The sequence below is a fragment of the Glycine max genome, chromosome 19 (genome assembly GCF_000004515.6).
Source record: "Glycine max cultivar Williams 82 chromosome 19, Glycine_max_v4.0, whole genome shotgun sequence".
NCBI lineage: Eukaryota > Viridiplantae > Streptophyta > Magnoliopsida > Fabales > Fabaceae > Glycine > Glycine max.
In genome coordinates, this window is record NC_038255.2 from 30,596,447 (window position 1) to 30,668,535 (window position 72,089).

At 31.3% G+C, this 72,089-nt stretch overlaps 3 protein-coding genes and 1 long non-coding RNA gene across 5 annotated transcripts; 2 read left to right on the plus strand and 2 right to left on the minus strand.

The window, feature by feature from the left end:
* The first annotated feature begins 7,031 nt into the window (after positions 1-7,031).
* Positions 7,032-11,807, plus strand: LOC100775445 (probable carboxylesterase 11). Its single transcript, XM_003553854.5, has 2 exons — positions 7,032-8,319; positions 10,301-11,807. Exons 1-2 carry the CDS (start codon positions 7,502-7,504, stop codon positions 10,836-10,838), a joined length of 1,356 nt encoding a protein of 451 aa, XP_003553902.2. The 5' UTR covers positions 7,032-7,501; the 3' UTR covers positions 10,839-11,807.
* A 9,563-nt stretch (positions 11,808-21,370) lies between these two features.
* LOC100816461 (casparian strip membrane protein 5-like) lies at positions 21,371-24,197 on the minus strand. 2 transcript variants are annotated; one of them, XM_041012799.1, is made up of 3 exons: positions 23,633-24,197; positions 22,628-22,751; positions 21,371-21,754 (listed from the first exon to the last, which is right to left on the minus strand). In XM_041012799.1, exons 1-3 carry the CDS (start codon positions 24,028-24,030, stop codon positions 21,527-21,529), a joined length of 750 nt encoding a protein of 249 aa, XP_040868733.1. In that variant the 5' UTR covers positions 24,031-24,197; the 3' UTR covers positions 21,371-21,526. The 2 variants fall into 2 exon arrangements, with proteins under 2 accessions (XP_040868733.1, XP_003555157.2); XM_003555109.5 differs by having other exon boundaries at positions 21,371-21,742; positions 23,633-24,034.
* Positions 24,198-34,258: 10,061 nt separating this feature from the next.
* On the minus strand, positions 34,259-36,810 carry LOC121174154 (uncharacterized). Its single transcript, XR_005889997.1, has 2 exons — positions 35,161-36,810; positions 34,259-34,994 (listed from the first exon to the last, which is right to left on the minus strand). It is a non-coding gene; the product is annotated as an uncharacterized lncRNA (long non-coding RNA).
* Positions 36,811-55,946: 19,136 nt separating this feature from the next.
* Positions 55,947-59,875, plus strand: LOC100816987 (uncharacterized). The gene is made up of 3 exons (XM_003555110.5): positions 55,947-56,597; positions 56,715-57,614; positions 58,350-59,875. The coding sequence occupies exons 2-3, from the start codon at positions 56,883-56,885 to the stop codon at positions 59,628-59,630; spliced, it is 2,013 nt and encodes a 670-aa protein (XP_003555158.1). The 5' UTR covers positions 55,947-56,597; positions 56,715-56,882; the 3' UTR covers positions 59,631-59,875.
* The last annotated feature ends 12,214 nt before the right edge of the window (positions 59,876-72,089 follow it).

The window sequence follows — 72,089 nt, forward strand, 5'->3', positions numbered from 1 at the left end:
AAAAAGAAATGGCACCCTTTGATAACCAATTTATTTATTCTACAGAATTTTCTTTTCCTATAACTATTAATTTCATCCCCTGTTCATTAAATAATACACTCAAATTTGTACCAAAAAAACAATACACTCAAATAATATTTTCGATCCATAAAAATGATAACGTCATGGATGATGATATATGATAAAAAGAGAATAAAAATATAATAGATCATTGGTAAATCAGCTTGATGATATGATTCTGTTTAAATTTGAAACATTCAATGAATATTCAAACATATTGTTGAAGTGTTAAATTGAATTACTTTAATAGTCGAATTGGTTGTGTAACTTTCAACCTAATCAAGCTCGCCATCACAAAAACTAAATCCACAATTTGTTTTTTTTATTGAACTATTTTAAAAAAAATACATCAACACTTGCACTTTTTTTCATTAGTAATGAGTTTAATTTTCCTTGAATAAAGTCTCAAGTAATTAAGTGATGTGTACGAAGAAAATAGATGTTAAAGACAAGTCTATTATGAATGAGTTCATCTAATTTTACTCAAATTAATTGAAGCCTAAAGAGATTATGAAACTAAGAAAAGGAAAACTATTTAAATGTTAAGCATTAATGTATATATGTTTCTTCAACTCAAATACAAGTTTTTGAATATATTTTAAATTTTTTAAAAGTATACGATACAAATGGAAAAGACCTTTTTGATGCTATTATGAATGAAATAAATAATATTGGACTTGATATTAGATGTTATGATGATGGATCAAATATGAAAGAAAAATATCAAGGTGTGCAAAAAAGAATTTTAGATATTAATCTCGGATCATTTTATACTCCATGTGGTTATCATGGTTAAAATTTGATACTGTGGTATGGTTCATTCTTATCCTAAAACTATAATTTTTTGAGTACTACAACGCATATATACTCTATTTTTTTCTTCAACAAAAAGATGAAACTACATCATATTCCTAACCTAACTCAAACTATTGTCACAAACACAATGAGAAAGTTGTATTGAAAGTATAAAAGCTTTAAGATTTCAAACTCCACAAATAAGAGATGCTTTATTAAAATTAGGTGAAATTAATGATTTTAAAATAAAAAGCAAAGCTGATTGTTTAGCAACTTATGAACTTGACAATTTTTAATTTTTGTTAAGTATGACTATTTTGTATGACATATTATTTGTTGTGAACTCCATTAGTAAAAAGTTACAATCAAAAGATATGGGTATGAATGTTGCTATAGAACAATTGAAAGGTCTTATTTCTTTTTTTTTGAAAAATATAGAGAAGATGGATGTGAAAATGCTATAATTTCTGTCAAAAAAATTGTTATTGAAATATATATAGAACCTAAGTTTCATGAAAAATGTGTTATTCGTAGAAAAAATAATTTGATGAGAACATTGATAATGAAGTTATAAAATCGCTTAAAGAATTATTTAAAATTGATCACTTCTTGTATGAAGAAGATGTTTAAGATATTTTTGTTTTTCTATTTAGCATTAAGAAATTGAAGTCTTTGGATAGTAATAATTTAAAAGAATATTGTCTTAACCTTGAACGTTGATTAAAATATAATAGTCACTCAGATATTGATAGATTAAATTTATTTACAAAACTAAAAATTGTAAGAGAGATTATATGAGTAGAAAATGATACACTAATTGACATAATTATATAAAAGAATTGTTTTTTTTTTCTAAATGTTTTTATTGCTTATAGAATAATATTAACAATTTTGGTAAGTGTTGCTTCAGTGGAAAGAAAATTTTCAAAACAAAAATTAATTAAATCTTATCTAAGATTAACAATGTCTCAAGAAAGATTGAATGAATTAACTTTAATATCGATTGAAAAAGAAATATTAAAGGAAACCGACTATAATAAATTAATAAATAACTTTACATCCTTAAAAGCTTGAAAATAAATTTTTAATAAAAATATCAACTTTTCTTCAAAAGAAATTATTAGACTACAAAATGGTCTCATTTTAAAATTCGTTTTAGGTCTCTAAATACGTTGGATCGGTCCTGCTAACATTTTTTAGAACATACATTTTATTATTGACTAAATTAATTAAAAATTATAAAATTAAGAGAGAAACTCATTAAATAAGAAATGAGACACAAAAATTTTATATTTTTTAATAAATTCTAGTTAACAGGAAAATTGTATACAAAGGTATATATTAAAGAGTATTGTTAATATTTTTCTTTTATTAAGTAATAAGTTAACTTAGAAATTTTTATCTATCAACTTTCCGGTTTTCAGTGAATATGTTTTTTAGTTATATTTGCAAAACATAACCTTAATCAATGGTTGGAATGTGAATCCTCCCTGGTTGTTTAGGCATGTGCATTACCTGGTTCCACGGTGGCTTAGAACTCGATTGCTCAATTGTTGGGTGGTTACTTGCTCCATGCTCTTTACTATTGTCTATTTCTCACATATTCTATGAAGGTAACGAAGGTGCTGATCAACTTGCAAACTTTGGTGTGACATCTCAAGGCTCAACATGGTGGGATACTATTCTAGATTTTGTTAGAGAACCCTTTAGCAGGGATAGAATTGGCCAAATTATAAATTTGGTTTCTTTTTCATGTTTTTTTATTTCAAACCCTTCTATTGTATTGTTTTTATTTCTTAGGTAAAATTATATTTTTGGTCCTTCAGTTTATTTTTAATTTCGGATTTGGTCCCCTAGTAATTTAATTCATAAATTTGGTTTTCCTATTTTGTAAAATCGTGCAATGTTGGTTCCCTAGGTCATAATTGGACGTTGACCGTTAACGTGTCACATTCTTATTAGATGATGACTGTCACATGTCATGTTCTAATTGGTCAATGAAAATAATAATGCATTTTATCCTTTATGGAGTTGATATCCAATCAGAACATGATCCAGTTATTATCCAATAAGAACGTGACACGTGTCAGTCAAGATCACTTGTTAACGGTCAACGTCCAATTGTAACTTTAGGGATCAACATTGCACGATTTTACAAAATAAGAGGATTAGATTCGTGAATTAAATAATACAGGAGATAAATTATGAAACCAAATTTATAATTTTACCTATTTTTTTTTAATAAAATTTGGCTAAATACATCCTGGGTGTACTAACCTTGTTAGCATGTCAAGTGTCTTGATGTAATTAAAAAAATGTTAATAGACTTCATTGTTATACAAATCAAAATTATACGATAAATAACTTGAACGACAACCCATATTGAAAATATTATTAATACTAATATATTATTTAAATGATATGTTTACCTATTAAACCATGTTTATTTTTTCATTAAAATATAATAATCATACTCTTTAATATTTAATTTATTTTAAAATTAAATCATATGTTCACCTGTTAAATAATCTATGTTTGTTCTTCATTATTTGTAAGAGCAGTATTGTATTTTACTTAAACAATAATAAGATAGTGAAATAAAATGAAAAAAAAATATGAACCATGTTGCTTGGCTTTCCGCTGTCTGTTCCGGTGCGCTAATAATCACCCTATTGAATTATCTTATATAAAAAATAAAATGATGCTATAAATACAAAAAAAATGATTCTAACAAATATGTTTATTGTTCGCATTTATTATTATTTTTAAAGATGAAGAGAATGACTACAATTAATTTACAATGCAATCTTATTTCAAAAAAGAAAGTTGAAATTAGAAAATGTGTAATTACAATGCATAAATAAGGGTTAAATTATTCACATTGTTTCTTCTTTTTATTTAATTTTCAATTTGATCATTTATTTTTAAAAGTTACAAAATGATCCCTATTTATCAAAAGTTTTAAAGTAGTTCCTTAAATTTTTCTATAACATGTTTATCCTAAAATAAACTGGAAAAATACATTATTTAAGGGGTAAGCATGTAATAAAAAATTACTTAAGTGGTGATTTTATAATTTTCAATAAATAAGACATCATTTTATAACTTTAAAAAAATAAAAAATCAAATTACAACCTAAAATAAAGATAAGAGACCAACACAACAATTTATTCTATAAATAAGCCAAAAATATATACTAAAAATTGGTATTGATTTTACTTATTTTTATAGATTTTATAAATTTATTCTTAAATTCATTTTTATAGATTTTTTTTATCATCATAATATTATTTATAGGATTTCCTAACACATGCTTATTTATTTTGTAGAAAGAATATATTTGTAAATTAAATTTGCAATTATCTTAAAATATATGTAATCTAAATTGTTAACATACTTTTCTATGAAAAAAAAAAAGAGAAAGTATGTTAACAAATATTTGTAGCATTTATTGACATACGCTTACTTAATTTATAGGAAAAGTTTGTTAGTGAATAATAATTATGATTTTTTAAAATATACTAACTTGTTAACACACTTTTTTTAATATGTCATTGGTTTGAGGTATCTATTGGTTGTGTCGATGACTAATTTTCATTGGGGGACTTGGCAAATCACTTTTAGTGGAATTTTATCCTACCAACCACGCTTTGTCTTCTATAAGACTTGAACATGAGACCTTACTTAAGGGGACTAAGTTCAATACTATTCGAATCAATGACTTGTTGGTTAACACACTTTTATTGAATAAGTAGATGTATATTAAATAATTTTATTATCTATCTTAGTGGGGATTTTTTTGTCACCAATATATTGATACAATATCCATTATTTTTGTTGATAATTCATAATTCATTTATGTCAAAGAATATGATTGACTATTATTTTTATTCACTAGGCTCGAATTCAAGACTTGGTTAAAAGGGTCGAATCAAGATTTCACTTAAACTAATAACTTGTTGGTATCAATTATGAGTAAATATCCAATTTCATCCCTAAAAATATAATATGTTGACATATGGCTCCTTGAAATTCTATAGAAAAAGAAAAAGTATGTTCACAAATATTTATAGCATTTACTAACATATGCTTACTTAATTTATAGGAAAAGTAAGTTAGTGAATCATAATTATGATTTTTTTGAATATACTTAAATGTAACTTGTTAACACACTTTTATTAAATAAGTAGAAGTATAATAACAAATTTCATTATTTATCTTGGTGGTTTTTTTGTCACCATTATATTGATATAAAGTATCCATTATCTTTAATGATAATTCATAATTTAACTATGTTGAAGAATGTGGTTGACTATTCTTTTTATTCATTAGTCAAGGTTCCACTCAAACTAACAAAGTTGTTGGTATCAAATATGAGTAAATATCCAATTTCGTCTTTGAAAGTGTAATTCGCTTACATACAAGTTCTTAAAAGATGAACAAATAAATTTTGTCATCGAATGTGTAAAAATGACAACATAATGTCTTTGCTGATGTGATAAGTAATGATTCAAATATCATGAGAAAAGATTATTTATTGGATAAGTAATTAGATTGATACTCTCAAATCTTACACGAATACCCCTTACAAGAAGAATGAATGTAATGGTTAAAAAAGTAAGAAATATTTGTATAATTACACAAAATCTCATAAAATATTACTATAATTTACTTTTAATTTTTTTTATCCAATATAACCTTTAATCAATATATATGTTATAGGCTTCTTTGTTATACAAATGAAAATTATATCATTAATAACTTAAAAAAATTCCAAATATTATTAATACTAATAATATTATTTAAATCTCTTAAAAAAATAATATTATCTAAATCATATGTTTACCTATTAAATAATCTGTGTTTGTTCATTAAAGTAAAATCATCATACTCTTTAATATTTAATTTATTTTTAAATTAAATCATATGTTCACCTATTAAATAATATATGTTTGTTGTTCATTATTAGTAAGATCAGTATTGAATTATACAAATAATAATAGGATAGTGAAATAAAATGAAAAAAATATATAAACCCCGTAGCTTAGCTGTTCGCTGTTTGTTCTTGTGTGCTACTAATCACTCTATTGAATTATCGTATATAAAAGAATAAAATGATGGGATAAAATATATTTTTAAAAGAATTAATGGGAAGAAAGGAATCGTCTGTTGGCATTTATTATTATTTTTTAAAAGATGAAGAGAATGACTACAATTAATTTATAATGTAGTCTTATTTCAAAAAGAAGGTTGATATTAGAGAGTGTGTAACTGCTATGCATAAATAAGTATTGAAAGGTAAAATCATTCAAGAAAGTACCACTATTTCAGAGAAAACTAAAATAGGCCAAAAAATATAAATTAAAAATTGATATTGCCTTCAATTAGTTTTCACTATTTCAGAGAAAACTAAAATAGGCCAAAAAATATAAATTAAAAATTGATATTGCCTTCAATTAGCTTTATAGATTTTATAGAGCTGTTTTTATAGATTTTATAGAGCTGTTTTTATAGATCTTTTATCATCATGTTATTTGTTTACTTTTTTTTTACCAAATCATCATCATATTATTTATAGGATTAATTAACATATACCTATTTTTACGTAGAAAGAATATATTAGTAAATTATATCTTAAAATACATGTAAGATATAATTGTTAATTTATCTTTTCTAAAAATAAAATAAAATAGAAAGTGTATGTTAATAAATTTTGGTGGTATTTACTGATATACACCTACTTAATTTATAGAAAAACTACATTAATAAATTATAACAATGATTTTTTAACATATTTAAAATGTAACATTCTTAAAGAATGAGTGGATGTATATTACTGTATAACGAATTTCATTATTTATCTTGATATATTTTTTATTATAATATTGATATGAAATATTTATTAATTTTATTAATGGTTAATCTTTAGTAAAAATTAATTAATTATCTTTAATAAAATTTCTTTTTGTAATATTTTTTCCCATCTAACTCAACATTGAATCGTTTGATTCGGATCAACAACTATCTGTCTGTATAGAATGGATGTAAATAATGGAGTAGTTTTTTGATGTATAATTCGAAATATATATTTAATCCATTTGAAAAACTACTAGAAACACAATACTTAATGATAATAATGAATAAACTTCAAAGTTGAAAGTCTACAACTGGTCAATAAAAATACAAAAAAGAGAAAAAGTCCAATAAATCCCAAACCAATAAAGAAAGATCACAAAAACATTTGGAGAAAACGCCAAACCAGCCACCAGCATCCAGCGCAAAGCTGCATGTATCTATTCATCATCCCCATCCACGCGCCAAGGGACATCGATTTCAATTCAACCACCGTCACAAATTCACCATTTTTCCTTCCCCTTAAACCCTAATCGATCCCAATCTCAATCAAATTATTCACCTTGATTCCATCCCAGAAAAAAAGACACAAAGAAACAGATTAAGATTAAGGTGAATTACAACTTGTTTCTTATAAATAGAAACGGAATAGGAACGGAGGAGGTAGTATTTGTTTCAGATTCATTCCCGTTTCCAGAAAAAGAAAATAAAACATAATTTTGAGAGATAGAAAGAAATAAATTAAGAAAGGAAGAGAGTGTTGTGTTACTGTGGAGTGAGAGGAGAGAGAGAAATGCCAAGTGTGGCTGTGAAGCTCTACAGCGTGTTCTTCAAGTTCCTCTTGAAGCACCGTCTGCACAACCGAATCCAAACCACTTCCGAACCCTCCGACCCGTTCGGCGTCACGACCCGACCCGAAGAATCCGTCGCTCCAGCGAACCCTTCCTTCTCCGACGGCGTCGCCACTAAAGACATCCACATCGACCCCTTAACCTCTCTCTCCATCCGAATCTTCCTTCCCGAATCCGCCCTCACCCCTCCCGAGCCTCACTCCAACCCTAGGTCCGATCCCCTGCCTCGATCCGCGCGTGCCGACCCCGTTTCGCGGCGGAGTAGCTACGGGCCGCCGCTCCGGGAGGAGCACCGGAGCAGCAGCTTTGGAGGGAGCTCCGGCGTGGAGGGGTTGAACCTGATGTCGGATGGGGTGTACCGGGGGTACGCGCCGGGGAAGCGGGGGGAGCGGCGGAGGCTGCCGGTGATGCTGCAGTTCCACGGTGGCGGGTGGGTGAGCGGCGGGAGCGATTCGGTGGCGAACGACGCGTTCTGCCGGCGGATCGCGAAGGTGTGCGACGTGGTGGTGGTGGCGGTGGGGTACCGGCTGGCGCCGGAGAACCGGTACCCGGCGGCGTTCGAGGACGGCGTGAAGGTGCTGAATTGGCTGGCGAAGCAGGCGAATTTGGCGGAGTGTAGCAAGTCGATGGTGGGTGGGAAGAGTGGAGGGCATAATGTTGGTGGGGAGTTTAAGAAATCGGATTCGCATAAGCATATTGTTGATTCATTTGGGGCTTCTATGGTTGAGCCTTGGTTGGCTGCTCATGCTGATCCTTCAAGGTTGTTACTATTTTCTGATGATTGTGTTTTATTAATGTGTTGGTTATTTTGATTCTGTCTGATTGAGGATTTCAGAATTTAGGTTGAAGTTTGATCTTTTACGAACTTGTGCTTGACTTGTCATTGAACTGCATTTTGTTGTTGTTTTCTGTATGTGTGTGTATGTGGATACAGTTATATGCATTGGCTCTTTTATATATAGTTAGTGGTTCACTAGAGAGTGTGGAGTAAGGTAGGTCCAAGGTTTTGAATTGCTGTTATAGTTTCGCCATGATCCTTGATATTGTGGGAAGTTGGGGAGTTTTACGTTATATGGCTGATGTGGCTGCAATTGCCGTTGCAGAAAACCCAAAAACATTGATGTTGTGGTTGCAGTTATGGTTGTGGACTGTTTATAAAACCTTTGGTATGTCAAGGGATGCTTGAGTTGGGATTTGGGAAGGGAGAGTTTACAAATGAAAGTAGGTAGGGACTAGTGAGTAACTGAGTATCAATCGGCTTATGGTTTTGATTGATGCAAGTCTAAGCTGAAATCCAAATTGTGTATTGATTACTTGGTCGCATTGGATTTGAATTAATATATGGTCCGGTAAACAACTAGCACTCCACATGAGAGTTAGCTTGAGACATTGTTTGATAAGGTCACGCTTCATAGATTTGGGGAAAAGAATTGTTACTTGTTTTGTGTTTTTGTGGATTTACTAATTTCAATCTCGAGTGCGGTCTATGTCTGACTTGTGCTAAAATCACATTTTGGTACATTTTCTGGTTTCAACATATGGATCTGGTTCATATTTGAGGTTGGGATTCTAAGTTGTCATCAGTCAGACTAGAGAGAATGGATTTCTCTAATATTGTTTATATTAGCATTATCTAAATGTGATTTTGCTGAATGATACTGTTTTCTTTCCCCCTTTGGAATTTGTACTTAGATCAGTGATAACTTATTCAACAAAATATACATATTATGAAAAGTACAAACGTATTGCAAGAGAGGCAATAAAGTGATGACTGATGATGGCATGCAAGATATTTGTCTAGTGGAGAGATTACTTGTTGGCTGGCAAAAATCATTCTGCACTACTGTTTAGGGAATCAGAAGCTTTTGTGTATAAAAGAAGTGGACTAGTGGACCTGTAGTGCCTAAGCAACATTTTGTGAATGTTTTTCTTCTAGGATTTCTTTCATTCTTTCTTTCTATCTGATGGTTTGTTTACTATATTTGTTATTGTCGATATCGAATTTCAGTTTTCCCACAATGTTGGGGGGAGTCTTGTGCACTAGGGCACCCTTCTATTCTAATCTTTCAGTTGTCTGCCACCCTATCTCAACTATCTTTTCCATACTAAATGGATTTTTTGTATGTTTTCCTTTAACAAAATTCTATATTTGATCCATGAAGCTTGGTTAGGGAATCTTTAACAACATTTATAGTTTTATACACAAATACCATAATTTTTTTCTTCACAATAATTCTTTTCAGACAATAAAGCACTCTTTATCTGAAGGCATATTCGGCTATTGTTAAAAGTAATAGGGTGAATTGAGAAAATGATTGTTTGACAAAATATGTAGCTATTATCTCCTCTGGGCATGGTGGGAACATACTGGGATACAATGCCTTTCCAAAAGGAAAAATCCTAGTACACTCTCAAAAATAATCTTGTAGGTAGTTTTATGACTTTTCAGATACAGTTTGATAATATTTTATTTTTGACCTGATGGCATGTATGCTTTATGGCTCCATGTATTACATTCATAGTGGAGTGTTGTAATCCTCTTAGGGTACACCTAAAAATCTCTCCTCTTACAGGACCCTGGTAAGTGTGCATTAAAAATTAACAGTTTTTTTAGTACGCTTTTGTATTGTGATCTCATTAACTTCTTCCTTTCATGCTTCCTTTGATTCCAGTTGTAAGATAGTCCTCATGGACTTTCTTGTTCAGTGCTTAACCATTTTATTTCTTTAATATTGAAACAGATGTGTTCTTCTTGGAGCGAGTTGTGGTGCCAATATTGCAGACTACGTGGCACGAAAAGCTGTGGAAGGAGGCAAACTTCTGGACCCTGTCAAGGTGGTAGCACAGGTCCTGATGTATCCATTTTTCATTGGAAGTGTTCCCACACGTTCTGAAATAAAATTGGCAAATTCTTACTTTTATGACAAGGCCATGTGTACGCTTGCCTGGAAACTTTTCCTACCTGAGGAGGAATTTAGTTTGGACCATCCAGCTGCTAATCCCCTTGTCCCAGGCCGGGGTCCTCCTTTAAAGTTGATGCCTCCAACATTGACAGTTGTGGCCGAACATGACTGGATGAGGGATCGTGCCATTGCTTACTCAGAGGAGCTCCGGAAGGTGAATGTTGATGCACCTGTTCTTGAGTATAAGGATGCAGTACATGAATTTGCTACCCTGGACGTCCTTCTGAAAAGCCCTCAGGCCCAGGTTTGTGCTGAGGACATTGCCATATGGGCGAAGAAATATATCTCACTTCGAGGTCATGAATTCTCATATTGAGTAGGATATAGCAGATGATGGTTGACAGGAAGATATTTACCCACCCCAACTACAAAATTAGCTTCAGATCACTCTTTTGCTGCTATTGCATGGGACATGTGATATATTATTTGATTGGTTTTGATTCTTGATAAGGTTTTGGATGTTGACCGGTTCCATGTGCATACCCCCTGCCAGTTTATTATTTTTTGTTTGTAAGATAGTTGTCTGAGAGAGTAGGATTAGTTGAGCCAGTGAGATGCATTCACCTGCACTTGACCATTCTTGTGCCATTTTTTCCTGTGTATTATGGTGTCCTATTTTTCATGAAAAGAATATAAAATTTAATGAACCATTCTCTTAGCGTGAGTATGTGGTATGCAATTCATTACCCAACATTATGGCCCCCTCCGAAAGGTGTGAGGGAGTGTTCAACAGACCATGCTGACCCTCAGAACCCTTTGTGTTATACTTTTTCATTGATTTTTATTAGCTATGTGGGTTCTATGACTTCTTTCAAGGTACTAATATGCAAAGCAGAACTCTGTCCATTGAGAGCTGGTCTCCATTTTGCCGGGATCTTCATTATCACAAATTCTGTGGAGTCAAACTCTTGGCTAGTTTGGTTTCCCATCTGATTGGGGGAGAATGTGGATAAGAGATGTGAAACTCAGAAGCTATCCATTTAAGCTTGTGCTGTGAATGTGGAAAAGACACAAGTCTGAAACCGTGTTGGCCTCAATATTGGAAGCACTTTGAGGGTAGGGGTAGCCAGACTTTGGTGTATGCTCAGATTGATCATTGTTGGATTTTCTGGGCATATGCTATTGGCCTAAGATAGCTCCTCTGTCGACTGTTCTGCAAACTTAAGTTCGAGGACTTACACGAATATTTGGTTGTGGAAAGTCGTTTTGTTAACTTTAGAGCAGTATTGAAAAACAATCTGAACAAAATTATGTGATATGATAACAAAAAGGTATATTTGGAGCACTTTTCTTGTCAGTGCTGTGATTTCTTAGCTGTACACTGCCTTTACTACGTAAAGGGAAAACACCTAGAAACATTACTATTCATTAAGTGCGTCGAATCATTTCGTTACTTTCAATGCATTACGCATTTGAGAGCGTTTGAGGGGAACAGAAGTGATTATTTTCAAATTAAGTTATAAAACATGCACTAAGTTAAGCAGAGAAGTTGTTTGGACGTCAAATTTATACTGCTTTTTTTTTTTTTTTATAACACTTCAATTTTATATAACATTTTTGCAAATATTGATTGTGATGTAGCTTATTACTCACACATATTTGTGACTACACGATTGAAATAAATAAATAAATAAAAAGGCTGAAAATTGGCAATGATAACTAGCTCCCATTGTTATGAGCACTATTGGTTAGCCACTTTCTTAGGTAAACGCGTGATTTCTGACTGAAGAGGAAGGTGAGACCTCTCAATCCCGTTTTATTGGAGATAGTTTCGTCTCAGCAACTGCAGTAGTAACTACCAGGTGGAGAACATGTTCACTCGTGGAATTTTATTTTATTTTTCCTACTTGTGAGTTAAATAAAAAGTAATTCAGTTTTTTTTTTCCTTTTTGATGCATAATCATTCTTGAGATGTGTTTAGATAATTAATGTGAAAATACCATTGTTTTGGGTTAATGAATGTTGAAACATTAAAACATATACGTTGAAAAGAATGAATTTTGGGTTTGAGCTTAGTTTATCTAAATGTAAAAGTTAGTAAGAGCCTATTCTGGTTTTAAACTGTCAATTAAAATTATTAGAAAGAGTAGAATAGTATTTAAAAAATATTAAAAAAATTAAATATGTTCACTTTTAGTAAAAATTGTCTCTTTTTAGTCTTTCATCTATAAAAAATATGTTGCATGATTTTCATTTGGTTAAAATATCCTTTTAGTACTTTGTTTTTGGTAATTTTAGTTTTAGTCTTTTATGTTTTAAAATTCATGTTTTTGTTCCTTTAAATTTGCATCCTTACCTAAAATGGTCATTTCATCAATTTTTCACAAATACTGTTGGTCTTTTTTTATTTTAAAATAATTAATTTTAATGTAATAGTGATTATTAATTATCACCATGCTTAAATTAGTTATTTATTATTATACGTAACTAAAATAATTAGTTTAAACATAAAACTAACCACATTCTTTTTATTAAATTGTTCGAAATTTTATGATCAAGCTTCATCTCTTCCAAAAAATATAAGAATTTGTCACAAATAAACAAAATCACAATCTCAGACTTTTTTCACCTAAATAATACAAAAAAATAAAATAATTATCCAAATAATATAACTCAAAAAATATTTACACATAATACAAATTATTGTGCACGATGAGAAATTGGTCTCCAAACCGATTTTTCACCTTCGTTTTATTATTATTTTTTTCTTCAAAATTTGCCTTACTAAATTGGTTTTTGGCGAAGCATATCGTTTTGTAAAACTGTTTTTTTTGTTTTAATTTTTTAGTTTACTAATTTATATATATTAATTTATAAAAAATATAATTTATCTAGAATAAAATTTAAGAAAAATCCATATATTTAAATACTCAATATAAATATAATTTAGTTAAATATATGTGAAAAATGCATATATTTAAGTGATCCAATTATTTTACCTAAACAAATTAAATAAATAAAATATGTTCAATATTTAAGTGGTTTTTTTGTTATTTCCTTTTTAATTTTATTTTGTTTTTTTAAATCCCTATTTATTTTTTCCTTTTTAATTATCTATATTTATGTTTAAATTGTTTAAACTAAAAATAATTTGTAGTTTGAGAAAACTTTGTATTTTTTTATTTCTTTTAATTTTATTTGTAGTTTAAAATGAAATAAAGTGACTTAAGAGAAAGTGTTGTTAAAAAGTAATTTTAAGATGATATTTCTACTATATTTTAAGATTAGTCTATTATCCAATATAAAGAAAAATTAGACTTATCTAAAAACTTTAAAATAAAATAAATCTTTAAATAGATTAATAGACCAAATTAAAATTTTAAATAGATTAAATCAAAGTTAAAAATAAAATCTATAATAGATAATAGACCAAACTTAATCTATAAAAGTTATTTTTTAAATTAGAAAAATATTTAAGTTAATGATAAAATATATTTTATTTTATTTTCAAATTTTAATTAAATAAAAACATTTAGCTTATTAAAAATAAGTGGAGAAAATAGGAATGATAATAAAAAGAAAAAAAGAATGTAGCAAACAAGCAAAAGAAGATAAAAAATATAGCAACAAGTTGAATTGAACTAAAATATTTAAATTTGAAACAATACAACAAAATTTTAAAAATACAAAGAATATGACATAAATTCAACATTGTTGGCTTGAGCCTACATGGTGAGAATAATTTTTCTTTGAATGACCTGGGATGTGACACACGGAACATTGCTTTGGTTGACTTGATTCTCGAATATCCATTTCGGTGTGGATACGAGAGGAGACAGAATAACCCTTAATACTTTTTTTTTCTTGTCTAGGTCAGGGCAGATCATTGGCTCATGCCATGATGGCCAATACGCTTCGTTGCAAAATTCTCTGTATACGTTGGAAACACTTTCCAACGTATACAAAAGATGTATGTAATTCATGTACTCATGATGAGCATGCTTACAAGCAATAACAACATGAGAACAAGACATGTACAAATTCTAGAATTTTCCATAGTCACACTATCTTTCATCCAACTTGATTGTGAAATCTCCAACGAACCGAACCTCTCTCGAGTTTATTGTCTCTTGGACCAAGAACCATGTGTCGCGATATTTTGTTTAGCAATTGCGTATAAACTTGGCCAGATGCAAGCATTATTGCGGCTTCTCTCCCTCTTTTGCTGAACAACGCATTACACCTTAGATATGTTGATTTTACTAGTGCACCTATTGGCAGATTTCTTGATTTATCGAGTACCGAATTCATCAACTCAGCAAGATTGGTGGTCATGTGCCTCCATCGTCGGCCACCATCCAATGCAAGAGTTCATTTTTCTCGCAAAATATCGCTAAGCCAATTAATTGCTTGGTCAACATCTAGTTCCTCCCTCGGAATGTTGTAGTAGTGATTGAACATAGATTTTGTCCTTGCATATGTTAAGTAATTATAAACATACAATTTCAATATTGTGAATAATACAAAATAAAGTGATATTTAATATGAAGAGAAAGAAGTTTGGCGCTCACCCATATTGATAATTAGTTTTTTGATGGCATTGTTCTTGTACTCCTCATGTAATTTTGTGCAATGTGTCAAATGCAGAACACATGCATAGAATTTTGTCGTCCATCCATTATCACGTCTTGAGTAGATACTTTTTATTGACTCGAGCTTGTCTGAAATCAAACACAAACCATGTTGTGGGTGACATGCCATTTTAAATTTTGGAGGAAGAAAAGCCATGTTCCCATTGATTCACTCCTGGCAACAGCAAAGACTATTGGATGGATTTTATTGTTGCCATCTCGTGCAACTGCCACAAGGAAGATCCCCTTGTACTTACAGTACAACCATTTTCCATCGACCTGAACCACAGTCTTGCAATATTGGAACCCATCGATACATGGTCTGAAGCTCCAAAAAATATGATGGAACATGAATAAACCCTTTAGTGCTTGACCTTGATGTGGTGGCATTGGGCGTGTTTCCTTCTCCACGATCATACCAGGAAGAAATTGTTACATAGCTTAAAAAAATCTCAGTAAATCATGGTACGATATTTCCTAGTTGTCGTAGATGTTTTCAATAACCTTTTGCTTTACCAACCATGCTTTTCGATACATGATGGTGTATCCTTCAGTGCTTTTGATGTGTGCTATCAAGGCTGGTACTGAAGTCAATGGATTGTTTTCAATCAAGTTATGGATGCTTTTACTGATGAGAAAATACGAAAACTTTGCATGATCTTGTGAGATTGACGAATTTGAGCATGTATGGAATTCACAGAGCTTTCTTATTTCCCACTGCTTACTTGCAAGGATGTATGATGCCTTGCACCTCCAAGCACAACTATCTTCATCATAAATGATAATTAGTTTTGTTAGGTTCGATAGTTGTGTCTTATAGTCAGCTCCTTTGTTCATATTATACTACTGCAAAACATGTTGTACTTCTTGTTTTGTCACAAATCACATTCCTTCAAAGAGAGTCTCCATCGGATGTTGGACTTCTTCATTATTCAAGCAATGACCATATTCAAAATATTGAGAATTGGATTCTTTAAAATTTTGCATGTGTGGTGGTATGTAGTATGGTGGTACGGTTGTGATCGGTGAAACAAGCTCATATTCTTCCTCATCATCTTCCTCCTGGGGTTGATTGTGTAGAACTTCATCTTCATCCTCACTAAAGAGACAAAGTTCTTTGTTAGGTAAGCCAAGCTTTGTTGTAAACTCAGGCTCGATTGGTAGGCTTGATGAGGTAGGCTCTACTACAGGGATACTCAGGTATGGGTGGGGTTGATCCTAAGTAGTATAAAATGCTTGCGAGTCTAAAAAATTGGTGAAAATGGTGCAAAAAGAAGTTGGGTAAAAGAAGATGTGTTTGGTTCAAATAAATTTTATTGTGGTTGGATTAAAGCAAAAGTGTCTTGGGTTGCATCAGATGTGTGTGAATAGTGGGACTGAGGATAATATTGTGATTGATGAGGTATTGGTTCAGGGTTTAGGGTGGAAAGTGTATTCCGCTCGATGTTTTCATACAATTCAAAGCATTGAAGAATCTCACTTTGGCGAATAACAAAAAACATACCTTTCACGTTTTTGTCGTCAACAAGTTGGACTACTGTAAATTTCAGCATTATGCGCCCCACTACTTGTGGGTATCAGAATGAAATATCGCATACTTGGTCTAATGGTTGAAGACAGAGCCTTTTGTGGATTTTTCTTTTCAAGGCTTCAAATAAGAGTCCTTGCTTTGTTTGAAAGAACAACGGGTGGGAGCTTTGAAACGTATCCCCTTTATCTGTTTTGATTATTTGACCATTGTAGTGCACTAACCATTTGACATATGAGGAAGACATGTGTAATAGAGAATGAACAAAGAAAGAAATGTGATAGAGGGTTTGTGTTTGCAAAGTTGGAAGAAAGTAATAAAGTAAGGAAGTGTTGTGCGGATGTGGTAAACATAGGTGGATATGAGTTCTATATATAGGGGTCCAGATTAAGGGTTTATGTCCTAGGGTTAGGGTTCGAGTTAGGGTTTGAAGCATTGGATTCCCTGATGTGAATAAATGAGGGTTTGAAGCATTGGATTCCCTGACATGAATCAATGAGGATCTGAAGCATTGTATTCCCTGATGTGAATAAATGAGGATCTAAAGCATTGGACCTGTGAGTGAGACAAAAAGAAGAAATGAAGTAAGATCAAAGAAAATAAGTTATGTCTCCTCTTAATTTTATGGTTCGGGGCAAGGGTTAAGGGTTTACGAGCTGGGGTTAGGGTTTGAAGCATTGGATTTCCTTACATGAATAAATGAGGATCTGAAATAAATTGGATTTGCTAACGTGAATAAATGAGGATCTAAATAATTTGGATCCCCTAACATGAATAAATAAGGATTTGAAATAAATTAATTGGACTTGTGAGTGAGAGAAAAAGAAGGAAAAAAAAGTAAGATAAGAGAAACCAAGTTCTGTTTCCTTTTAAGTGGATGGTTTGGGGTCAGGCTTAAGGGTTTATGACCTAGGGTTAGGGTTTGTAGCATTGGATTTTTTTGACATGAATAAATGAGGATTTGAAGCATTGGATTGCCTAACGTGAATAAATGAGGATGAAGTTGTGAACCCGTGAGTGAGAGAAAAAAGAAGAAAAATAAGAGAAAAGAATTTTGTCTCCTCTTAAGTGTAGGGTTCGAGCTAGGGTTAGGGTGACTTTTAGTGGCCATGGACAAGTTAATATACTAGGATTAGGGTTTGTGTGGCCGACATATGGACTGAGGTTGAGAATTAGGGAAAAAATAAGAAAAAATTACTAAGACAACTTTCGAGTCAACTTTTGACACTTAGAATCTTATTTGTATCAACTGTTTTGGTTAAAATAATGTTTTATTCCCATAGTTTTCATGTCAATAAAGCCATTAAGATAAATTTTTGGTTTTGATTTGACCCTCTAATGCATTCAAGAATTAGGGAAAAAACAATAAAAAAATACTAACACTTGAAGATTTCAATCAATACTTCAAATTTTGGGCATTAAAACACACATGACGACAACTCAGAAATACAACAATGAAAAACACACATGACGATTACAAATAATTAAATAATAAAATAACAATCAAATAATTTTTTTTTTGGGGGGGGGGGGGGGGGGCTCTTCAAAACTTGATTCAAGGTTCATTGCTTCATCAAAGTATTCATCCAAACTCTCCAGATTTAAAGAGCTGATAAAAATTGGTGGTGGATGTGAACATGTTTGTGTGGGTGTGTCTATGGTGGTAATATATAACTTCAGGCATATGGGCTTGGAGATGTTTGCGAACATGGAAAACATAGTCATTACGTCCTCATTATCTTGCAACATGCATGCCCTCTACTGGCCATAATCACTAACAAATGATACAGGTAATCAAAAATGTATATCCTTGACCACTTTACCATTTGGTAGACTATTCTTGTTTCCAATAGCTTTCTTTAAGGCATAAAATGAAATTATGTTGTCAAGTTGAACGATCTTTGGTGAACTGCTTACAAATGTTGAACCATGTTTAGTTGTTATGATGACCCCATCATAATACACAATCGCATTGATAGATGATGAAGTCTTGGTTTAGGGTTTAGGGTTGCAGAAAGGTTTTTGATAGAGGTGATGGATCAGACTCAGTGTAGACCGTATTTATATTGTTCAATAGCTTGTCAAAAACACTTCAAAATCAATAGCCAAAATCTCACTAGCAAAATAAATGGCCTAGATATCAATGATTGGAGCAACGCATGTTGAATGGCCAAGATTCCATCGACAAAATGAATGACCTACATATCACTGATTGGAGCAACACATGTTGAACGACTAAGGTCCCACTAACAAAATGAACGACCTAGGTATCACCGATTGGAACAACACATGTTCAACAACCAAGATCCCATCAACAAAATCAACAGTCAAGATCCCACTGAATGAATTGTTTTAATGTTAATTTTTTCTATAAATACAATGCATGTATTATCATTATATACACTAACTCACAGGCTCACTTTCTCTTGTTCTCATATATCCCTCTTTAACCGTGAAAGGTAAGTTTCTTAGTTTTGTTGTTAATTTCTTACTTTCTGTGTTGTATAGAGTTTATTTTTTATTGAATTGAATGGTATACTCTACAAGCGGTACTCTACAAGCGGTTGTGTTTTGTCCCCCCTTCCAAATGTTATTTGAATATTACACTGCACAATGTTGTTAAAGTAATGATTTTGCATTTCAGGTTACCACTAATTTTGGTATTCACAAATTTGCATTGTGTGCCCATATGTTGTTAATATTTGACACAAGTGTTTTTGAAGGAGAATTGACCTCTTGTCAAGAAGTATGTATTTTGTACATGCAACATGTCATGAAGTATGTTTCAGCAATGACTTTATCGTTTATTTTTGTTTTTTATGGTATTGATTATATATGTTTTATGAATTTTAAGTGTAGTCTTCTTTTTATGTATAATCTTGTTTTATTGTATGGATAATCATTTAAGTTCAATCGCAATGTCTTTTTAATAATAGTAGTAATTCCAGTTTACATTAAGTTTTACTATTTAATATGATATATTAACTAATAACTAGCTAATTATATTATAAAAGAAGATTACTAAGGATTTGGGAAAATAAATATTGAGAGGGATGACACATCAATAAAATTGTCTGGTTTCATTTAAGGATTAATTATCTTTTTAAAAATACTATTGTAGATTAATTCATATTTAAGTACTCATAGTTTTACATCAATCGTCAATGCTAACTATTAAAATTGAACATGTTTTATTTATTTAATTTGTTTAGGTAAAATAATTAGATCACTTAAATATATGCATTTTTCATAAATATTTAACTAAATTATATTTCTAGTAAGTATTTAAATATATGTATTTTTCTTAAATGCTATTCTAGATAAATTATATTTTTTTATAAATTAATATATATAAATTAGTAAACTAAAAAAATTAAAACAAAAAATAGTTTTTAAAAACCTATAACAAAAAAAAAATAAAAAACAAAAAAAGATTCCCTTACATAATCGATTCCTAGTTCCTAGGGAATAAATTTCATAACATTATTGAAAAAATAAAGGTGAGAAACCGATTTTTTTGGGGGAGGGGGGGGGGGGATTGATTTCTCACCATACACAATGATTTGTATCATTTATGTAAATAGTTTTTGGGTTGTATTATTTGGGTAAATTTTTTAATTTTTTGTATTATTGGGGTGAAAAATTCCACAATCTCATATATAAATTAAGCCCCCAAATTACTATTTCAAATTCAACCAAATTGCAATCTCAAATTCAAATCAAAACCCCAATCATAATTTTATATCCATTAAAATCCCTTAATCACTACCCTAGATCCAAAATCATAATCAAATCCCCATGCACAAAATTGAGGTTTGACTATTCCATGAAGACATTCACAATCACTTATCTTCAAACTCATTCACACACAAAATGCAAGCACCATACAAACTCAATCAAAATGTATACAACTGACATTTAGAATCAAATAAATGACCAAGCCACCACAACCTATAACATCCCTAACACTAATAGTGACGAGGGCGGAGAGTGATTGCTAGTGCAAAAGAGAAAAGGCACAAACAAGAATCGACTCCTGACAGACTTTCAATGGAAGGGGTACATGAATGGATCAAATACACACCCGAATGAGAGAGATCCAAATGTTATACATATATGGTATTATACCGTTAAGAATTAAGTATATTCAAATATAATTGATTTTAAGCATATGCATGTATTCAATTCTATTTAACTTAATAAGAAAGATATTAGTTATTACTATTATCCTAAATCCTAACCATGAAATCATGTCATCAATAAAAAAGAGTGATGGATGTGCAAACTACCGGTTTTCATTGTTATGTCCCACATGTGCAGGAGAGGATGCAAACATTAAATTTTGTGCAAGTTGGTTGAACCACAGGTTAAACTAGTGAATTAACACCAATTTTTATCTGTTTATAATATAAATTATTTTTAAATTGAAATGAATAGACAATTAAAAATGTAAAATATGTAGATAAACATAAAAAAGTAATTTGACATAATTGAAAGAAATGTTTTTTTTAGCTAATTACAAGAATATTAGTATGCCAAATGTACATCTAATTAATAAGAGAACATAGAGTGTTGGAAGTATATAAGTGAGGGAGTGATCAAAATATAAGTGATAAAAGACTAACATTCTAATAAGGGTTAAGGGTTGAAGAGAGGATGAGAAAGAAATTGTAGGTGCTATTAATATTTTAATAAAAATTAACGATTAACATTGATTAATAAAAATATATATATAAAAGAAGGAAACGATGAAAATAAGAACCTCCATATATATTCCAATTTACAATATTAAGAGTAGATTTTACACATGAAAATCTCTCACTTTAATTGTACAGAAGTAGACAAACAAGCAATAACATTGACACCCAAATAAGCACCATCATGGTTCGGAAACGAAACACCTAGTCAATTGCTTTTGAGAGCCAAAGCGGAGAGGGGGACCAAACACAAGAAGAAAGCAGCTGCAACAAATGAAAGGACCACAGCCTCACTAGCAGCTTGACAAAAGTTGGTGAATCCCTGGCAAAAAGCCATCCAATTCGCGTCTTGACTCCCATTATGACCTACGTACACAATCGCAGCTGCACCTGCCGCCGCAACACTGATTAGCCCCATCATCACCTGAGTCCCCAACTTCAATTATCAATTTCACAAATTTTTTTAATTAATAATATTAGGTTAAAACTTAAATACAACTCTTTGTTTGATTAAAATATAATTTTCTGTATGTGTTCATAAAATTGAATTGAAATATGTTATTTTTTTAAGATAAATCTAAATTTATGATAATATTTTTTTACATTAATTATACATATAAATGATGTAACAAAAATAAAACACATAAATTTAAATATTTGAATCTTACTCCCCACCTAAAACTGATACATTTTAATTTCACAAAGATAAAAAATATATTAAAAATTTTGTAAGAATAAATTTTTGAATATTTTCATACTTACGAGAATAAAAAATATTTATATTTTACTTTAAGTGTTTTTTTTTATCATTTTTCTATTAAAACGAGAATTTTATCTCAGCAATTTATGTGGATCTTTAATACAAATATTTATTACGTGAATTTATGAATTGAACTGAAACTTTAATTGATTAAAAATAATAATGAAAATACTTAAAAAAATGCATCTAAGCAAGGTCTTGTCCTCTCTCCCTCAACATCCTTTGTGTATATATGAAGAAAAATATAAAATTAAAATTAAAAAAATTAATTTTTTAGTTGATATTTATTTAATTTTTTTTTATTAATAGGTCATATTTATCATTTTATACATAAAATTCATAATAAATATTTTTTAAATTTATTATATATTAAACATTAAATATTTAAATAATTATGTAAAAAAAAAAAATCAATCCCCTTTAATATACTCATTTGTCTGCATCTAAGTTTTATCCTTAATATATTAATATACAACGTATAAATCGAAAGATACTCCGAAGAGAATTAATGATATCTTTTTTCTCTACTCGTTTTAGATGGGAGCTTACTGTGTCGAAGGTCATAAGAAGAAGCCTTGGCCTTACTGCATGTGGTTGAACAATGCACACATATGAAAAGGGAAGGCTAAGGATAGCATATCCACTGATTACTCCGTTTGCAAACACGAAAAACCTGATTATGATTGCAGGAAAAAAAGTGAATCAACTAGAGCTAATACAACTTCCTCAAATGTTTTTAATGAACACATTTATGTGTCAGATAAACAATTTAATTATTCAATAAAAACGTATCACATAAGTTTATTTTAATAAATTTTACAATAAAACTTAGTAAAATAAATTAAAATAGAATAAATAATCTACACATGCATTACAATGTAAAAAAAATATAATGGCATTTGGTCATAAATTATTATATATTATAAATTTATTAATTTTTACATTAATTATATTAAAAATAATATATACCATCATTTCTAATTAGGTGAAAAAATTTATACTCAAAACATAAAATTTAAAATCATTAATTAACTTATAAAATAGTCATAAATTATTTGCAAAATAACAAGCAGAGGAACTTATATTTAGCTCGCCACAAGGAGACAATTAACTAGAAACAATTAATCGATGACATCTTAGATGAGAAGTTTTGTGTTGCTCCAATCAATCAAACACTTGAAATTCAAGGCTATTAGGTATGGCTAAACACTAAATTTTCATGTAGCAAACGAGACCAAAAAAATTATCATTAGTATAAAATATTTATTAGTTTTATTAATAATTAATTTTAACTAAAGAATATGATCACTTTAATGAAATCTTTCTTTTTCATCATATTTTTTTTTCTATTTATAGGATTCAAATTCAAATCTTATTTATATTATTCAAGTTTAATTACACTTATATCAACGTAATCTTGGGGTAATAAATGAGGGGAAATCATTGACATGGATTTTATATATCTCGTTTCTTATTACTTAAATGTGTGTGTGTATATATATATATATATATATATATATATATATATATATATATATATATATGCATACGTACTGGAACACGGGAAAATCACTCCACTGAGCATGGAACTGGAGGAACTGCGTGAAGAATGGTAGTTGTTCTTCGTTGGTTCCCATGGTAACAGCGCTACCCATAGCTGCACCGATGGCACCAAGTCGTAGGACGAAATCTGTTACCGCAATTCCCTTCTTCCATCTTGAAAAAGGTGCAGCCTTTGTGGAAGAAAATGAATCTTTTTCAGAAACAGAAACAGCCCAGGTAACACCTTTCCCTTTGTCAATGCCCTTATTTTTATCCACCACCCTTGTAACTGCACTAACCTCTGATTTCATCTTGTGATGTATTTGTCTAAACTTCCAAGTATTGGAAAACAATAATTTGAACTTTGAAGGATCGAAGCATGTATATATATAGTATACAAAAGCTAGCATGAAGAAAATTTTTTTTTTTTTGTTGAATATGGTATAGATATGAAGTATTCACAGTTAAAAGAATTGATTAATCTTTATCAATAATTATGAAGGTAGATGAATATTTTCCTTCCAATAATGTAATATTGTATTGTGTCATTCATGAGGAAAAATGAAATATAATTAAAAGGTATCGTGTCATTCCATGAATATGGGTTAGTTATTTGTGTGAGTGCTCTAGGTAGTGGGAAATCGTGGCAGTGTTTGTATATCAGTTTGTGTAAAGAGAAATGCTACTTCTTCAATGTTTTACGTACACGGGAAAAATAAAGAAAAGAGCATGAACTGTGTGATAGCATTAGATGAGGATTATATGTTATTTATAAGATTTTATTGTTCTTATTAAAGTGATTTTATAAAAATAAATTTATTAGATATATAACATCTCATTTGGTGTGATTGATTATATATAATATGCAGATATCATAAGTTTTATTTCTGTTATTATGATGGACGAAATAAAAAAAACATTTAATAGTTACAACTAATGAGTATAAGAATAAAAAAATAATTTTTCATGAAAGGATACTTAATTATTAAATAAAGAATTATGATTTTTAAATTATATATATCAATTTTTTTTCTAACATTTCATCACTAACGAAGATAAAAAAATATTATGTAAAAATTTGTAAGATCATTGAATCCAATTATTTCTTCCTCTTATCATCATTAATGGATACCAATAAGCTTTTATGATAATATTTTATATATATATATATATATATATATATATATATATATATATATATATATATATATATATATAATCTTGATGATTTAACATAAAAATTCATGTATAATATTTATCTTAATTCAATTTATCTTCTCTCAATTTCTAACAATAACATAATGTAAAAGATAGAAATGGAAGAAAGAAAAATTGTGTACAAAATTTATTGTACAAATTGTGCTACTGAACATGAATACTATATATTACACTCTTGTGAAAAATAGTAGTTGGAAACGACCTACTCCACCTCGCCAAAAAGACATTGTTGTTTTATCTTCATTTCCATTTTCCACTATGCTTGTACTAATTTCAAGGGTTACCAACTAAACTATGGTGTGGTGATCGTGTTTATTTTTCTGACGGAAGAATAATTTTTATTCATTTGTTTATATTTAACGTGTAAGGAGAAGCATAAACAAGGTGTCATCCTATTCAATGATTGTATCTCAGTTGATAACATAGATTGAGTTTATAAGAAAAGACTTAAATTGGATTTTCACAAAATATATCTTTTTAAAGAAATAATAAGTTTTGAGTGTGATCATATTTTAGATCAAAGATTAATTTGATAGTTAATCTAAAAGATCAAAATTTGTGATATACATGGATCCCACAAAAAATTAAAAGCCCCCAAATTACAATTGTTACAAAATGAGGTGTGATGCTAAAATGGGGATCCACTTATACGTAAAATATATGATTTTTAAAATAATTAAATGAAAAATTATACGTTCGGCAAAGTACCATTTTTTTATTCAACAAAATTAAGAAGAAAAGATATTTAACACAAAATTTTGCAGTCCAATTTGACGAGATAATAATGCTAGAAATTAGTATTCTTTGATTGTTTCTTCACGAATGATCATGCTGTAATTTCTTTTAATGAGTTTCACATTTGTCCAAATTCATATCAAACTAATTAATCTTTTTTTACAGCATCAAACTAATTAAACTTATTTACTAAAAAAAATGCGTCAAATACTACACACGATCGAATGATCACTTTATTTCTCGGAAACTCATGCGGACCACATGCATATAGATTGAATAGACACCGAGTGTTTTGACATGTCATCTCAAAGGCTTCTAAAGGAGTAGTTCACTTGCTTCACCTCCCACGTACGAAAGAACTTAGAAATATCTCAATAACGAGAGCAAAATGTTCATTCATAATCCATAATCCATAATATAATAAAAACTGGGTAATCTCATTAACAGTGTTCCCGCCCAGTTTTTCTTCTTTTATTTTTTCTTTCTTTGTCTTTTTTCTGAAAACTTTTATGTTCTTCAACATGCTACTTAACCGAAAACCTTAGATAGAAAAAAAAACACCGTTTTTCCAGGCTCCAGCTATGAAAGATAACTTTCTATATCAATTTAATTTGCATGGGCGATAAATAAATGTCAATAACGGTCATTTAAATATGTTAAAATTTATCTTTCTCACAGATTTTTTTTATGACTAATTGTATGTTGCAATTTTAATTTTGATTTCGCATCAAAGTTTGAAAATTCTCATATGTCAAAGTTAAAGAAATTCTTTTACAGCTCGAAATGTCGTTTATTAAGAAATTTGTACAATTTAATCTACGTTGCTAATCATTTTTTTTTATTTAATGTTGTTTATAATTATATAAATATCATGTTTTGCCTATGCTTTCTTAGCATCTTTTCGAAGTGATTGCAAGTTTTTGGTTTGCAAATATAATTTTTAAAATAAAAAATAGAACTAAAATGATTTTTAACTCATTTTTTAAATCAAGAAAACAAGCTTTTGAATTTACTTTTTAGTTTTAAAAAAAACACACCCGTTATATTTGATGATGACTATTTTCGCAACTTTCACCATCAATGTGATTGTTACTGCTGTCAATGTCACTGCCAACGCTAATACTACCATTATCTTTTTTATAAATTTAATTATACTAAAAATTCCCTCAATTTTTTTTTGTGACAACATCTTTCTCGTGCTTCGTACGAGTATCCTTTCTTCTATATAATAGTTAGTCAATAACATTCAACATTATAAGATTTTTAATACAACCAATAACAATAACATTCAACATGTAATTCAAATACATGAATGTCCTACCAAGTCAAATCCTTATGAGATGCAGGAACTTCTTTCTTGTTAACAAATGTAACGTCCATCTTGTCTTGAGCGACGATTCCTAAATGCGTCCTTAATTTCTTTTTGTGGGGACCATCAGTTTTCCCAAAGGTAGGATTCATATGAACCACTGGTATCTCCATCCCGATGAGTCAGGTAGCCAATTATTTGAGTTGTGTTGCTTTTCTAGTCTTCTTCAGCGAAGACAACGAAGGTGTTGACTGAAGAGGAGGAGGGAAGCTTGGTGGTATAGTCATGTGCCTGTTAACAACAACATCAATTAAACTCAACTCAAAAGTATAGTAAATATAAAAATGATTACATTATATGTTGTTAATTAATTCTCCTTCATCATGATCATTACGATTTGCATGGATTTCATCGACTTCTTCTTCTCCGTTGATGTTAGGCATTTGTGTGGAGAAAGGAGTGAAACAAGTATCAAGGGTTGAATCATCACCTTCAAGATTAATACCAATGGTTTTTCCGTGTAGAACCACTAACCACCTTTGATCACAAGGATATTGAACGCAAAACACTTGTTTAGCTTATTCTGCTATGATGAAATTAAAGGTTCATTTTGATAAGCTAGCTTCTTCAGATCTACCAAAGTAAATTTGAAATCATTGGTTCGCACACCCATATTGCTATCAACCCACTTACACTTGAAAACACACACAATGAATTTAACATAATTCAGGTTTCAGATTTCTTCAATGACTCCAAAGTAAGACATGGACGTCAGACAGGGATTGTCATCATGTACAATAACAAAATGATGGGATTCAACCCTAAGACTAACCCCATTGTTTTGCATTGTACTATAGTCGTCTTGTGATTTGGTGTAGAACGAATACTTGTTGATATCGTATCATTACCAACTTCTAACATTTCTTTTAGGCCCATCTACTAACTTTCTTAATGTTTCAGAAACATTATTGTTACCAAAGAGTGTATCTTTAAACAAATTTAGGAAAGTCTTGTTATGCTTTTTCAACACCCTATTCTTGTTCATTTTTGGGTTACTTTCCCTGACTAAGGTTTCGTGACAAACTATGTATGACAAAACTTTAGTATTGTTATTCAGTATATACAAATGAGCTTGTTGCAATTTCTCTAGACCCGAAGTTATAACATGCAACCCTCATGAACCCTTACCTCTCACTTTCTCGTCATGCCGAGACTTGGAAAGCCCAACTAGTTTCTCCTTTTCAATGTACTTTGAACAAAATTCAATAACTTCTTCTGCAATGTACCTTTCAACAATGGATGCTTCAGGATAGTGTAGATTCTTTGTATACCTTTTTAAGATCTTCATATATCACTCAACCGGGTACATCCACTATAAATAAACAGGATCACACAATTTAATTTCCCTCACCATATGAACAATTAAGTCAATCATGATGTTGAAAAATAAAGGAGAAAAACACATGTCCAACTGACACAAGATAATAGCAACCTCATTTTCCAAGTCATCTAACTTTGCAAGGTCAATGACTTTGCTACAAATGGCATTGAAGAAAAAGCAAAGGCAAGTTATGCATGCCTCACTTTGTAGAATCGCCAAGGCTAACAGTTATTGCATTAAGACGTGGCAATCATGAGACTTTAAGCAAACTAATTTCAGATCTTTCAACTACACAAGGCTCTTAATATTTGGAGTATCCCTATGACACTTTAACACGCGCAGACACTGACAAAAACTTGTCTTCTACTTTCTTGACAAAGTATGACATGTTGGAGGTAAATATATTTTCTTACCATTAGACCTTGGATGTAACTGGTCACGTATACCCATCTCAGTTAGATCTTGACGAGTATTCAAACCATCCTTTGTCTTTCCTTGAATGTTAAGAAGTGTGTCGATGATACCATCACACATTTTTCTCCACATGCATAACATCGATACAATGTCTAACATTTATATCGAACCAGTTTGGAAGATTAAACAATATTGACCTTTTCTTCCATAGGCAAGTTTTACTTGTTAGCTTCTTTTGGGTCTTTCCAAATATAGTATTGATGTCCCTAACCCGCTCAAGAACCTGCTGACGAGCTAATGGTATCACACACTTTCATGCTCTTGGCTTCCATTAAAAGCTTTTTTCAATCGCCGGTAAAGGTGATAAGGTGGCGATGCCAAGTGTATATTGTTTTTTTCCCTGTTTCAGTTGTACATAGCTTATGTTTTTTTCACAGATAGGACATGCACGATGGCCCTTAACATTATATCAACTCAAATTCCCATATGCTGGAAAGTCATTAATGGTACAAAATAGCATTGCATGCAACTTAATGTCTCATTTCGGTACCCATCAAACACAAAAACCCCCTTGTCCCACAACTTTGTCAAGTCTTCAATTAAGGGACTGAGATAAACATCGATGTCATTTCATGATTGTCTTGTGCCTAATATCATCATAGACAACATCATATATTTTCACTTCATGCACAACCAAGGAGGCAAGTTCTAAATTACTAGCAAAACAGGCCACAAACTGTGTTGAGTGCTTAAACTGCCATAGGGATTCATTCAATCAGTGGAAAGTCCAAGCCTAAAATTTCTTGCCTCTTTGCCAAAATCCTGATACAAATGATTAGTCATCTTCAACTAGGAGGAATCAACCAGATGGCGAAGCATTCCATCGCAGTTTCTCCCATCTGCATGTCATGTAAGGTCTTTTGCGTCATCTCCATTAGCAAACAAATGCTTAAACCTTAGAATGATTGGAAGATACCACAACGTCTTCATTGGGGGGCCTTTCTTTGTGCTTTCGTCACTGCTACACTAGTCATCATCCTTCACTTTGTACCGTGATGCCCAATACCTAGGGCATTTCTTCATTTCTTTAAACTCATGTTTGTATAATATGGAATCATTAGGGCATGCATGAATTTTCTGATACTCCATACGCATCAGACACAATATCTTCTTCGCTTGATAGTAACTTTTTGGCAACGTATTTTCCTTTGGAAGCATATCTCGTACTATCTGAAGCAGTGAAGTGAAGTTTTTGTCACTCCACCCATATCTAGCCTTGATATTAACCAGACTTAACATGATTGACAACAGCGTCAAAGACTTCTTGCACCCCAGATACAATTCTTCAAATCACTTTTCAATGTATCATACACAGGGGCATGCGCTTGTTGAAAAGACTATTGTCCAAGATCATAAATCATATCCTCTAATCGATCTCCCATTTCTACATCAACCGATTCAGTTTGAGATCCCCTTTGCATGTTTGTTAATTCACCATGCCATATCCATGTCGTATAGTTCTTTTTAATCCTGTCACATAGAAGATGTTCTCGTATGTTGTCTCGTACTTGTCGTCTCTCATTCAAACAATTTATAGAAAGACATAAATATTTTTCATCCTCATCTACTCGATTTCTTTTAGAGGTTAATTGCAAGAACTGTTCAATGCCTTCCTCATACGCAAGGCTCATGCGACTTGCATTCATCCAACATCGATCCATCTAATTAATAACTCTGTGATACTCACAAAATTATTCCATGCATGAAAATCTCACTTTTTTCAATAAAGGTGTGACCCTATTCCATTCAGGAAGACATTTTTTCACAAAGTTATTTGTTACAAATGTTTTTATAACTTGTATTATGTGATTAATGACTATTGTTTTATATACAAGTTATGTTCATTATGAATGAAACTTAGTTTCTCGTTTGAGTTTCAATACAATGATTCTTTCAAAAATTTTGGATGAATCATTGTATTGAATCTTGAATTTTCTAATTGGACAGTTTGGAAAGAGTCATTTTTTATAGTAGATTCAAACGCATAGGTTAAGTCTTTTTTTTTTAAATTTGACGAAATTTCGACAGCATTTCACATTGATCTCCAAGTACACGACATGAAAGCGGTGACATTAATTCCACCACAATCAAGTATGGTCTCGGAGAACAAAGTGAAATGCATTGTACTGAAATTTCATCAAATTTAAGAAAAGAGACTTAACCTATATGCATGAATTTACTATAAAAAAAATGACTTCCCAAATTGTCCAATCAGACAATTCAAGACTCAATACAATGATTAATCCATACTTTCTGAAAGAATCATTGTATTGAATTTCAAACGAGAAATTAAGGTTCACTCATAATGAACATAACTTGAATATATATCAATAGTCATTAATCACATAATACAAGTTATAAAAACATTCGTAACAAATAAAAGTCTGAAAAGAGTATGAAAGACAATTGTACTTGTGATGATAGTCACTAAAAATCTCCAACAATGAATGTTGTGATCACGATGCAAACAACAAAAGGAAAAGTGCCTAGAAATTACATTGAACATTCAACACGTTATATTCAAACCTTCAAGAAACTCATCAGGAATCACACAAATAACTTTTTCATGAATGAAATAAGAACACAACAAGTATTAGAATACAAGGAAAAATTAAAAAAAAAAAAGAGTCACACAAACAATGGAGAAAACAAATAAAAATGGGATATTTGTTGATGTGTCTCAAAATTTAAGTTGTCAATTTCATATATATCATTTATAAGTTTATTCCATTAACAAATATTCATAAATAACATTTAATTCTCAAATCAATATAAAAATGCTAATCAAATCATTTAATCATAAGTACATTTAATCAAAAGTACAATATTTATATATAAATTTTAAAATAATAATATTAGGCTATAAAGGAAAAGTTATTAGAAAGGAAAATAAAAAATATTAAAATATACTAATATTTTGTTTGGTAGTGAAGAATTAATTAATAAATAAAATAGTGGAAATGAGAATCAAAAGCTAGCTAGTATTCACTAGCTTTTCTAGTCTTTGGAAAATAAGAAAATAAAAAAATAAAAAAAGTCATGCGACATTAATTTATAACAATATAAAAAACTGCATTGAATTGATATATAAAAAACTGGCCTATTTTTTATTTATGAAAACTGAATTGAACTAAAAATGATGTATTAAGAGGTTTAACAAACTTCTACACCTATGAATACTCTGTCCCAACTCCAAGTTATCAACTACTGAATGTTTGATTTTTTATTTCATTGTTTTTATATCGTTATTTAACCTATATCATTAGTTAAAGAAAATAGTTAAAGATACGAATGAAACACAAGTATTTAAACCAACACTTTTTTTATATCATTATTTAAACCAACACTGTTTTTATTTGTTCATATGTTTCAACCACGGCCTTTTATTTATTTAGTGTGAAGGATCAAAATGTAATCTTGTAGTTTTTCATAACTAGCTACAAATAAAGAACCACGCTCTAAACTTCAGATTTTGAAAGCTCTAGTCTAGCTAACAAGTCTAATTCAGCCAACATTCCATCAAAAAATTAAATAATAAGAAAGAGTTTATATTAATTGCATAAACCAATGTAACTCCAAATGACCGCCATTGTGCTTCATCCATGAACCCAAGGCTTAGCTTCTAAAACTAAATGGAAAAAAAGGAAGAACAATTAAATATATTCTATCTGTAAAGTATGAAAACCTACTCAATCATCTTGTAAGTTGATTTAAAACTAGTTCGAGTACAAGATTTCCACATAAGTAACACGATGCACTAATCGCGCCCCGTACACACAAACACTGTGAATTCACAATTCAAAACATAAATCAAAACCAATACAGAAAAACAATAAGCTAATTCGATTCCATTTTTCTTACCACTTCCAAAATCCATGTAACTCACAAACAATAAAAAAATAACAAAAAAAAATAATCTCTAAATCTATTTCTCTGTCAAACTTTTTTTTCCTCGAACCTCAAGGGAATTTTTTTTAAAAAAAAAGGTAAGAGAAAGACAGAAAGACAGTGTTGCCAAAATCCAAAATCCAATATAACTAGCCAAAATCAAATAAGACAGAGTTATTGAACATGGAAGAAAGGGAGTCCTAACATAGCATTGAAATCAAAGTTGTCAAAGTTAAGAGAAAAACATACCTCGTCCCCGGGATCGACAACTTTCATTTCGCCGCCACGCAGAGTGGCCACCGGTAGCGAGAGCACGACTGTGCACCGTGAGTGGGAGAGAGAGTACGAGTTGCAGCGCCGCAAAAGTGATCAGATCAGGGTGAGAATGAGGAGACTGAGAATGGGTGCAAGAAAATGGCTAAATTCAATTTTATATATATATATGAAAAAAAAGCGTCGACTTTTATGAAAACCATTGTTAACATCAGTTTTTAAAAAAACTAATATTAACGAAATCATTTTATTTACAATTATGTCACCGTCCTTTTGTTAACATCGATTTTATCCAAAATCGATGTTAAAGTGATGATGTTAAAAACCTTTTCTCTAGTAGCGTGTTCTTTTGATGTATTCCCAAATTGTTCCTTGGCAGGAAACACAATGAAAATGTGTTTTCGTTGTCCAAATGGGGGTGTACAAAAATTAACAATGAAAACACGGTTCCGTTATACAAGTTACACCCTTATTTGAGCAACGAAAACACATTTTCGTTGTACATTTTCATACTTATACAATGGAAACGTGTTTCTATTATGCTATTTTTTGTCCACTCCCATTACACAATGGAAAAACAATTATGTTGTTGAGCTACATAATTATGCAACAAAGTCATGTTTCCGTTGTTATGTTTTCTCTAATTCATTTACAAAATGGAAACATGCTTCCATTGTACACTTTCACAATAGTTGTACACTTGCACAATGGAAACATATTTTTATTTTGTAAAATGTTTGGGGGGAAAAATCAACAACAGAAATACATTTTCATTGTTGTTTTTGTTTATCAGCCATAATATTTAAATGATTAAGAACCTCGACCTGACTTGCAACACAATATGCATGGCTTACAACAATTAACAAACTTTATATTCCACATTAAATGAATAAAAACATTAGTTAGAGTTTTACTAGGTGTCAAATGAATACACATAACAATACTTAATACAAATGAGTTAACCAAAACAACTAAGGGGAGGAGTTAACTAAAACAAGTAATCCTCAATGATGTCTAGTACATATTGAGATCCTATAGTTGAATAAAACATCAATGAGTTGAATTGTTATATGCATTGCAAGTATGGTCTCTGCCACGAACGGGTTTCATGTGTGCAATATGTACTCCATTGTGGGACAATTATCCTTCAAATACAGTTGTATTATCCAAAAAAAAAAGGTATAGGTGAGTTAGTGAACACATCAATTAATGGTTACAATCTTAAAAAGTCTCTTAAGTAGATGTTGTATACCTACACAAAGTAATTTTTGTTAACAAATCCAATTGCAATAAGGCTTTGTTGTGCCATGGATGGTGCTGAACTCTTGAGCGGAGAGAAAGTTCAACTTTGGAGCATAGATAAGAAAACTAAGACAATATTATACTGGCTAGCAATGACATAACTCATGTCAGGAATGATCATCAACTTGTCAACAAATGTTGTAGGGTCAGGCTAGACATACAAAGAGTATAATAATTTAACCAATCTATCTTATGTGCCAAACAACTCAAAATATTGAGAATTCCATGTTTGAAGTTCCCGAATCAAGTCTTGTTGAACTAGAGTCAATGATTTCTCACCCTAACCTAATAAAGTTGAAATTGTCCTATAACAACAATTTCCCGAATCAAGTCTTGTTTGAACCAATATACATATTGATTGTGTTCTATCAACTTCATTAGATAATCTACCTCCACTCTTGGACCCCTTTGTTTGCGTCGATGCCTTTGTGGTTCATTGTATACGATCTTGATGGTGGCAACATTTTTCTGATTTTGATCTTTGATTGTAAACAAATTTGACTAGACTTCACCATGTTTTTGGTCATTTGACTAAGCAAAGTTTTTCTTCACTACTTAAATGAATAGCATACACATGTCCCAACAATGTTTCACTGACTTTGTGGTTATAAACACCACAAAATAACGAAAAGTTTCCAACCTACCTCTTTGACAAACTTCTCCTTTAATTTAAACAGACACCCACATTTTCTGGTTCCAGTGCTCTTGTGGACTAACTTTTTTTTTTGTATTACTTGTACTTTCCTCCATTTTCACAACCCAGTACACCATAGATTTTCCTCTCATTTTTTGACCTATGAATGACAAGAACAAATTTAAGATTGTTTCCCAAATCTCAACCCAACATAACAAATTATCTCAATTTGCAAAAACCTAAAAGTAAAATATTTTTGTTCACTTACGCAACATACCCATACAAAAAGACACAAATATAAAGTCATTGTCAACTAATCAATATACCTCATCAATCGTGAAATGATTGGAAAAATCAGGGTAATTAGATTGGGGAGGGGGTCAATGCCCAACCCATTGAAAGGATCTTCATTATGATTTCCTAAACCATTATGATCTGCGCTCATTTCATCCGTGTGATTAGGATGGTAAAAATCATTTTGGCTATCATCAATCATGTTTCCAAAACCATGTGACACTGTAACTTCATCAGAAATAAATGTATTCCAACCCATGAGTTCTCTACAAAGAACCATTTAGGAAAATTAAAAAATATGACAAAAAAAATTCCAGTAGAAAAAAAAAACTTGATGGAATCATGATTCTGTTGTTGTCTGGATTTTGACACACAACAAAATTATGATTTTGTTATTGTTATTGTCTCAAATTTTACACACAACGAAATCATGATTATGTTGTGTGATGAAACCAGACAATAATGAAATTATAATTCTGTTGTGTAAACGAAAAATAAAAACATGAACCTACTCATGGATGGGTCTAACAAAAGAGAAGAAAAGAGGAGAAGAGGAATTGGGAAAGGGGAAGGGTTGGGGGTGTCATGAAAGAGGAAGGGAGAAGTGATGGAGAAGTAAGAAAGGAAGGATAAAGGGTTGGGGGTGTAGGAAAATAGCAGAATGGTAAAACAGACAATTTGCTATGGCTGGTAGTTCCAGTAGAAAATCTGGTAGTGGCAATAGCAATGCCCTGTAATCCTCATAATCTAATGTTTCATATGCTTTTCAAAGTGTTTTATCGGTCCAACCCAAGTCTTCTTTTTGTCAACAAGCTATCTTTAGCAAACAAACAAAGCAAAGGCAGTTGCTATGTTCACTTTTCCACTTTGCTTATCCACTCCCCTTTTCAATTTGTTTTCCAAAAATGTCCTCTATAGAAAAAATACACTCCCCTATTAAGCGCTACACTCTGCATGACCTAAGCACAAAAAACACCACTCGAGAAAAAACTCAAGGAAGGACAATGAATTTTATAAATAAAAATGTTCATGTTCATGTAAACTGAATTAATATTTGAAAATGGATGAGAAGCAAGGAAATGGACAAAAGCTTTGAGGTTCCAAGTGTATGTAATGGACCCACCACGTAACAAAATATGGACCAAGATGGCAACCAAAACCATGTTTGTTACTGCCATGGAGCTTGGTTTGTGGTTAAATTGAATCTTCAAGCTATAGTTCACTTTTTTCTTGCTTTCCTTTCAAATGTCGAGAACCCCTCCCACACTGTCGTGCAGAAGCTTGAAGGCACAGTCCTCAACATGGTCATCTTCATTGTCCTCATTGCGCTCATCACCTTTCTCCTCCACTCCACGTGTGCTTCTCCGCCTTTCTCTTCCTCTTCAACTTTGTCATCATTGGCGTCCTTAGCCGCAATAAGGAGTTGCCGACATTGGTTTATGACGTACGTCCAACGGTGAATAACATGTTAAACCACGCCACAGTGACAGGGGAGTGTATTTTTTCTAAAGAAGACATATTTTGAAGACAAATTGAAAAAAGGAGTGGATAAGGAAAAAGAAGTAGATGCTAGGTGCCAAAGCAAACCACCTGCTTTTATATGAAAATAAATAGTTATGAAAGCTAACATGGGCTGCAAATTACCTTAAAGCCCAAACTTGAACTCCTTTCACCTAAACTAAATAACAACTATAACACCAAAACCAAAAAAAGTGTAACAACAATAAAAATAAAATAAAATAAATTAAAATTATGATTCATCTGCTTGATAAACAAGGGCAAGGAAACGAACAAAGGATTATCTCTTTATATAGCACAGTCGAATTGTTAAAGCCAATGAATATTCATATGTTCAACAATGTTTTATTATATTTAATTATTGATACACTTATTTTAACGCTACAATTAAAATTATAAAAAAAACCTAACTAGACGCGTTAATAATAAAAATTCATTTAGGAAAAGTGTATTTTTATATTAATTTTTTATCTACAGTGTATTTTTCTCATTAAAATTTGGAATTTGATTTTTTCAATTTTATTTTATTTTATTACTTTTCAATTATTTTATATATTTTTTACAAAAAAAAATGATCCAATTAATTTTTAATATATAAAATTTTCCATGAGGAATTCTTAAAATAAAAAGGAAAATTATTTGTCAAAATTGAAAGTAGAAATACCCAAAGTGTGTTGAATCAGCCCACGTGTTGAATAGAACATTACATGAATGATCATTCTTTAGTGATCCCTCTTTGTTATATTTCGAGTCAAATAATTTACCTACAACATCTAAATATTCTAGTTGGTGCTGCTCTCAAGTTTATATATGGCCACTCACATCTAAATGTTACACTTGGTGAGTTGATGGACCTTTAATTTTGCTCATTCCCACTCTGAATTATCATTTGCCATTATATATGTGATGTGCTTTAATTTCCAGCCTTTTTTTTCTCGTGTATGTTATGCATTGTCACATTAGCTAACTCCATTTAATATTAGACAGAACAAGTGTTAGTAAGTCTTATTTTGAGTTAATATTGTGTAACATTTGATAAATAATTAAATCTTTAATTTTTAGATATATTATTAAGGATTTGATCTCAAAATTTATGTATATGGAAGAACTTATGTTAAGAGTAATTAATATTTTAAATAAATCTCATTACTTTGAATAATTAGTTTTTTTACTTTTAATTAAAGTAAGAGTTTGTTTCACAACACATTTAAGATGCTTATTAGTTAAAAAAATTATTTGATTTTCTGATAAACGATTTTTTTTAATAATTTTTAACATTTTTTTAGATGTTATATGAAATAACATTCTTTAAAATATTAGCTTTTAATTTTTTATATTTATTTTATTTTTTCATGAACATTTATTAGATTTTATTTTTAATATTTTTTATTTAAGGTAAAATTTTATTATTTTTATACTTTTTATATATGATAGGGTTTTCTCATTTTTATATTTTTATTATATATGATATTGATAGTGATATATAATAAGTTTATGATTTTTCTGGATATTTTATAAAAAAAATTACAGGTGTTTAAAATTAATTTAATACTAAAATTATAAATACTATAAATTATATTTTTATATAAAAAATTAAATTAAAATTTGTATAAAAATATTGCATAGATATGTCCATTAATTTATGTAATTTTATATTTTTCATCTATTTTTAATAGATAACTTACTATACACTTATGATTCAATAACATAGTTTTTTAATTTTTAGTTAGTTTTGTTAGCTTCCACTACTTGAAAAGCTAATTAGAAGCTAAAAAACTATTTGAAAGCTAAAAAACTATATGAAAACTAAAATCTTAACGGGTAATTGAAAGCTAAAAGCTAAAAGGTTAGCTTATTAGATTGTAAGTGTTTCATAAAATTAGTTGTTAAAGTAACTAAAAAATATAAATGACGAAAAATAATAAAATCATTATTTATTTAAAAATGGTAATTTGAAAATTGGATAAATATATTAAGACGAAAATGAAAAAAATATAAAAATTAAAAGCTAAAAGTTAACTTTTAAAAAACATTACTTCAATTAATATTTCAAGCAATATTATAAATTATTTGATTTTTTTTATCAAATAATTAAATAAATTTTTTAGCTGATAAAAAAAATTAAAAACTAGTTGAAATGTGTTGTGGAACATAATTAATAACCTAAGTTTCACTCTTGATAGACTTAATTGTAAACCAAAGAAAATTAAGAGATAAGATCCTATTAATGTAATTAAAATCGAACAATTACATCACATACACACATATTTATTCAATATGAAAAATATTAATGCATTTGATCACTTATCTCATGATGTCCAAAGACCATGCTTCCCTTGTATTACCTATTCCACATATACCTGTTGATAATATATGTAAACCATTATGGTTCTGTGATGAATTAGATATTGAGGCCGGGACGGTTTGACACAAATGATGGAGGTCGTTATCCTTATGTCCATGAAAAGCCAGAAGAGGAGAACAGCATTGGGTCAAAATTGATCGCCAAGAAAAATTATGGTGTGGTGGGAGGGACATCACATGCATCATTGTCATTAAAAGCAGACAACCTAGCTAGCCTGCACTACATGCAGCTTTTCAATGCAGTCAGTACCTTGAAAATTATGATGGCTAAAGCTGCCTCTCACATGTGTCACGGTTGCTTTCCAAGAGCTGTGATTCCAAATCCCAAGACAAGAGACCAATCAGTGGTTGTTGTTGGTGCTCATTTTTAATTAAGCACCTAACCAATGCCCCTCACCAAAATCTTTAGATGTACACTTGCCAGCATTGATTATGAACTAAGCAATGTGAAGAACTTCTCTTTCAACTACGTAATGCTTTACTGGTAGGAAACCCACGTGAGTCCGGGTGATGGTGAAGTGGATAAGCCACTAAGTCCCATCGGAGAGATTTGGGAAAGAAAAATGATTATATGCTTGAATATGCATGCATGCCCAACGATGATCACACTATATCTTTCGGATATAATTGGTTCTAATACAAGTATTTCACTAGCTATTAAGCTCGGAGTATTGCAACTCTCCAAAGTTCAAAATTTATGGACACTATTGTACCAAAAAAAAAAGTTAATTTAATTATAAGAATAGATAATGTAAATAATGGTTAGGATAGACATGATGAAATATTAAATATATACATTTTTCAGTAAAGGAATTCAAATTTTAATTATGAGAAATTAATTTCTTTAGTTAGACTCAACCTCTCTTATTATTCATTATCCCACCATTTTAAGCCTATTAAGGTCCACTTTTTAAGTGACATTTGATTTGATTCTATTTAGACATTTTATTTTTAAAGGAGTTAGTTCAATGTAAATTAAGAGCATCTCCAACTAAGTTCTTCACCATAGTTTTTCTTTTACTTTTTTAATAATATTTTACACTTTCTTATAATATTACATCACATTTCTTATTCTAAACAATCCAATCAAATTTTTCTTCAAATCAAGAAATTTACTAAAATTTCTCAAATAGACGCCGGAATGTGCACCGAAATTCGTTTTTATTTAAGATATACAATAAAACAAATATTATAATGTTACTTTTGTGCTATAAGCCCCATGAAAACTGAAGAGCAACGGGTGCTCTGCGCACTAACCCAAACCAAGATGTGGGTCCCATACAGTTTCTTTATAACGATCTCATTGTCTTTATTGTGTTATTTTTTGTGTGCACATCTGAAGAGTAATTCGCCATTCGAGTTGCTCTAAGAGCTATTCTTATCTAACTAAGTCATGTGGCTTCTCTTGTATTAAATATTTATTTTTATTATACTATATTTAATTGAAGATATTTTCAAGATAAATTGAATTTTAAGATTATCACCATCTTAATCAATTCTAATTTGAATTTAATTTTAAATTTAGATTTTGACTCACCATATCAATAAAATTACATTCCTTAAATTTTAATATTCTTTTATAACTTTCTCCTTACATTTACTTAGTACTCTTTAATATAATATAGGAAAAAAATTTCTTACAAATCATATTTAATTTTATCCTAAACCTTAAATTCTAAACATCATGCATATTTTTAAAACATATAAAGATAAAATTTATTTAATCATATTCTTATCATCATTTATTTTTTTGGAAAATTTGATGTATATAATTAATAAATGAACAGTTATAACTTAATAGTTAATTTGACAAAAAAAATGCTGATAAAGTATTATACCTAAAGTTATTGATGTAATAAGAGTATTGAAGCTTTATTTAAGTTGATTCCTCCATAAAATTATTAATGTGTGTGTGCGAATTTATCCCAAAATGGTAAATTTTATTGGACCACTGGCTAAGATGAAATCGAGACGGCAGCAGGAAAAAGTAGGGAAAATCTATAAGGATAGGAGGTTAGATTTAGAGTAACTCTAAGATAGTGACGGGTGGGTGATGGTAAGGACTAAGGAGGGAACCCCACACTTTTAGCTCTGTCTATAGAATTATTGTTTGTTGGTCAAATCTGGATAAGAATTAAGATATTACGCAAGCTAGATTCGAAACTCAACATTGGATATTCTGGATTGGGAGCCATATCGGGTGGTTGCTTTTTTCCTATTTACACTTCCTTAACAAGTTGATAGATGTTTAACACGATAACAAAGTAAAAATTACCTCATTTTTACACAAAGTAGTTCCTATTTGACCTACTAGCATGTAATTCTTTTTTGGGTTAATTAAGGTGTGTTTGATTTGTATTTTTATTTTCTGTTTTTATTTTCTAATTTTTTTTTTTATTTTCAAAAGATTAGAATTCTCAAAACATGTTTAGTTTGACTTTTTATTTTTTGTTTTCAAGAAATAAAAACACTGAAAATGTGTTTTCAAAAGAAAATTTATTTTTAGATTTACTTAAAATTACATTCCTTGTCACCGCGTTTTTATTTTATCCAAAGAGATTTTTGGTTTCAACTGAAAACACTGAAAATGAGATTTTATTGTTTCTAGTTTTTGGTTCGTTTGAGAAAATATTTTCACTGAAAATGTTTTTAAAAATCCAACCAAACGCATTTTCATCACCATTTTTTATTTCCAGTAAAAATGAAAACAGAAAACAGTTAAACTAAACACCTCCTTAAATTTTTAGTCTTCAAATTATGGGGTTTTGAATTTTTAATATCTAAATTATTATTTTAGAATATTTGGTCCTTAAATAATTTTTCGTTACTATAAATAGTTGATACCGTTAATAATCTCTATTAAGTATTGAGCTGTCTATTTAAGTGGTCACGGATATCACCATAGATTGTAAATGAGGAGGATGAATTGTTGTTCCATGTCGCAGATCTTGTGACACCCTCTACCCCACACATATATGTACTAATAATAAAAGAAATAATTAAAAAAATTAAACTTAATTCAAGTTTTTAAAACATATTTAAATACAAGCCTTTCAAGAGGGTAGCAGGCTCACATTCACCTTTCTAACATCATCATAAAACTTTTCTAAATAAATAATAAATTCACTTCAGCTCAAACAAGGCCGTCTATAAAACCCTATACCCCAATGCCACATCCTATCAGAGCGTTGTGTCCCGACGTCCTTCAGCACATGGTTCCTTAAAGCAATTCACCTAGTCATCTGCTCCTCCGAACACAAAGTTCAAGATCATCACAGGATCCAAACACAAACAACACACGGGGAGTGAGTTATCACATTCCTAACTAATAGAGAAATAAGACAACTAGATATACATATCATGTAAACCAAATAAAACTTAGTTTCACGTAATTCCACCACTTTGTCATCCAAAGTTCACTTTTTAATCATCAATCACATTACACAAGAATCACACGCTCTGATCAAGACATAATAACACATCAATTTTATAATAAACAATTAGCAAGCGCATGAAACAGTTATGCTAAGACTCAAGCCTATATGCAATGTGGTACCATGTCAATGAAAAACCATCCTGGGGCGCTTAGGAGTACATAACAAGACACACCAAACAATGAGTTTGTCAGGTCACTCTCACTAAGTAAGATCATAGGGAGACCAGTCAGGGTCACGATATTTTGTGAGAATGCTCCAACCATATGGGATCAGCATAGGCTTAAAGGAGCACTCAAACCCGGTGACCCCCAAGGCCTACACTCCGAAGAGTCCGTCAGGGCCTCTCCCTCCTAATTCAAGTCCAACCCCTAAAATCATTTTAGCACATAGACATTGCTCATGAATTATACAATATATTGCGCTACAATTTAACACTGATTTCTAAATAAGAAACCTACACTTTCTCTTTAACACTGCGCATTTACACTTTTCTCAAGATAACACTGGTTGGGTTATTGTACAATTTACAGCTTACAACACAAATAATGTCACATCAAGAGTTAATCACACACTTATTCACAACCAAAACTCATTCACAATTTCACATCTCATAATGTCACAATCCACCATCACATGTTTTCACGTATCTCACAATTCAACACATGTTCTACTTTACACTTTTACTCAATCTCAATAACAATATTATAATCTCAAGGCAACTTATTATTCCATAATTCATCACATATTTCATTTATAAACACTGCTCATGAATTATACAATACCACGACCTCACACTCATGTTTCAAACATGTTTAACACAATTGTGCTACAATTTAACATTGGTTCCTAACTAGGAACCTACACTTTCTCTTTAACACTGCGCATAAACAAATTTTCTCAATATCAACACTGGTCGGGTTATTGTATAATTCACAGCTCATAACTCAATACACACATCTCAATACACATGTATCTCAAATCTAAACATAGTATTCTCAAACTCCAACACTTGAATAATTTTTGGAATCACACAATAACAACACTACAACATTATTTACATAAAATATTAATATAAATAAATATATATAACTAAATCTATATATATAAATCCAGCAACGTATATCATATTTGATCATGAATTTTAAGAAAGTTTTCAATGTACCAATTCTAAATAATTATATAAACACTTTCTCATATATATAAGTATACATGAATTCATATATATATTATCTAAGAATACAACACATAGTCTATTAGAATTCTTTTCTCAATTTCAAATATAATATCAATTTTAAACTATAAAAAAACTAAAAAGCATGAAAAGGGGAAAAATACAAACTCAATATCTCCTTACTTAATTTCATCAACTACGGTTCACACTCAACACAAGAACACATTAATTTCACAAAAATTTCTCATTGGGACATCAAATGATTCATCAAACATATATAATTTATATATAACTCATAGTTATAATTATAAGGATAAAGTAAAAATTGTAGAAACACCCCAAAACTCATTCCAATTGATACTCTAAGGATCTCTGCATATGTTCTCACTAATCCCCAATCGTGAATAACTCATCCCTTACCTCTGAGCGGACTCATGTGTCTTCAGCCAGCGATAGCAGCATCTCTAGTGGTTCCCTGAGATTCCTTCAGTTATTCTTCCGACTGCTTTGTTAGAATTCCCAAACGTCAGAGAGACGGAGAAGAGATTGAAATCTCCACTTGTACTGTCTTCATGAGATTCCTTTTTCTCCCTCCAAGAATATTATCTCGCAAATCCCAACGGTGAAAGTGTGTGCAATTGAATTTCTAACAACATATCCAAATTTTATGAAAATCCAACGGTTAACGAAACCAGGATCATAATTTTACCGAGACAGCTTTAGGTTTCTGCGGGAAATTAAAAGGCTACAATGCGAAGGGTTTTCCCTTAAGCTCAGACATGATTTTGAATTTCCCAACGGTGAGAATTCTCGAAATTGGGTTGTGAACCTGGTGTTTAAATTTCATGACGATCCAACGGTGAAGGAGTCCGAGATTATCGTTTTTCTGAGACAGGTTTAGTGAGTTACGGGAAAAAGAAAGAGTTTTGAGAGAAGGGGAAAAACGAAGATGAGAGACAGAGGAGGCTGAGGAGTCAATCTGAAAAACCTAGCATGTTGCTATTTATAGCTAGGGGTATTTACGACCTATTATTTACTCTATTTATTTATTTTTATTATTTTTACTAAAAAACTTTTTAAATTTATTTATGAAAGAAATGGGATGTTAAAGATCTTCTCATGGGTGATTGTTGTGCAGGTGCTTGGAGCCTTAGAGTTCAATAATGACTCTTCTTTTTCCCTTTCGCATTTTAATAATATAATATTCTAATCATTTGCCTAAATATAATAAAACTTATGTGACATGTATGTGACATACACCTGACATTTAATCTGTCTTGTTTCATGACACTTCGTCACTTAACAAAAAACATTAATGGCATAGACTATTTTTAATAACAACAAATTCTTTAAAGATAATTTTTTTTAAGAAAATAGTTTAGGGACCAAAAATTCAAAATCCCAAAGTTTGAGGACTAAAAACTTAATTAACCATTTTTTTATATAACTATTAACACTTGAATTTGAATCTAATTTAACTTATGAATCTAACTTTTAAGATGAGGTTTGTCTCTATTTATATAATATATTTTGTTCATATCAATGTGACATCTCTATGACATACCTCTCATGTGGAGGACCGGATATATCAAACATAAAATTTATAGAATTGAACATTTATAGGTGATAACTGCCCGATAGTATGTATGCACTAGACCCAAAAAAATTACTAAAATAAATTCTAATATTATGTTATAATTTAAGTTTGAGTCTAATTTAATCCTATAACATTGTTATACAGGAGTTATTTCACTTTTATATTTTATTTTGGTTGGATGTAATGTGAGATTTCTAACAATAATAATACCCAGAATTATTATGTATCAAAACACATGTTAATTTGATAATCAAACACCCAAGAAGTGACATTATATCTCTGTGTCTCTCATCTTCTTTTACATTGTAATATCATTGATGATATTATATTTCTCTTATTATTATTATTTTTTGTCTCTCTTCTCTTTAACGGTGTTTATGCTTGTTAAGGGGTGGTTTGGTTGTGGTTAAATTGAGAGGGAAAGGATGGAAGAGCAAAGAAATGAGTGGATGCTGGGATGTGTGCGTGGTTTGGTTGTACCTAAATGGAAAGAAGTGCAGAGAAATACTTACACTGTTCATTTCATCTCCAAAATGAGCAGATTTGGGTGTATTGCTTTTGGTTGCTACTTTCTAGTTGATGCAAACAGATGATTTTTATTTTTGAATGTTTTATGTATATTTTTTTTATAATAATAATATTAATAAAAAAAAACATATGCAATGAAAGTAATAATTTATCTTTATTTAATATCAATTTTTTTTTACTTTTCTTATCTACTAAGTACTGATTAATTTTAATTCAAAAATTTCTTAACTATTTCACTTCAATCAAATTTCTTCTTTTTCTATCTTATTTCTGACCCATTTTTCTTCATTTTTCTTTTCTTTATTCTTTTTCATTCTTTTTTTTTTCTTTCATGACAACCAAACCAAGCCTAAGTGATATTTGACTTACTTAGTAAGTCTCAGGGCCGTGTACAAATATTTTTGGGTCTAAGGCGAAAATGTTAAAAGGATATTTTTTTATAAGAATTTTAAAGAAACTTAGTATATTATATAAAATATCAATTTTTATATTAATCTTCTAGTTTTTTTAGCTGCAAAATCAGTATTATCTATAGGTGGTTGTTCTATAATATTTTCCTCGTTGTCAGTATGATCTATCAGTGATTGTTCTATCACATTTTTACTTATTGAACTTGTTTCTGCATCATTTTTATGAATAATAACAAATTTATCAAGGGCACCACGTTGAGATTCAATTAGCTTTTCAACTTTTCATTTTTTCTTCAATTTTTCATAACCAGATTCATACTTTCTATTTGACATTTTCTTTTGTAAATAATCAAAATAAAAAAATTAACTAAATATTAAAGAAATCTAAATAAACTAAGCTCTAAAATAAACTCTAAAATAAATATAAAAAATGATGATCGATGAACAGAACGATAGAACCTGGAATTGGAAACAGACAGAGATTTTGTTGTTTAGATGTTGTGTCAGGCGCAAGGGTGCTACATGATACGTGTTGTATTGCTGCGTACCTAGAGTCATGCCCGTGAAATGAATCATTCCACCAATTCACCGGGTATTAATAGAGATTTACTTTTTTTGGATAAATAAAATACTTTAAATGACATTAATTGTGATATTGATTAATTTTTAAAGAGATGATATGGATTGACTAATTTTTAGGGAAGAGAGAGATTCTAAATTATTTTATTTTGATCAGTTAAAATTTGTTAATAGTTAGTAATAAAAAATTTTAGGGGCCTAAAAAATATTTTTTTTTGGGCCTTAGGCTGATGCCTAATTTGTCTACTAATTTGCACGACCCTGGTAAGTCCGTGTGGGATTTTTGCTGTAAAATAATAATTAAAACGTTTCTAAAAAAAAAATAGCTTTCGGCTAAATATCTCAACGTACATAACCCAATGTTTTGCTGGTTGAGTGTTTCAATCATTTGTGGATGGATATATTGTGGCTTTTTTTACCAAATAGGGGTAAAATTTTGCCCAATTTTCTAATTAGGGGTATATTTTAAAAAATTAATCAAAAGGGGATAAGTCGTATCACTTGTTACTTAGAAGTTGTAACAGTTGTTACGACTTTTTATTTTATTTTATTTTACTGAAATCGTAAAATTATTTACTACTTTAGTTCAAAACTTTGTTTTACGACTTTAAAGTCATAATTTTCTATTTATTTTGTTGAACTGAAGTCTAGTTAAAAACTTTTTTTGACGATATTTTTTTTTTTGGTTTTACAACTTTAAAGTCGTAAAACTTTTTTTTTAATTTTTTTAAGGTTTACGACTTCAAAGTCGTAAATCTGTTTTTTTAGTTTTTTTAAATTTACAATTGTTTACGGTTTTATTTTTATTTTAAAAAAATATTTAAATATATAATAAATAATATTAAGTTGACTTATTTATTAGTATTTTTTATGATTTTATTTGATATGTTATTAATTTATTTTAATGTTTTATTATTTAAAACATGTTATATATATTTTTAATATAGTTTTATTTAAGTGTTTTTTTTATTTAAAGTTTAAATAATCTATTAATAAAAATACATAAAAAAATTAAAATGAGATATTAAAAATTTGAAAGATTTAATTTAAAAATTGATTATATTTAAATAAAAATTACATATTTGTTATACTAATAATGAGACGATGTCCCATAATGAGTTTTTCTAGACATGTGTCTCAGTCTTTCATCTTGTTGTACCTGAATTTGTCTGTGTTTGTTGTCCTCTTGGTCTATGATCTCTACCTCTTCTTGTTCTAGGATGCTCACGTATAATTGTGTGTTGTTGTTGAGGAACATGATCACCACCACCGTTGTTATCATCATCATCGTTGTTATTGTTGTTATCATCCTCCTCCTCCTCATCTTCATGACCCATGTCACGCATTTGAGTAGATAATGATGGACGATAACAAGAACTCGGTAGTGCTAGATTATATGCAGATGGTGGAGTGTTGGAAGTGGTGACAAACATTTGTGAGAGGCCATAAAAAACATTTGAGGTAGAAGAGACTTGAAATGAACATTGAGGTATATATGATGAGAATTGATGTGAACCTGAGTAGGAGCGGATCGTTTGATACAGGCTACGAAGGTTTGGATGACGCCACTTCCGGTGAAGGAAGATAAGTCAGGGTAGACGCCACTTCCGATGAAGGAAGATAAGTCAGGATAGACGCCACTTCCAGTGAAGGAAGATAAGTCAGGATAGACGCCAAATGCAGGCTAAAGGCCCAAGTGGAGAAGGACGAAGGCCCAAGTGGAGAAGGACAAAGCCCCCGAGTGGAGAAGGATGAAGGCCCAAGTGGAGAAGGATGAAGGCCCAGAGGCAGAGACACTATCAAGACTATTAATTGTTGCTGAAGGCCCAAACTAATTTGAAGGCCCAAGTTAAATAAGTTTTTAGTTATAATTTATTTTTATTGTAATTTTGGCCCAAACTGTTTAAAAGGCCCATGTCTATTTTTATCTTTTTGTTCAGCTACACTATAAGTATGGGTTTTTGTTTTGAATAAAAAGACTTTTGGGGCATTTGATAAAATTGGGTGAGAGTTTCTCTCTGGGTTCCTTGTTGAACCAATTATCAGACTTATCAAGGTAATCCTTGTGGCATCTACCCTGACTTATCTTCCTTCACCGGAAGTGGCATCTACCCTGACTTATCTTCCTTCACCGGAAGTGGCATCTACCTAGACTTATCTTCCTTCACGGGAAGTGGCGTTTACCCTGACTTATCTTCCTTCACCGGAAGTGGCGTCTACCCTGACTTATCTTCCTTCACCGGAAGTGGCGTCATCCAAACCTTCGTAGCCTGTATCAAACGATCCGCTCCTACTCAGGTTCACATCATCTGGTATCAGAGCTTCGGCTCTTGATACAGGTTCTATCTTATCCTATTATTTTTCTTTGTAATTTGTCCAGGTTCGTGTTTTGTCCTTGTTCTGTTATTTGTTTTCTTGTTTGCGTCTTGTTGCGTTCTTGTTTGTGTCTTTGTTTCGTTCTTGTTCTTGTCACGTTTGTGTTCTTGTTGTTGTTCTTGTTTCTAGTGTCTTTCAGACTTTGTGTCATAAAAAAAAAATTGTTTGGGTTCTATTTCAAGTAAAAAAAAAAAGTTGCAGAAATTTTGAAAAAAAAAAGAGAAGAAAAGAAGAAAGAGAAAAAAGAGAAAGTGGGTGTTTGATCTTTGAACACGAAATTGAGGCAGTTAGAGGCTTTTTTTTGGCAGAAAATCGTGTACCAAATCCCCTTATCTAGATTCTCCTCTGAATTCTGAGCATTTTGATATATAGTGGGCCTCAAACGGACAACCGTAGCAAAAATTATGAGCATTTGAAGTTTACTTGTCATATCTGTTATCTTATCTGTTATCCTATCTGTTATCTTATTTGTTATAATATCTGTTATCCAAATTAAATCTAATTTGTTATCCAAATCTGATCTATTATCCAAATCAAATCAAATCAAATTTTTTATCCAAATCAAATTTGTTATCCAAATCTAATCTGTTATCCAAATCAAATCCAATCTGCTATCCAAATCAAGTCCAAGTTGTTATCCCAAATCAAATTTGTTACTCTGATAATTATATTGTCTTTCCTTTTATTTTATATTACCTTGTGTGTCTAATTCGATCCATCCAGGAACTTAAGAGGGAGTGAGTGGTAAAAGGCAAGAGTGAAAACATCACACAAAAGTCTATATTGAGAGCATCAAACACGAGTGAACTACCATTAAAGAGAGAAACACGTGAGTAGAGTGTGGTGAGGTCCTGAATTTTTTTAATTTACTGCAAAATTCTTTGTTCCTTAATCATGGCAAGAGCTGGTGACAATGGTGGTGTATATCATCAACTGGACGAATCTCAATGCTTATTTCTGGACGCGTGGACTACACAAATGCAACGTTTGTTGAACCGTAACAAAGAAAAGCCTTACAGACGAATAGCCAAATCTTCCTCATTTACTCTTAAACCTCTATCCCCTAGAGAAGTGTGTGATGACCAAATCAGAATGGGAGAAAAGAGAGAACAAGAGAAAGAAAATAGTGAGGCAGCATAAAGGAATATGAAAAAGAAGAGTGATACACCCGAGGAAAAGAGTGATACACATGAGAGAAAATTTAATTATTTTGCAGAGGCGAGTGAAGTGAGGAAAGTGTTACCTGCTCATGAACCACTCAATCTACAGTATTGCAAAGATAGTAAAATTTCTACTGATAATTCTAATGAGTTTACTATTTCTATTTCTCCTAGTGTTCAACCATTATTGCAGGAATTTAAAAATGTCTTTCCTAAGGAGATTCCTCATGGACTACCACCTTCAAGAGGCATAGAATATCAAGTTGATCTCCTCCCCGGAGCTTCATTGCCTAACAGGCCAACTTACAAAAGCAATCCCCAAGAGACTCAACGTAAGGATGCACATGCCAAAGTTGAGTATGTGAAAAGATTGTATGACCAAGTGAAGGTGCAAATTGCAAAGAAGAATGAAAGCTATGTCAAGCAAGCCCACAAGAAAAGGAAGGAAGTGGTACTTGAACCCGGTGATGATCCTAAACATTTGAGGACAAATGTTTTCCAAGAAGGAGGGAATGATGAGAATCATGAAACTGGCCAAATACAAGCTAAAGGCCCAAGTGGAGAAGGACGAAGGCCCAAGTGGAGAAGGACAAAGCCCCCGAGTGGAGAAGGATGAAGGCCCAAGTGGAGAAGGATGAAGGCCCAGAGGCAGAGACACTATCAAGACTATTAATTGTTGCTGAAGGTCCAAACTAATTTGAAGGCCCAAGTTAAATAAGTTTTTAGTTATAATTTATTTTTATTGTAATTTTGGCCCAAACTGTTTAAAAGGCCCATGTCTATTTTTATCTTTTTGTTCAGCTACACTATAAGTATGGGTTTTTGTTTTGAATAAAAGGACTTTTGGGGCATTTGATAAAATTGGGTGAGAGTTTCTCTCTGGGTTCCTTGTTGAACCAATTATCAGACTTATCAAGGTAATCCTTGTGGCGTCTACCCTGACTTATCTTCCTTCACCGGAAGTGGCGTCTACCCTGACTTATCTTCCTTCACCGGAAGTGGCGTCATCCAAAACCTCCGTAGCCTGTATCAAACGATCCGCTCCTACTCAGGTTCACATCAAGAATCCTAGTGGTTGAAAACTTTGTTGACATTGTGCTTGTGACGGATGATGTTGGGACATAAATCCAGGAATATGCATTTGAGGTACATTGGGTTCTGCATATGATTGATGTTGGTGATGACCAGGATAATACTATGATTCAAATTTACAAAGTTAGAAATAACAATGAATAATAATATCAAGAATGATTAAAATTGTAAAGTAAATTTACAACCTCAGTAGATACTGCTCCTTCACGCGATATATATCATCTAATTCGATGTATATACCATTGCAGGTATTCTGAATTTTTATGTAAAAGACCTTGGTCCATTTCACCATGAACAATATAATCATTCCAATGATTCCATTTGACAATCCAGTGACGATGATGGTGAGGCCAAAAAATATCTATTCTCCCTCTCATATCTATGTCGTGGAGTTAATCTAGGTTTGATGGGTCATCTGGAATAATTTGTCACAGTCCAAATTGTCTCATGATCTTGTCTATTGGATGTCATTCCACAATTGCAAAACATATGAGAGGGACTTTTGCCCGAACAATCATTGATACCTCTACATCATTAATTAATGACCTTATTTCTGGGGTGTCATAAGGAGTCCACAAGAACTGCAACACATACATTATTATTGTAACATATTTATAATCAAATAGGAAACCGGAAAAAATAGTTAATTCATGAAAATTAAAAAATGAACCTCATTAATATGTAGTCTATCAAATATGATGCGTATCAATCTCACTGAATTGGTGGGAATATTTGTTTCGATCCTTGAACGAGACCACCTTCGTGCAAGAGGAAATCTGAGTCCTTCTTGTACTTCTTCCATGGATAGGTGATCTATCTTTAGGGTAATACATTTAATGCGGTCCCACTTAGATTCTTTTATAATTGCCCATAATATTGTTCGTTTAGTGAAAACAAATTCGGGTATCGAAATCAAAACCTTGATTGCAAACATCCATCAACGGTTTGGTTACACTGTTTCATACAAAAAAGCATGGACAACTAAATAAAAAGTCCTTGAAATGGCATTTGAAAGTTGGGAACAATCATACAGTTACCTGCCTGTATGGTTGACAACTGCTCAACACTTTGTACCAGGTACCATAGTAAAATACAAAACTTCATCTTCAATGAAGGAAGGTGACGATGACCCTTCTAGGATGATTCTTAATCGTGTATTTTGGGCGTTTAATCCATGCATTGAAGGCTTCAAATATTGCAAGCCACTTGTGCAAGTAAATGGGACATTTTTAACTGACAAATATCATGGTACTTTGTTGACTGCCATCGGACAAGATGGTAGAAGGAACAATTTTCCACTTGCTTTTGCAATTGTTGAGAGCGAGACTAAAGAAGCTTGGATGTGGTTCTTGCATTATATGTTACATCGCAACCAAATTTGTGTATTATATCAGACAGGGGAACCGGTTTGCTAGCAGCTTTACAATCCAAATGTGTTGGCTAGAATGGACTAGATGTTTCATCCGTGTATTGCATTTGTCACATTGCATCAAATTTCAACAAACAGTTTTAAAATGTTGACTTAAAAAAACAAGTCATCAATATGGGTATGTTTCTTCCTATTTCATGCATATTCTTGCTTTATTACATGTTCACTAAATTTATTACTCCTTGTTTTATCTTTTGGCATAGGGTATAAGATGAGGAAACTACGATTTGAGGCTAGGTTGCTTGTTATGTGAGCAGAGTTTCTACAAGTAGTAGATTGGTTGGATCAAATTCCTAAGAGTAAATGATTTCAAGCCTACGATTAAGGAAAATGGTATGGCCATATGACTACCAACCTTGCCGAATGTATGAATTCTATTTTGAAAGGAGTCTGAGCATTACCTATTAGTGCCTTAGTCAATGAAACATTTAATAAAATAAATGATTCATTTGTTACTAACGACATCAAAATCATGAATATGATAAAGGCAGGACATAGGTACTTCGAAGACGTATGTATCATGATGTAAGAAAAATCAACACATTGCTACCTCGCATTACGTTCGCATGTATGTTCGAGAAACAAGGGAGTTTGAGGTTCAAGAAATTTCAAATACGCGACTTGGTCGACGAGCAATGGCATGCACTGTCAAATTGAATGAATGGTCATGTGATTGTAGACAATTTCAAGCACTTTGACTACCTTGCTCGCTTGCAATTGCAACATGTGCTTTTTGCAATTTAAATTATGATGACTTTGTTGACCCTGTATACAAGTTGGAAAACATTTTCAAAGTTTATCAGCATAATTTTCTTTCCCTTGGAAGTGAAGACACATGGCTTCAATATTTAGATCCACATTTTATGTCTGATCCTTCAAAATGACAACATACATCAGGCAGGCTGGCCACTACTCGAATAATTAATGAGATGGACGAACCAATTCCAAATAGGCCTAAGAAATGCTCATTATGTAGAAGTGAAGGACATAATCGTACTAATTGTCTATACAAATAAGTACATGACTAAAATAACTTGTACTTTTTATGTTTTTCTTTCATTTGTATTGTGCGTTTTATATTAATGTATTAATTTTGTTGTTTTTAATTTTTATTAATAGATTATTTAAACTTTAAATAAAAAACATTTAAATTAAACTATATTAAAAATATATATAACATATTTAAAATAATAAAACATTAAAATAAATTAATAGCATATTAAATAAAATCATAAAAATATATATTAATAAATAAGTAAACTTAATATTATTTATTATATATTTAAATATTTTTTTAATTTTTTTGAAAATAAAAATAAAACCATAAAGAATTGTAAATTTTAAAAAAAGCAGGTTTACGACTTAAAAAAATTAAAAAAAAAGTTTTATAACTTTAAAGTCGTAAAACAAAAAAAATTAAAAAATTACGACTTTAAAATTGTAAAAATAAAGTTTTGAACTAAAGTCGTAAATAGTTTGACGACTTCAGTTAAAAAAATTATAAAAAATCATAACAACCACTCAGAAGTCGTAACACCTATTTTGAAAAGAACCAAAATAAATGTGATAAAATCTAACAAAAAAAATTGAATTTATGTTTTGGTTTATATTATTAGTTCTAAAAATTTCTGATTGGCGAGCTACGGCAATTGCACCTATCAAAGCAACTAAAAGGATTATTGAAATTAGTTCAAATGGAAGTAAAAACTCTATTGATAAATGAATTCCAATTTGTTGACCAGTACTTATCAAATCTTGCTCTATAATCTGATTGGGTCTTGTAGTCCAAATAATCCCGTGCCATGATGTATCTAGAATAGTAGTTATTAGTGAAACAAAGATACTTGTACAAACCATCAAAGTAATTCCATCCCCAATAGTCCAAAGACGAAAATCTTGATAATATTTGGAATCATTCATAAACATCACAACAAATATTATTAAAATATTTATAGCGCCCACATAAATAAGTAGTTGTGATGCAGCTACAAAATGAAAGTTTAATAAAATATAAAATAAAGATATACTCTTACGACTTACCCATTTTAAGTAATTTTTTTAAATATATTCCCGATTAAGAAATTGGGTAAAATTTTACCCCTTTACTAAAAAAGCCATATATTGTGGATTGAAGAATTAATATCGAACTGTTACTTTAACCATAGCTTCGTGGAATATAACTGATTGTCCAAAGAATGAAATTTATCATAGTTGTACAGTTGAAAGACAAAATTTGATGGTGTCGGTGTCATGACTCTTGAGCCATGTCTCTCTCTGTAAATGTGAAGCAACAACAGTATCCTTCAGTTTACTTTCCACAAATACTTTAGCATAGAATTTTTTTTATCATGTCATTAATATATTTATGAATTTTGCTGATAATTAATTTTAATAAAAAATTCTGACTGATTATCTATAAAATTCTTTTTTTATAATCATGTTTTTTTAATTAACAAGATTTGAATCTAATATCTTAGAATAAACTAAAATTAACTACATTATTTCACTTCTTACTTCTACCGTAACATCATTGCAATTACTACCTACCGCGTGGTGAAAATATTATCACCCGAACCCTCTTTCATTATCAAGTCCTTGACACTCTAAATATCTTATACGAAAACTTCATTTGCAAGTTAAAGTCCCCCAAGATTCTTAAGTAATCAAAATTTTCCGAGAATATCCTTTATTATGGTCTATCGTGCTTTTCTTTTGAGTGCCCCGATTCCTTTCATGCTACATTGCTTTCTGAGGGTAATTATTGTTGTCCTCTATCATACTATCTACTGGATACTATTTATTATGATCACTCCACTTCAACCTTCGTAAGGACACTCGTCTTACCCTTTGTTTTTATTCCTGTGATCTGTGCAAAGTTCTGAATATATGAAAACTTGTAACCTTTTTTTTATTTATTTATGAAAAATTGTATTGTTCATTTAAATTTAAAAGTAATTTCTATGTATAAACAATAATTTAAAAATAAAAGTGACTATACGTATAAGACACTGAATAGACCCCACCTGAAAAGTTGTGACTTTTCATAAAATTAGATCAATTGAATAAATGCGACTTTTAAAAAATAAACATAAAATGTTTATAAATAAGAACATTCTCTATGCACAGTGAACTCTAATTTTTATTTTTTACTCTCGAGTCATTTACAAATTCATTTGCCTTTGCTTTAACGCACAAGAGGTAGAACGAATACTCGTGCATCTTCGTTATATTCGAAGGAAATTTGTCGTGAAACCCAAATTGCAACGAAGTCTCATCATTAGTAAAAGCGTATTAAGCCTAAAGCTAAGTGTATATCTACATGTTGAAGATATTGTGATATTTTCCCTTCTACTTTTTCGTTTTCTACTATTCAATGATCCTTTCTCACCAACACAATGTTCATCATATTTAATTAATCCGTGTTCTAAAGGGAATATTCAGATAGTTCAACTGCATATTTTATTAGTCACTTCCTGCGTCTTCTTCAGTCATTCTCTAAATTTCCGGCATGGGATCTTTTTGGTGCCCCTTTTACACTCTTTCACACTTTGTTGTCAATTATCATATTTCCCTATAAGCTTTCTTCTGTTCTATCACCCTCACACTGATCCTACTTCTTCTTTTGAGAAAGGCTCATCTCAATTACAATTAGTATCACTATATTCTTCTAGCTATAATTCCTTGTCTAAACCAAGAGAAATGCATCACAAAATGGTTTCACATTCAATAATGCTAGTTCAGTAGTTTCATTGTGAGATTCAGCATTTCAGCTGTTTGATTTGTTCTTCTCTACACTACTTTTGTTGAGGTTGTTGTTACTTGTGAACAGTGCTTCAAACCTTCACATTGCCTAAACTAAGAGCAATGCATCACAAAATGGTTTCCATTTCATTAATGCTTGTTTTTTTTTTTTTTTTATTCGTAGGAATCAAATATAGTATAAGTGGATTTACAACACTCACACGCTGCCAATGAGCTGGATCCCCTTGGTATTAATGCTAGTTTCACTGTGAGATTCAGCTGTTTGATTTGTTCTTCTCAACTACTTTTGTTGAGGTTGTTACTTGTGAAAAGAGTGCTTCAAACCTTCACAATGCCAAATACATATTTCCCACTAAGGTGGGAGAGCACTGGGGACCAATGGTGGTATGCATCACCAATAGATTGTGCTGCTGCAAATGGCCACTATGACTTGGTTCGTGAGCTGCTAAGAATTGACAACAACCACCTTTTCAAGCTCACTTCCCTTCGCCGAATTCGCCGCCTCGAAGTCGTGTGGGACGGTGAAGAAGAACAACAGTTCAGTGATGTTGCAAAGTGCCGCTCTCAGGTGGCACAGAAGCTGCTTCTTGAGTGTGAGTCCAAGAGAGGGAGCAGCAGCAGCAGCAAGAACTCTCTCATCCGTGCAGGGTATGGAGGGTGGCTAATGTACACTGCTGCATCAGCTGGGGACTTGAGTTTTGTGCAGCTACTTCTTGAGAGGAATCCTTTGTTGGTGTTTGGAGAAGGAGAATATAATGTCACTGACATCTTTTATGCTGCTTCAAGGGGCAGGAATTGTGAGGTTTTTAGGCTGGTTTTTGATTTTGCAGTTTCTCCAAGGTTTATCACTGGCAAAGGTGGGGTTTTGGAGGAGCACGTTGGTGGGGATGTTCCTCCTGTTTACAAGTGGGAGATGAGTAATAGGGCTGTTCATGCTGCTGCTAGAGGGGGTAGTGTGGAGATTTTGGTGGAGTATCTTGCTAATTGCTCTGATGTTTTGGCTTATAGAGATGCTCAGGGATCTACTCTCTTGCATTCTGCTGCTGGCAGAGGGCAGGTTGAGGTGAGATTTTACTCGTTTTATTCATTTTTAGGTTGAGGTTTTTAATTAATGTTCCACTTTTTTTGCATCTAATGGTTGGTGCTACTTTATCTAGTGTGTTTTTTTTTTCCTTTAACTTCCTTCTGAGTTCTCATGAGGCATTTAGCAGATGACTATTCTTGTGGAGTAGTAAGAGCCTCTTCAAGAATCTCAGCATAGTTCTGTTAGCCAAATAGGAAAACATAGAGTAAACCCTTACTTTTATCCCGGATATTATATGTTATATAGCATTGGTGTTTTAGTCCCTAACATTTCTCTATAGTCACTTCCATGACTTTTTCATTTGTTAATACTTTCTTACTTCCTCTTTGACTGATGTTAAGGACTAGTGAATGATGTTTTCTAAAGTTAGAGACAACTGAAGTTTTAGTAAAAGTCAATGATTAAAAGAAATGGCAAAAATTATGGAAGGGATTAAAGTGAGGGCTTACTATAAAAAGAATATGATGTTCTTTTAGGTGTTGATTGAATATAAGATGCTTTGGATGCATGCTGTTACAAACACCTGGCATAGAATACTCTCTCTGATTACCTGAGTATGAAATAACAAAAGAATAAGGATCAGATCTAAACTATTACAATGTGGTGGTACACTTGGAGGAAGATACAGTTCACTCCAGTATCCCTTTGCCTTTAATTCATATGTTTGGTTGTGGTGGTTTGACTTTATATCTACTCTTCATGGCACTTGTGCAGGTGGTCAAATATCTCACATCATCCTTTGATATAATAAACTCCACAGATCATCAGGGAAACACTGCTTTGCATGTTGCTGCTTACAGGGGCCAATTAGCTGCAGTTGAGACTATAGTTTCTGCATCTCCTGCATTGATTTCTCTGCAAAACAACGCAGGAGAAACTTTCCTCCATAAGGCCGTGTCTGGTTTTCAGTCTACCTCATTCAGAAGATTGGACAGACAGGTTGAGCTTTTGAGGCAGTTAGTAAGTGGCAAAAAATTTCACATAGAGGAAGTCATCAATGCAAAGAACACTGATGGAAGAACTGCACTCCACATTGCCACAATAGGGAAAATTCACACTGATCTTGTTAAGCTCCTGATGACTGCTCCATCAATAAATGTGAATGTGAGTGATGCTAATGGCATGACCCCACTTGATTACCTTAAGCAAAATCCCAACCCAGCAGCATCAAATGTGCTAATTAGAAAATTGATTGCTGCTGGTGGAATGTTCCATCATCACAGTTCAAGAAAAGCCATAGCCTCACACATGAAAATGCATAGTATTGGAGGCAGTCCTGGAACATCATTCAGAATCTCAGACACTCAGATATTTTTGTACACAGGAGTTGAGAATGCATCAGATGCAAGCACTGATCAGGGAAGTGCAGGAATGAGTTCAACTTCATCAGAACACACTGCATATGACTCAGCAGCAGAGAACAGACCCTCAACAACAAGCAAAAGGCCTTCAGTGGCCGCCGGATTGAAACGAGTCCTTCAGTGGCCACTGGTGAAGGACAAGAAATCTGAGGGTATCAGGAAATCAATCGATGAGGGTTCATTGGACTCATGCAGGAAATGGGACATCAGTGATGAAATTCCAACCCCACTTAGACAAAAATTCTTTAGGCATTCAGCACTTCCTAACAACAAAAGGAACCTTTCTGTGAGGAGTTACCAGTCAAGTCCAAATGCTAAGAAGAGATTTGCTTCAGGACTGGTACATGTAAAGGTTTCAAGAAGATCAAGCTCTAGTTCCTTTTCCATATCCTCATTTTCATCACCTAGATCAATAGATAATAAGCAAAAGGGTTTTTGTGTTGACAATGATGTTGCTGGACCATCTTGCTCAAGTCATAAAAATGATAAATCAACAAATTCAGGGAAGAGAGCTTCTGTTAGCAAAAAGCTAAGGGGCCATTATTTCTGTTTCTCCAAAGCCTCAGTGGACAAGGAGCAAGAAAGCCACTGTTACAAGGATCATGATGTTTTTGTGAGTGGCTTAATTGGATGAATACTTTCTTATTTCTGAACAGGCAGGCTATTGTCAAATACAGAAGAGGAAAAGGTGCCGCATCAATGCAAAACTACACTGTAGGGATTTGAGGGCGTCTAGTGCATTCATTGTTTGCAAGTTTTTTTAGATAGTAAGTGATGAATTAAGATTTGTTCACCCTCAAATCTACTTGTTAATTGAAGATTCCCTTGTTAAAACGTGCTTCTTATCATCATATTGGCATCAAATCAGCGAAGTTTGATGTGTACAGTTAGAATTAGTATTGCACAAGTACTATGTATATTTTGTATGTTTTTGGGAATAAGGTGAACTGAAGGTTACGCACTATATAATCTTAGCCTATGATAGTGACTACTGATCACATCACGTGAATGAACGAGACACAAGGTGATTAAAAGGAAATTAGGCCTTATTTTAATAGTTAAGTATTCCCTTCATTTTCTTTTATAAAAACAATTTTTTTAAATATATGTAAATCTCAACAGCTTTTACTTTTATTTAAGAAAAAAAGTTTGTTTTATAATTAGAATTTACACAATTTAATAAAGTTTATTAATTTTCTTAATAAGCATAATATTATTTTTTTTATATTTATAAATGAGAATATACAGAGTAATATTTTAGCTTATATATTGTATAAGATAAATATTGAAATTTTAAAAAATGAATATTTGACTAAAATGAAATTTTCGTTGTCCTATTTTTTAAATATATGATTTTAGGTGACATTTGGTTTGAGTGTTCATTTTTGTTTTCATTTTCTAAAAATAAGTTTCATTTTTAAATTTTTAAGATTTAGAAAATATGTACTTTAAGGTACCACCACATTTTCAGTTCTTCTGAAAAGATTGAAAACATGGATTTGTTGTTTTCAGTTTTGTACCTATTTTTGATAATATTTTCTAAGAAAATATTTTCTAAATTTTAAACAAATGTAATTTTGCTCTTATTTTCTGTTTCTTTGAAAATAAAAATAAAAAATGCTCAAATCAAGCGCGGTTTATTTTTTGTTTTCATTTTCAAATTTTCAAGATTTATAAAACATGTATCAAGAAGAAAGTACTTTAAGATGCTACCGTGTTTTCACTTCTTCATAGAATGTTAGAAACATTGATGTGTTATTTTCAGTTTTCGACATGCTTTTGAAAATATTTCACTAGAAAATGTTTTCTAAATTTTGAGAAAACATTTTCATTCTTGTTTTCTATTTTCTTTAAAAATGAAAACAAAAAGCGCTCAAACCAAGTCCTACCTTAGTCTTCCATTTTTTAATTGAGACATTTTGTCCCTCACTTCTAAAAATTCAGGATTTTAGCTCCCTCTTTTTTTTTTATTGAGACATTTTGTCCTCCACTTTTAAAAAATTCATGATTTTAGTCCTCGTGCCTAATTTTAAACATTGACTATGTACTTTTTAAAATTCTTTTTATATAAATTAAGTTTATCAACAATTAAATAATTAAAAAAATTGTCATGTGGCTAATAAACAGACACATATCAATCAATGTTAATGGTGTAGACAATCAACATTTGAAATTAGTCACATGGACTAAAATTATGATTTTTTAAAAGTGAGAGACAAAATGTCTTAATTAAAAAATACAAGGACTAAAATTGTAGATTTAAGAAAACATGGAGACAAAAATTACATTTTAACCTAAATATTTTTAATTTTTTAATTATCATGTTATAGGTATAAAATATCTACTAATACAATTTTATTTTGATTGAGAAACTTATGAAGATCAATGAAAACTAAAAGTCATGAAAATTTGTAGTATTAAGATTGACAACAATTAAAATAGAATTATTATGAAAGTGAGTGGACAAAAGTAAAAGTACATAAAAATTTTCCTTTAAAAGGTAAATGATGACAAGTAATCTAAAATGTTGAAGGGGCAAAAATGTGTCATTAAATACTGTTTATATGACAATATTATAATTCATGCTTCATAGTTTATATATTAACTTGTCGACAATGGTTCCCGATAAGACATCGACCTCTAAGTGGTGAAAAATAATTTTCATGTTGACCACAACGAAGAACATGTATGCGCTAGTAATTAACAATGTTAAGTTTTCCTAATAAGAAACTAATGTGGTGGAAAAGGCATATTTCAAAAGTCACAGAAGGAGACACTAGGCAATCTTGTTTGTTCCACGAAGCTGGAAGTGTGTTATTTTCAAAGCCATAAACAAAACAATATGAAAATGTGCGTTACATAGGTTACAAAAGTAAGTGGAAGATTTGGTGACATCATGTGGACATGTACTTAAAATGAAATGAATTAACCATTAACCTCATCAACTATTGTCTTATTGGGACATAGACTCTCAAAATGCCTTCTCGTGCAAAATTATTTCCAATCCGAAAAATTATCTCTATGCCACTAGTGCTGCGTAGCGCAATCAATAATTATGACAAAACAAAGATTTGTTAATTCAATGTTAACAAACTTTTTCATCACTTTGGTGTAATAATAAAGCACCATTTTGTAACTACATAATGATATGTCATAATTTTTGGTTAATAAAATTTCCAGAAACATGGCTTTTAATTTGCTGGATAAAATATATGACTAATGCATGTACCTGCGTAACTAACCTTGTGTCTAACTTCGGGTTAAAAATATATGCACACACACGTGCTTTATCGATGGACAGTTTCATGTCAACAGTTGGCTTAAACACACATGGCATCCCCAACATTAATGAAACAATGGTTAGGCAATGTGCAATTGTTTGTACACGTATCCTTAAAATGATTGTTTGTTAATATTATTTTACAGAGGCATCATAAAATGTAAAGTTCACCAATGACTGACCTTTGGAAGTAATTCCGCATTTCCCCTGTTTGTAGTTGCATTTGGCCTTGGTTTTTCATGAACACCACTTGCCCTAATATTCCTCACTTCGTCAGGGTTGGCATTGATTTTAAATTTAGGCACACCAAACATATATGGTTGACAATCAATCTTCGGCTTCTTTAACGTCCTTCCAACTGACTACCAACATTGTAAGTCAGCTTCCGAGGTGGCAATGTTGTTTCAGAGGGTATTTTTCCTTGCATTTTCAAGTCACATTCATTTCATTAATAAATTAATTGTGGCCTATACATGACCGTTTCAACTTGGTGATAATGTCAAATATTGTGTATGTTACTAGCCTTGGACTGAATCCCCCTGTTGTAGTTGCTCATGAAAGATTTGTCCTTACAAAATTCATCAGAAGTTGTGTTATTGCCGGCTGCTTCCCAAAGGTTGTTTGGTGTTGGGGGTCTAATGACCCAAAGGTTATTGACTTGTGCCCTTATAGATTCAACTTTTCCAAGTTTGTGAGGCCTAGAAATTGTATAACAATGCAATTAATGTCTATTTTAGTAAAAAAAATGAGCAAAAAGAGGCAGATATATTAAACAAAAACAATTAAAATTATTTGGTGGCCATCATAGTAAACATCCCCAACTTCTGTCTACTTTTGGGAAATTTTGTGAAATGGTTCAATATTAGTGTTCAGATTTCAATTACATGTGGTGATTTACATAAAAATTAGTTTTTGTTCAAATAAAGTGTTTGCACCCATAAATAAAAAATAACCTTGAGTCGTCAGTTGCAATGTTGGAATCCATTGTCATCCGTGGTTGTAGTAAGGGATTTGGTTCAGAACCAGGAAAGCGTCTCCATTTTTGTTTGTGTGATGTTCAAATACATGGTGCGACTGCACATGCAATTACAGTAATTTTCATTAAAAAAGTGTCAATATTAAAAATGTATTATTGATCTCAATTTTGGAAAAAATTTGTGAGGCAAGACATGTTAATTACATGCATTAAGTCGTATCAATTTTAAATTATTTTCTTATGCTTATACTTGACTTTATAGTCGTAAGGCCGATTTTTGGTTATTAATTTTTTTTGGTTTTACAACTTTGAAATCGTGGTTTAAAAACGTTGTTATTTTTGTGTCCATATAATCCCAAAAATGTGAAAATAATTTTATCAGTTGTAACTTAAATAATGTTATTTTTTTTCAATTTTGTTATACTAATTTAAAAGTTTTCAATTTTGTTATGTAAACAAAGTGAATAAAGTGCAAAATATAAAAACAAAATGTTGGTCAAATATAAACAATAATTACCATGCGATACAAAGTACAAAAACCAAACACAAATTAAATATTGTAATATTGTTAAAATTAAGTTCACACATTTATACATAAGTGAATATAATTTACTATCAACAAAAAACGTTCAAAAAATTAAGTGTGGTTCTTGAAAAACTATATTTTTCTATTCTTTGTATATAATTATATAAAGTTTTTTTACCATTTTAAAAAACTGTAGGTTTCAGTGAAAATGAGACTTGTTTGCTGATTTGCGATGTAAGAATTTTTTTTTAATAATAATATATGATTGAGTACATTAATGCCCAAACAAGTAATTAATGAGATGTTTTCCAAAAAAAATTAAAAACACTTCCATATGAAAATGATATTGACGTGACACAGCAGGGTTGGACGAAAATAGTGTAGGAAGCAGGCTAGTGTAGGACGGCAATGACTTTTTTAAATTTCGACTTATCAGGCAAGGTGGACAACTCATAGTATCACATTTTCCACTGCAAATGAACATCACCATTTCAACATTATAATTTGCAATCAATGGAAAATAAAAAGTTAACCCTCAATAAATTCATCCTCCTTAATCTTTTTTTTGTTTGGGGATGATTCTAAAGCCCCGTGTTTTGCCAATAATATCGAAGGACATAAATAATTTACGCCTACTTTACAGGGCCATTGTACCAAAATTGAAATGAAAAGTACAAAAAATTTATAAACGACAATATGTGTGATCAACTGATACTTGCCACATGGATATTTTTAATGGATCATAACATGCATTATTTACGAAATTGATATTTTTAATTTATGAAAGGAAATTAAAAATATGTAGAATCAAATGATGAAAAATAAAATTCAAAACACATGTAGTTCATTCATCATTTCCGCACAATACCATTGAAAGAAGATGACAACAAGGACACTAAACGGAAGGTTCGCTGGTATACTTGGCCTTGTATGCATCCTTCACCACGTCCAACTGCATTTTTTGTTGTATGTTGGCATCAATCAAGGCATGCAGTTTAGTCTCTAAATTCTAAACATTCTAAAAGTTGAAGTCCCTTATTTGTTTTCATGTGCACTTACACAGTTGTTGGGCCAACAAGACAACAACATCTTCCCTGGTAGCATAGTCATGTCTTCCATAGTTACTAATGCCTAATGTCCCAATTTGTACAAACGCACAATATCTTCGAAACTACACACTATTTATGGTCTGCACTTCATGCAACATAAATTTTGACTATCCCACATTAAGGATGATACAAAGTTTGTTCAAAACTTTTTGCGTGCTCTCTTGCATAATGAATTCCACTGAACAAGTGTCCACAATCGTATTCTTAGGAACCTTGTATGTAAATAAAGTAAAACAATCACATACTTTAGCACGTCACGACTAACAATGAAATGATTATTAAACATAAAAAATGAAAAAGATGAAAATTGTTGTAACCATTCCCTTCTCTGTTATCGGAGACCCCAACATTTGTGTGTAGGTGGGATCCTACGATCCCAGGGTCCGATCCATGATGAATACAAAAATCGCATAAGCATGTTTTGCTTCATCATATGAACTATAAGACTTGTGACAACTTCTGCAAAAATGGTTGACCTACTCATAAGCTTCATTCCAGGTGAAATAGATTCCTGGTTTTTGACCTACAAAGATGACATGAACTTTTTTGTCTCCATTGCTTGACATACCTGCTAATGAGAACTGAATGGAAAACGTTGTTCGACTTATGGCATGAACACGCCAATGTTGAAGGACCCAACAGACTGCAATATGTGTTGAGGTTAGGCGGAACATTAGATGTTGTGTTCATTGGTAGGTACAGATGCAGGTAATATTGTACACTTTAGGGTTTTTATAAACCTTCCAATATTTTTTAACTTTTCACTATTCCCGCTCATTTTGAAAAATGTGGCATATTATATTTTAAAAATCTAGTCAACAGCGATGCATTAAAATATGGAATAACGTGGAATACTTATAGTGCATATGTGGAACAAATTGGACGCTAGTCGAATATGGATAATGTTTTGTAATAAATAGTATTTAAAAATTATCAACAAAAATATTATAATAAAATAAAATAAATTAAAATTAGTTCACTCCGAATTGGTTTGTCCTTAATGTATTCATTAATACAATTGGTCTGTATTTTTATATTAGGTTTAATAATTTAACATTATTTTACAAAATATGTGCATGTTCACAAAAAAGTTGAGCTTTTTATAGTATTTTGAATTATGTACAAAATAACGTTTTTTTAATGCGTAAAGAAAATGCAAGTCCAATAAGCAAACAAATGACAAGGTTAGGGTAGTTATTAATTATCCGGCATTATGCATGTTGTTCCATTGGGCCTTCCAATGTGCACACACATTATGTCAACGAACTTAAATAAAATATCATGTAGATTAAAATTCAACCATAATCCAAAAATTAAAATTACATGCAATAGTCAACATTAAAAAACATTCATAGACATCACATAATGCAACATGATAAACATTAACAAATATCATTGATAACAACCTTCAAATAATCTTCTCCATCGACTTTCATGAATGCAACATGATCATTTTGTCTTAATGGGAATTGTCGGACCAAACGATGCCATTCGTGGCCTAGTTGAAATTGGTTTGGTATAGTGTTGTCATTGCAGTATACAAACCAATCTTCTATCATCCCTTGAGATAACTTAACATGGATTTTGGTTCTACATTCTAATACCAATTAGGTCCACAATATGGCGTGACACAAACTGCAATGATCGATGTTTGTCAACAACCCTAAAAATTAAAAGGACATGATACAAATATTGAAATATGTATACATTTGGTAATTGCTTACCATATGTTCAACAACTATTATCATCTCATAACTGATTGTCGACCCCCATAGAATTTCATAGGTCCTTTCATTTGCATTGCTTGTGTCATCATCGTCCACATCTGTGGTTAGAATGAATGTGAAGCAACTATTTCCTGTATAAGTTAGATGCATGACAACCATTTCAAGTACATCACAGAATAGATAACAAATTCAGTAAACTTCAATCTGCATAATTGTATTTGTTTCATAATTATAAATAACATAACATATTAATAAATGTTGATGATGACAAATATTTTAATTATTCTATCATAACTATGGAAATTTCGTGGTTTCCATCCATCACTACAAAAAAAAAACACAATAAATCATTGGTCACAATTCCTTTCATAGGCTATTAGTAGTAAACAAGCATGAAAAATGTTCAAAAATATTAAATTAATGCAAATATGACACAGGGTATGAAAGTAATATAATACTAAATGAATTAAATGTTGAAATTTTATACCACACTATACCTACAAATGGAATGACTACCAACTTGGTTATAATCATAACAAAAAAATGTGATTGTCCCCTATGTCCAAATGAAGCCCCACATAATTTATAGGAACACAAACTATATAGGAAGACGTGAATCTGTCATCATCTTCTTACGGATGATTAGGCCTTCGGTTGTTTAACTTTTTCAGATAATTAGAAGGTATATGTAATTTCAATTGCAACAAACGTTATTTTTTTTAAGAAATTCAAATCCAAACCTTATCTTTATTTAATACACTAGTTAGTTGCCCATGCATACGCATAGGGCACTCTGCTATTTTTTTGTTGCTTAGATTAAAAAGTAAAATACTCCAAAAAGCATAAAATTCATTTGTATTTTTTTCAAACTAATTTTTGGTGAATAAAAGAAGTTGGATCCTCTCCATTTCTACTACAAAGGCTAAGATCATTATTATATTATTAATTCAATCCCAGCGCTCCTACAAATAATAATAAGAATAATAAATCAGAAAAAAAGATAGATAAAATAAAAAAAAATTTTTCCAAGCATTGCCTCTGTTTCCCATTTTTAATTGTGTTCTATTTTTTGTTGTGGTTAAGAAATATGTTTATTTTTTTTGAAACACAACGCCCACTTCGTCCCTCAAGCTGCACCCCAACCAAAGTTGTTATTTGAAATTAGAAATAACTTCTTTTAAGAATTCCTATAATAATGAAACAAAATAATCGAGAAATAAAACGCAAATAATAGAGTCCAGAAATTAACATTTGGATATTTAGCACAATTGAGCTAATGGGTTTGTATAGCAATAGTTTGTTTATCTTAGACCAAACCAAGAAACTTTAAACCATTATTATCTGAAATATAGTAATTACAAAACATACCGAAAATAAGGACAAAAGTCTATTTTTGATGGACTATAAGGTTGAGATGTTATACACAAATTCCAATAGCAAAAAAGAAACACGATGTAAAAAAAAAGAACCATATATTAATAATATTAATATAGGATGTACATTTTGAAGTTTTCGACAGTAAAATGTATATAAATAATAAATAATATTATAGTTTAATTGCTTTTTTTTTCAAATTATCGATCAATTTGTTTCAATTTAATGTATTTATCTAAATTACTTATGTTTAAAAACACAATTATCTATTTATTTTAAGCAATAAATTTTATCTTCTTATAAAAAGTGTTTTTTGTTAAAAAAAATAAAAATAAAAACACTCATAATGTATGTTACCATAATCTTAATATAGAAATTTTATTCCGGTGAATCTAAAGATATTAACAGAATGATTTTCAATAAAAAATATTATGATGCACTTAATTTTAATATTTTATCATAACATGTATGTTTTTTGTTTGAAATATTACAATGTATTGACTAATAAGGAAAACTGATTTGAACTGGACACGTGTGACGTTATCATATGATGATTTTCCTTCTTTCCATGCAACTTCTTTTTTTGACACTTCTTTTTTTTTTATAATTTTTTTTCTTTTCCCGCAGTGGCCTTTCACGTGCTTGAAGTTGGTTGGTTTTTTTATTTAACTACGCCATAGCAAAAGTATAAAATCACCCTTCACGTGAGGGGAACACGAGACCTCTCTTGCACTCCATCTTCAGCAACCACTATTACAGTAGCAACTTTCTACATCGGTTAAATGGTGCCTTCTACATCGGTTTACGACCGTCGTCGTAGACCGCATTGTAAAAAGGGGTAGCTATTCTACGATGGTCTCGCAAATCGTCTTAGAATGTGTATATTTCTAAGACAGTCACGCCAGAAGGACTGATGTAGAAAGCATTTCATTCTACGGCGGTCGCGCGCGACGACTGATGTAGAATGCTTTTAGTTCTAAGGCGATCACTTGTCTAGGATCGATGTAGAAAACTTTTAATTCTACGATGGTTTTCCCAGAATCGATGTAGAATGTGTTTTTTTTTGTTATTTTTGTTGTTGGATATATTTTTTTTTTCTATTCACAAACTTCAAACGTCGAAATTGAAGGAATAAACACACATGACAATATGAAATTAAATAAACTTTATGCAATCAATATCAATTATTCAAATCTTTTACCCACAATATTTAAATCTAAAACTTTACTTAAAAGATTCAATTTTAGTTTCACTAAGCATATTTAACCTTTAATTATTATATTATCTCATAAGCAAGAACAGTCTACATTTATGATTCAAAGACGGTGAACGTTTATCTTTGAAATTAACGACGTTGTAGAGGCTGAAACTTTCGACGACGATTGTAAAAGGACCGTCTTAGAAACACGTCATAAAGCAAGTCGTTGCTTAGCAAACAACGACGTAGAAAACACTAGTTTCTACATTGGTCAAACACTAATCGTCATCGTAGAAACAAGTGATTTCTAAGTCGCGCTTACGCCAACAACGACGTAGAAAATAATGGTTTCTACATCGGTGCTTGTGTAAGCACTGACTTAGAAATCACTTGTTTCTTCGACAGCGGTTAGTCTACGACTGATGTAGAAACCAGTATTTTCTACGTCGTTGTTGGCGTAAGCAACGACTTAGAATGGGCGTACGCAAACATCGGTGCTAACGCCAGCATCGACGTAGAAATGTTAATATTAATTTATTTATATATAAATTTAATATTACAAATTTATAATTAAAAATAATTATTTATATTTATAAATAATTTTCAATAAGTATTTAAAATGTTGCTTAATTAGATTAATAATTAATAATAAACATAATAATATAATATTAAATTAACTAAAACCTATGTATAAGCTAAAAATTTAAAAATTATTATTGTCAAGTAATTATGATAAATAATGATAATTATCAATAAGTTATTAAAATGTAAGTTAATTACATTAACCATAATATAACCTGAAAAATATTAAATTAATAAAATTTTACCTGAAAATTCAAAAATTATTTGACTATATAATTTTTTACTAATTATCATAAGTACATATAATTTTTTTACTATATATCATGGTTTTAGTGAATTTAATATTATATAATTAACCAACATAATGATAAATAATGATTATCAATAAAGTAATTATTAATAAGTTTTTCATATGTAACTTAATTAGAAAATTAATTCAATATAAACATAATTATATAATATGAAATTAACTAAAACCTTAATCATAGCTGAAAAATTAAAAATTATTATTTTCAACTAATTATGATAAGTACATATAATTGTTTTTACTATATATTGTGGTTTTAGTTAATTTAATATTATATAATTAAGCATCATATAAATAAATTAATATTTTGAAAATAAGTACATATGAAGCAAGCAGAACTCACAATAGGAAAACAAGTCAAGATCTTGAACAATCACGAGTCCACCTACTCCCCCTGCATGACCAAGTCTATTATCTAGACCAACTTCAGGGAATAAAGCACCTTGAACAATGTCCTTCACCTTTTGTCTGTAACATGGAAGAAAATAAATCTTCTTATGATTAGTAAGGATACTATTGAAGATAATATGATAAAATTATTAATTTAATACAATGCTAACGGGACATACTCATGTAGGAAACTATGGAGAAAGGCAAAGCATATAAAGCAACAAACCAAACATGGAGGAAGAAATACACTTCTCATTTACAACAAGTGCATTAAGGACACAAAACATTGTTATGGAATAAAATCGTTATTCTTGGGTGATTATTGTTAGAAAATATGATACATATATTCTATATTTATGTAAATATCCTATTTTGATTATGTAATTAATCTTGTGCATATTCTGTCTAGATTCTTAGCTAATCAGTGCCCTACTTTCTAGGCTAATTATGCTATTGTATATTGTATATATTCTCACGTTACTAATGAGAAAAGGCACAGATTCAAACTCTTTCATGGTATCAGTTTAGTTTCGATCCTAAAATCCCTAACAACCACCTCTCTTCCCCCCTTTTTTATTCTCCTTCCACTGCAATTCTCAATGGCCGATCAACCCAAATTCCATCCTGCTTTGACTATCACCAATGTTAAGTCCCTCATTCCCATAAACGTTGGATGCGGAACATGGCATGTATCATTCTTGGGCGGCTTTATTCAAGGTCCTTGTTAGGGTTCATGATTTACATCACCACATCATCTCTCCTACGGAGGCACATGATGTAGCTGCCTATGCCGCATCCAAAGTCGCAGACCCTGCTCTATGGAAGCGTCTCGATGCCGCGGTGCTTCAATGGATATACGAGACTATATCCACCGATCTCCTTCACGCTATCTTGCTCAAGGACAACACAGCTCTAGGGGCATGGGCTCGTCTCGAATCTATGTTTCAGGACAACAAGGCTTCTCGGGCTACTCATCTTGAAGAGGAACTTGTGGACCTTAATTTCGAGAATTTTTCGTCGATTGATAGCTATTGTAATCACATCAAGTCGTTGGCTGATCAACTTGCTGATGTTGATGCCCCTCTCATCAACAGCAGATTGGTTCTCAAACTCACGACAGGACTACCTGAGGCCTTTGTCGGGACGGTAGATATCATCCAAAATCAAGAACCATTACCCTCATTTGCGAGTTGCCAATCTCGACTCCAGCTTGCGGAGTGGACCATTAAAAACTACTTGGCAAAGGAAGGCAACTTTGGCAACCGCTCTCAAGCCGCTCTCCTTATGAGCACCGACAACCACCACGACACAGACAACAACACCTCTGCATCCTCTACTTCATCCCATCAGAGTTCCAAAGGAAATAAGCAAAAGAAGTCCAACTCCAAGGTTTCTGGGAAAAGTTGTAATAGCAATGGGCAAGTGGCCCCACAACAATATGGACTCATGCCATTTAATTGGCAGCAACAGCCATGGGCCGCCTGGCCTCCTTGGTTGGCTCAATGGCCAAACCCGCCTCCATGCCCATATCCTGCTTCCTCCTGGGCACTGAAAAATGCTGCAGCTCCTACTGTTGGGCCACGCCAATCTGGGCCAGGGATCTTGGGTTCGCGTCCATAGGCAT

Bases quoted from the DNA above. Each gene is read 5' to 3' on its own strand.
- LOC100816987 (XM_003555110.5), top strand. From the start codon at position 56,883: ATGCCAAATACATATTTCCCACTAAGGTGGGAGAGCACTGGGGACCAA. The intron at 57,615-58,349 runs GTGAGATTTTAC...GCACTTGTGCAG, and splicing joins CTGGCAGAGGGCAGGTTGAG to GTGGTCAAATATCTCACATC.
- LOC100775445 (XM_003553854.5), top strand. From the start codon at position 7,502: ATGCCAAGTGTGGCTGTGAAGCTCTACAGCGTGTTCTTCAAGTTCCTC. The intron at 8,320-10,300 runs GTTGTTACTATT...ATATTGAAACAG, and splicing joins GCTCATGCTGATCCTTCAAG to ATGTGTTCTTCTTGGAGCGA.
- LOC100816461 (XM_041012799.1), bottom strand. From the start codon at position 24,030: ATGCTAGCTTTTGTATACTATATATATACATGCTTCGATCCTTCAAAG. The intron at 22,752-23,632 runs GTACGTATGCAT...AATCATAATCAG, and splicing joins AGTGATTTTCCCGTGTTCCA to GTTTTTCGTGTTTGCAAACG. The intron at 21,755-22,627 runs GTAAGCTCCCAT...TGATAATTGAAG, and splicing joins TTCTTATGACCTTCGACACA to TTGGGGACTCAGGTGATGAT.